This window comes from Bidens hawaiensis, unplaced genomic scaffold (assembly GCF_021521415.1).
Source record: "Bidens hawaiensis isolate Kalapana, Puna unplaced genomic scaffold, B.hawaiensis_p1.1 tig00001032_1, whole genome shotgun sequence".
NCBI lineage: Eukaryota > Viridiplantae > Streptophyta > Magnoliopsida > Asterales > Asteraceae > Bidens > Bidens hawaiensis.
The window spans coordinates 2,060,066-2,132,154 of NW_027491060.1; the positions used below are offsets into that span (position 1 = coordinate 2,060,066).

At 36.3% G+C, this 72,089-nt stretch overlaps 4 protein-coding genes, 1 long non-coding RNA gene and 3 pseudogenes across 9 annotated transcripts; 5 read left to right on the forward strand and 3 right to left on the reverse strand.

Annotated features, from left to right (window-relative positions):
• Positions 1-8,263: 8,263 nt before the first annotated feature.
• LOC143554955 (uncharacterized) lies at positions 8,264-10,749 on the reverse strand. 2 transcript variants are annotated; one of them, XR_013139115.1, is made up of 3 exons: positions 9,648-10,749; positions 8,840-8,879; positions 8,264-8,753 (listed from the first exon to the last, which is right to left on the reverse strand). It is a non-coding gene; the product is annotated as an uncharacterized LOC143554955 (long non-coding RNA). The 2 variants fall into 2 exon arrangements; XR_013139118.1 differs by lacking the exon at positions 9,648-10,749 and having other exon boundaries at positions 8,264-8,536; positions 8,668-8,753; positions 8,840-8,962.
• A 325-nt stretch (positions 10,750-11,074) lies between these two features.
• LOC143555765 (ubiquitin carboxyl-terminal hydrolase 16-like) lies at positions 11,075-11,996 on the forward strand (annotated as a pseudogene). The gene is made up of 4 exons (XR_013139258.1): positions 11,075-11,197; positions 11,281-11,523; positions 11,603-11,815; positions 11,933-11,996. The product of XR_013139258.1 is annotated as a ubiquitin carboxyl-terminal hydrolase 16-like (transcript).
• Positions 11,997-20,720: 8,724 nt separating this feature from the next.
• Positions 20,721-23,727, forward strand: LOC143555775 (protein NETWORKED 2A pseudogene; annotated as a pseudogene).
• Positions 23,728-49,637: 25,910 nt separating this feature from the next.
• Positions 49,638-51,643, forward strand: LOC143555000 (expansin-A1-like). The gene is made up of 3 exons (XM_077044644.1): positions 49,638-49,805; positions 50,381-50,693; positions 51,313-51,643. The coding sequence occupies exons 1-3, from the start codon at positions 49,673-49,675 to the stop codon at positions 51,614-51,616; spliced, it is 750 nt and encodes a 249-aa protein (XP_076900759.1). The 5' UTR covers positions 49,638-49,672; the 3' UTR covers positions 51,617-51,643.
• Positions 51,644-54,066: 2,423 nt separating this feature from the next.
• On the reverse strand, positions 54,067-54,818 carry LOC143554981 (transcription repressor OFP1-like). The gene has a single exon (XM_077044630.1). It carries the CDS (start codon positions 54,816-54,818, stop codon positions 54,090-54,092), a length of 729 nt encoding a protein of 242 aa, XP_076900745.1. The 3' UTR covers positions 54,067-54,089.
• A 1,379-nt stretch (positions 54,819-56,197) lies between these two features.
• Positions 56,198-59,030, reverse strand: LOC143554965 (CBL-interacting serine/threonine-protein kinase 2-like). Of its 2 annotated transcripts, none has more exons than XM_077044615.1 (2): positions 58,860-59,030; positions 56,198-58,183 (listed from the first exon to the last, which is right to left on the reverse strand). In XM_077044615.1, exon 2 carries the CDS (start codon positions 57,811-57,813, stop codon positions 56,452-56,454), a length of 1,362 nt encoding a protein of 453 aa, XP_076900730.1. In that variant the 5' UTR covers positions 57,814-58,183; positions 58,860-59,030; the 3' UTR covers positions 56,198-56,451. The 2 variants fall into 2 exon arrangements, with proteins under 2 accessions (XP_076900730.1, XP_076900734.1); XM_077044619.1 differs by lacking the exon at positions 58,860-59,030 and adding an exon at positions 58,448-58,540.
• Positions 59,031-60,227: 1,197 nt separating this feature from the next.
• On the forward strand, positions 60,228-62,387 carry LOC143554989 (uncharacterized; annotated as a pseudogene). Its single transcript, XR_013139126.1, has 3 exons — positions 60,228-60,555; positions 61,777-61,939; positions 62,022-62,387. The product of XR_013139126.1 is annotated as an uncharacterized LOC143554989 (transcript).
• Positions 62,388-64,152: 1,765 nt separating this feature from the next.
• LOC143553269 (uncharacterized) lies at positions 64,153-64,984 on the forward strand. Its single transcript, XM_077043296.1, has one exon. The coding sequence runs from the start codon at positions 64,253-64,255 to the stop codon at positions 64,874-64,876; it is 624 nt and encodes a 207-aa protein (XP_076899411.1). The 5' UTR covers positions 64,153-64,252; the 3' UTR covers positions 64,877-64,984.
• The last annotated feature ends 7,105 nt before the right edge of the window (positions 64,985-72,089 follow it).

The following is a 72,089-nucleotide window of genomic DNA, read 5'->3' on the forward strand; positions in this document are numbered from 1 at the left end:
GCCCAATTCGTTTACATAGTCATTAGTCTGGTTCGGTGAGAAGCCCAAGATACATTCTTTTTATTGTCCTTAATTACTATAAATATATTTATCCCACAAGTTATATAAGTTAATCATGGTAATTAAAGTTTCAATTATAAATATTGAAAATTTGTTAAATGCAAATAATTAATTTGACTAAATTAACCTCTTAAATGGTAACTAATAACTTTTGTGACAAATATATGTTCAAGGTTGTAATACTTGAGTAAACAGAACTTAATGGAGTTTTATAAACTAAAATAATTTCAGAAATAGGTAGTTTTGTATATAAATCTGTTTTGTTTAATATTTGTGAAGATTATGTCAAACGAAACAATTTGGTAACAATTACATAATAAGGTATACTTGTGACATTTCCCAAACATAACTACTGGTTAGTGTATTTATGGTAAGTATTGTAGCAAGCACAGTAGTCGTTTGACTTAACCGTTTATGTCAAGTAGTAATTGAGGAAGATATTATAGCAAGCCCGAATTCAGACAGTTTTGCTCTTTTGCTAGGCATGGATGTGTCATGGTATGCTTAAAGCATGTTGGCGTGTCTTTTGTCTTTAGTTTGGATTGGCCTTTGTCCAACGGTCCGACCCAACGTAAAAATGGAGGTCTGTTTGAACAAAAACTTCACGCAGCGTTGACCAGAGAAATAGTTTACTTGACCTTCTTATATGGCATACTTAAAGCAATTAATACATGTGCTTATACTGTTCTGGTAATTCATGCAATAAAATTGACTTGTATCGAATAATTTTTATTTGAATAATACATAAATATATAGATACGCCCTGCTTGCGGTGCGCGCATATAATGTATATATGTGTGAACCCTCGGGTGGGCAAAAGTAAAATTGCACTAACATTGACGTTATTTTACTAATCTCGTGAAAATAACGTTAAAAGTGGCGGAAGGTTAATCAGGCATCATGTGGTGGCGTTGATAGCCGAAAGACAAGGGCACATGCACCGATCAGCCGGTGTCCCGATGATTGAGTGCTATGTGCCTTATGTCCAAGGCTTGATGCAAAACTACTATCGAGCCGGGGGTCTCTCCGGAAGCAGCCTCTCTATCCCATAGGTAAGGCTGTCTACATCTTACCCTCCTCAGACCCTACCATAGCATTGCTATTGGTGGGATATACAGAGTACGATGATGATGATGATGATGATGATGATAAATATATAGATATGTGTGATTGTTTTGAGTATTCATAAGGTGGTAATTTGCAGTCCCCAAATGTGTTTGTGGTGGTCAACTGTGGTTCTTTTTTTTTAACTAAAGCAACACTATATTAAGCAAAATTTGATGTTTTTATATCTGTTTTAACATCTTTCTTCATGATTACAAGAACCCATGTCTCCTTTTTTTATGCCTACCAATGGTAACTTATTATTCTCCTGTATCTTTTTGGTTTTCTTAGGGGTAGTATTGACATTTTACATCCATACCACTCAACTCTAACTACAATTCAAAAATAACCCCCTGATATTTTTTTTTATTTATTTTTTCACAGGCTAATGTTATTAAGCCACCTTTTATCATCAGTTTTATTGCTCAAAAATTGCAGCCTCAAGCACACCAATTGGACTCTCAGGCCATGTTGTCGAGGTACCACTCGCAAAGCTCATGGCACAACCCCTACTAACAACTTCCATACATATAAGAACTCTCTCCTGCAAAATCACATATCACACATATCATCAAAATTCATCATTTTTATAAATAATAAAATTAAATCAAATGTACAACCAAACATGCAGAATTTACTACCTTCTTTGCATAGTCAAGGAGTGCAAAATTTTCAGTTTTTTTCAAATTACAGATAGATATGCACATAATGGTCCAAAACAGAACTGAGCATGAACCTGAATAAAAATAAAAATCAATAAATAACTCAAAAAGATTAAACTTTTTAATTATTTTGATAATATGTTTGTGGAAAATCAATCTGAGAAAGAATAAATCAATCCATAATCACATTTTATAAAAATATTGAAAAACAAAGATCAAACCTTTGAAATCCAATCAACAGCCTGTTGTCTAGCAACCAAAAACAAGTTTTGATTCTTCAACTTATCCAAATAATCAACAACACCCACAAATTGTTGAGATTCTTTTGTGATCAACAAATCCAAAGTTGGGTCATTTTGCAAATGCAGATCAAGAACAGAGTGCTCTGTTTCAAGATTCATAATAATCAAGTTATTGTTTTCATTATCACTCTGATTAATGTCATGATCAAAACTTATGAAATCATCATCACCACCAACACTTTCATAAGAAATGGAATCATTTTCTTCTTCACACAGTAAACTTGATGCCTCAAAATTAAAATTGGGTGACATTTCAAGAACTAATATATGAACAAACAAACAAACAAAAGTTTAAAACTTTATTTGGTTTTTGAAAAAGAATACAAAAATGTATGCATGTAATAGATGAATCACACACGATATGTTTTGTCTCTATCTCTCTCTAGATGTAGAGAGAGAGTGCGGCTTATGTATAGGAGTAAAAAGATTTGGTATTAGGGTAGAAAGGATACATGGACTATATATTATATATATATGTATTGTGATGATAAAAAATATTTAATGTTCATTATAAAATTAATTTTTGATTAATTGGTATAATTCTATCTATTTAATTGAAATAATATTTCAAAATCATTTTTTTAAGTGTTAAAGTGGGTAGTTTTCAACACATAATCAATTTTAAGGAACGCGTGGTTAATAAAATAAGAAATTTGTTTTTTTTTTCTGATTGTTTTTGTCAGTTAGCTGATATTGGTTTGGGAACTCATGGCGTTTACTATCCTGGTATGGGTATGTTGGTCGGTGGCATTTACTAATGGCTTATGTATGTATAGAGTTGTAAGGAACGCGGGTTCAATAAAACAAGAAACATGTTTTCGTTTAAATGTTTATTATCAATAAGCGGATATTAGTGTTTACTTCCGTACATTTGGGAACTCATGACGTTTACAATCTCAGTATAGATATCTTTTGTCAACGGCATTTACTAACGACTTATGTTATGTGTAGAGTTTTGTTGCTTTAAGCATAAGTTACACGATTTAATATAGAACTTTTGTGTGATATAAGATACGTATGATATTTTGTTAAACATTAATGGCGGTGCAATTAACTTAATGTATTTCAAATCTTTAAACACGGTTTTTGTTTCAAAATTTAAACACATTTTCCATGCTTATTTGATTTGTAAACGCTTTTATTGTATCTGGTTTTGGTATGCTATTATACTTCACAAGTCATGCAACTTTAAATAAAGGGTCAATTTTTAACTCAATTTTTACTATATTATTTGTTTTTTTACTACAAATTTACTATCATTTCCAGCATACATTATATTGTTAATTTCTCAACTGAGTTAAAAACACTATGTATCATTTAGCTTAACATAGCCAAAGCATGACTCGTTTACTTTAACAGAGTTTGAGCTTGAATCCAAGGAAGTAAAAAGGTTCTTGTTAAAAAAAATACATGGTGGGTAATTTATTTTTAAGGGTGAGAAAGTAACAACTAACAAATGTACTAGAATAACAACATTTGAAATATGTGGGGGAAGTAATATATATATATATATATATATATATATATATATATATAATATAATAAGAGAACTTCATTTTATGGATAGAACTAAAGAACTAATAATGAAGTATTTTTAATTTAATTAAAAAAAAGTATTTTTAATTTTTTTTTCTTTCATCCTTCTTATATGCTGTTATTCTTTACCACAAAAAAATATAAAAATAAAAAAAAATAAAAATTAACGTTGTAATGCATATATGCAAACATCGACTTTTTTTATAATGCATATGTGCAATAGTGTGCATTTTGATATTTGAAATAGTGATGAATAGCATATATATATATATATAGTTGTTTATATTGTATATTTGCAATAGTGTTATATTATATACAAAAATTAAAAAAAATCGATATAGTGCATATGTGCATTAGTGTTATATTACATATATGCGATAATGTGTTTTGCATACAATTATTAGTGTCGTATTTGCATATATTCAACAGTGTGTGTTAGATAATGTATTTTTGTGTTGTATTATATGCAATAAAACATTATTTTATATATACAATACACATTAATGCACACGCGTTACATCAACGGTTTTTTTTAGGAACAATATCATCTTATTATAAGAAGGAAAGAAAAAAATCACAAAATAATTTTTTAAAATAGTTAAAAATAATTCTTTACTAATTCTCTAGCTCTCTCTTTAAAAGGAGTTCTCTCTAGATCCCACCCATATATATATATATATATATATATATATATATATATATATATATATATATATATATATATAGATCAAGTTATTTTATAAAGGGGAACAAAAATGAGAAGGATGAGAATGATTTGTAGTCACATAAAAAGACCTCTCAATTTTTTTTTTTAAAATAAATAAATAAATCATAACTCAAAATTTAATAAAAAAACTAACAAGTAAAAACACAAAAAAGTTTCCACTGTCTTTCTCGTTATCATAAAAAACACACACACAATGGTAAGTGAAAAAAGTTGTGTCTTTTTTTTATGTTGTTCGGCATTGTGTTATATTTTGCGATCTATTGTGTCTTTTTTAGTTATAATTGTGTATTTTGTTTATTTTTGTCATTGTGTCTTTGATCTCGGCATTTTGTCTTTTCGTCATTTCTTTTTTAGTTTTTTTTGCATTTTTGTATTTTTAAACGGGAATGATGGCGGAAACATTTTAGTTTTTTTTTTGTTTTTTACTTATGTTTTGAGTTATGATTTTTTTATTAGTTCTTTTGAATTTATTTTTAAGTGGTTTTTTGTGTGGTCACAAATTCTTTTCACATTTTTCATTTTTGTCTCCCTTCGTATTTTAACTTTACCCATATACACACACACATATATATATATTTATATATATGCAATAAAATGTTAAGAAATCTAATACAATACAATACAAAATGCAATACAATACAATAAAGTTAAGAAATCTTTAATACAAAATGTTTATTTATTTGGATGCTTTATTCTAGTTAATGTTTCATCTATCTATACTATATATAATACACCAAGCAAATTAAGACTCTTTTTTTAAGTAATTTACAATATATAATGCATGAGTTACAACAATAACTAGGGGCAAACATGTCATTGTAACATCAAATATAACGTGCATTTGCAATTTATTAAAATAATTACAAGTTTCGACCCTTTAAATTACAATAATGGTCCTTAGTCTTTTACATATATATTATTTTATTTTCACTTATAACCCAACTACCTCACGATTTTTAAACGGTCATAACTTTTTCATACGCTAATATTTTTTAAAATAAATGAAATCATAAAAACGAGCATTTTATTATCTTTAATTTGAGTATGATATTGCTATAGTTTTCGAAGTAAAAAAAAGTATACAAAAGTATTTGCGGTTTGCTTTTGATGGTTTTAAATTAAACCATGAGCCAATGTTACACGTTTTTTGTCTTCGAAAACCGAAACTAAACTGTTTCTATTTAAAACCTAACTAAACCGAACCATTACCAACGATTAGGTTCCGATATAGTTTGTACTTCGATAAAAAAATTGAGTTTAAAATTTAAAACAAGAATTATTAATCACCATATACCTTCACTTCAAACTAAGTATCAACTAATACGTTATTAAGAGAATCATACTATGAACAAAGATAACTTTGGTCACATAAATAATAAACTTTATTAGAATAAATAGAAGGCAAAATCATAACAAGAACAAAGATTATAAAAAAAACCACTGGAAATTTGGCTACATTAAAGTTGTAATAGACGAATTTGCTCGTATTAAATAAAACTTTGGTTAACTATATTTTAACTATGTCTAATATATATTATATCTAATACTAAATAAGTAAATAATTAACATTTCAATATGTACGACTAGCTCCGGTTTCAACCTTAAAACAAAACTGGTGAACGGTCTCACAGTTTCAAACGAAATAATGAACACCCAAAATTTGTTACATGATTATCAAAGTATGTGTTTCCAGTTTCCCGCTGTATCGCGCGGGCACTCTTCTAGTAATCTTTAATACATATGAATGAAATCTTTAAAAGCTCTCTGATTGCTTTTTATATTCTCTCAAGCTACCAGATTGTTTTATTTGTAAATGGAGATTTCTCATGCATTTGATCCGAATTTACGAGTATGAGTCTCACCAAACCCATATAGCCATTAAAACGAGTTATAACATCTCATTAATTATAACATCTCTTAACGTGAAAAACGTACAAATTAATATAATAATTATGTTTTGAACTAGAGTACTGATTGTTTTGCCATATCCTTTTGTTCGTAGCTTAATAATTAATAATAATTACTTCACTTCAAAAATTTAACACAATAATAAGTAATATAATATTAACATAATTACTCTAAATGTTTGTACGTTTCTCACGTTAAAAATTGTTATATGTTTAGTTATGGCAAACGTAACTATAGAAACTTAAACCATATCTATTGGGAAAAGAATAAGTTATTTTTAACAAACAATTTTTAAATTAGTCATATGCAGGCTTCTTTTTTTTAAGATTGAAAACGAGTGTTTCGGTAGCAATGCTATATTAATTCGATGGATCCTATGTTTTTGTACCAGCCAGGTATGTTTTGCGTGTATGGAATTAATTGACTTTTAGAATTTGCTTTCTTCATAAATATGATGAATCGATGCATTTTCTTTGCTAATGAGTAATGCCTTCGAGTACCATACAAAAATCAATGTGTGAACTCTTTGCATACCATGGAGAATTGATCATTATATTAAGCTTCACAATTTGGGAGGGTCGGGTTACATGTCAAAATAGGTTCACGTCAAAATGAACTTTGGTTAGAATGAGTTCTAAGTAAACATATTCTATCCAAAATGAAGAAAAATAAGTTCGGGCTAATATGGACAGTTTTAAAACGTATCAATATAATTCAGATTATACAGGATTTTGCCAAAATCGATGTCGAATCAAAATGAGATATTTTTAGAACAAGTATCAAAATGGTATTTTAAATAAATAAATAAATAAATAAATAAATACTTATTTCAAAATTACCTCCACCCCAACCCCATACACTAGAACCACCCCTAACAGGTTGCTATGGGCGGGCTTGGGGCGCCTTCGGGTTGGTACACCGCCGAGGGCGCTCTCAAAGACGGGGCGTCCCGAGGGGGGGGGTTCATTAAGACCGGCGTCATAGTGGGGGAATTGTGGGTCTCGCTCTCTCCCCGTCTCACACACATACATATATGTGTGTGTATATATATAATGAGGCGTTAAATGGGCTTTAAACCACAACGGGGCGTTATAGAGAGGGATTTCGATGGCTCGTTTCTTACATGACGATGACGTGGAGGCGCTTTAAAGCCCCACCGTAGTGAAGAGGCTAACGAAAATGGAATTGGAATTATTAATTGTTTGTAACCTTGTTTGGTTAGTCAACTAAAGAATTGGAATTAGTCAAGTAGCTACTTGATGGAATTCAAAACATTCAGGTGGAATGTTAACGTGTTATCAAACACCTTTCTTTCTTCAACGAGAATCGTCACCAACAAACCATCCATCGTACAGATGATCGTACAGATTTGACAAGTACACCACAAATAAATAATCACAAAATTCTGCCAGAATCATAATTAACCACCATTGAAGCTTCAAGAATTAGCACCTGATATGAATCTAGATTCAGTTGACTTTGAATATAGGGTAATCAAATTACACTACTAGAAAACTAAGCATTTGCGACCATGATTTCGGTCGCAAAACAGTCGCAGTTGCCCAGTTGCGACCGTTTTGCAACTAAAAATGCGGTAGGAAAAACACAGGTCGCAATTGCTCTATTGCGACCACTATTACAATAGCGACCGATGACCGTGGCAAATCTAGCGACTTCTGCTGCAGTAGCAAATCTTGCAACCGCCGCCGCAATCCAAATCTTTCAACTGCCTTGCGGTCGCAAATCTTCCGACTCCGCCGCCGTCGCAAATTTTCCGACTCCTACTGCGGTCGTAAATCTTCCGACCAACGCCTTGACCCTGCTGCAGTCGCAAATATTCCGAGCCCTGCTGCAGTCGCTAATCTTCCAACAACTTCTCAACTTTTGCGACCACTTTTTGGTTGCAACTCAGAAATTTGTTTTGCAAAAAAATATCATTGAATTATAAAATATATACACACAAATCAAATGAAATATTTCTATAAAAGATGCTTATTATTAACAGAATGTTATTCCAGCTAAACACAAATGAAAAATAAAAAACCAAAACTATCATACTTTGGTCCTATAAGCAGATAAATATTCATTCATACATAACCATTAAAACAAAATATTTTGGTCTTGTATAGCACAGTGATCCAACGCCCTGCATCAGCTCTCCTTAGCCCAGCCACAAATCGTTAGCACGACAATTACATCAACTGAATATGCACATGAGCAAATTACTGCAGATTAACCTCAACACACAACAATTCACATTAGAAAACATATATAAAAAACAACATACACATAAGTAAAAGTATAAATGATACGTTGGAATAAACTAAACAAATTTCAACATGGACGTTAGGAACATCTCACAACTTACACAAAACAAAAAAGTATGAATGTTAACAGTAAGTGACCTTAACTCGTGGTCTGCCAATTTTATTTTTGGTGTGCAAGATTCCAAATCTATGCCAATTTTAAAAAAGAAATATTAATAAATTATATGTTATAAACAAATATTTCTTTTCACACAATAGTATAACAATACATACCTGCATGGAAGACACATTTGCTATCCATATGCATTTTACCCTGCATTTCACCCCTTTGACATCATACTGACAGCTTGGTCAATTTTGGGCAAAAAGAACATAAAAATCAAGCATCTTATAAAAGTTAACCCTATCAATAAAAATCAGATTTAACCAGGAATTTAATCATGCAAAATTTTTACCAGTATCCCATCTAATAGTTTGACCAAATGGTCAAACCTGCTTAAAAACCCATCAAATATATTCTTTCCTAAACTACCCCTTAGCAATTTGATATTTTTTAATATAATTCCTATTACGCCCCTCGTCTTTAATATCATCTTTCCTACCACTTAAATTTTTGATCCGTGCATTATGAATAATAGCTTATTGTCTATTTATTTAGTCATATGTCATTTTATTAATGTATAAACGCATGGTGGTCACCATTGATATGATGACCCCACTGCAAAGTCCCAAAATGTCTTCCGCGAAAGCATTGAGACGAGAAACCAGATAAATCGCAAACTATAACAATCTACTTTCAACAACTTAGGGGCTAATAAACTATCTCAGGTTTCCATATTGGGGTTTAAAACTCATGTTCTTAAACTTCTATTCACTAACGCTAGCTTAATTAAAAAAACTCAAAATACATTTTGCAAATGATCCTAAATCAGCTACTGACTTTGTTAACGCTATTGGCAGTGTGTGGCGTTCTTAAATAGAAGATAAACCAATAATATAAAGATGATTCAAGTTCAAAGCATGCAATTCGATGATTAATACTAAGGATACATGATAAAAAAGCAAAACTCTGTTGAAATACCTCTCGTTGATGAGTCTCAATCAGCTTCTAACTCACTCTCTCTCAAAGTTTGATTGGATGTCAAAAACATTCGCAACTTCTGCTTGTATAAAAATCAGTTTATAATAAACATGAAGTAGCAACACAAAAATCGTCATCAAGATGATAAAGATAAATTATTAAGGACTTAGATTCCAAGTTTGTACCAGTTTGAATGGGTGTGTTTGGAGTTGACATTATGTTCACACTGGCCCCATTCTGTATCATTTACAAATTCTCAAAGTTAAATTTGTTATCATAATTCAATTTAAGCAAATCTCTATCTTTGGTTTGGTTTTGGTTTTTGACCTTTTATTTTGTTTCGTTTCGGTTTTAGTTTTTCAGGTTTATAGTTTCGGTTAGGTTTCAGTCTTTTCGGTTTTATTATTTTTTATTTTTGGGTTTGTTTCGGTTCAATTTTTTTGGCTGTATTCATTTCATTTTTTTGTTTACTCTTTTCAGTTTCGGTTCACTTCGGTTTTTTTAGTTTTGGTTTGGTTCTTAATAATAATTTAGTACCAAATGCCGTAATAAATTAGGCTTAAGTGCTTGACTTTCTAAAGTCAACTATAATATCATGAAAAATTAATTACGTCACAATCTGATTTGGCTAAGTCTGGGCTCAAACCGAAATAATAATCGAGAAATATTTAACTTTTTATAAAACTGTTTGGTTTCGGTTTTATTGGTGTTTGGTTTCGTTTTGGCTAACCTTCGGTTTCGTTTTCTTTTGTATTGGTTATGTTTCAATTTTCCGGATTTTTGTTACGGTTCGGTTTTAGTTTTTCCGGCTATTGGTTTCGGTTCGGTTTCAGTTTTCTAGGTTTTCTATCTCTTTTATTGGCTTCATTTTGGTTAAATTTTTTTGGTTGTTTTCATATTTTTATTTGTTTCAATGCTTTTAGTTTCTGAGTTTCGGTTTAGTTCGTACAGACGAAGAGATGATACTTGGCTCGTCCTAGTAATAATTTAGTACCTAATGCCCATAACAATTAGGTTTGACTTTCAAAAGTCAACGATAATATCATGAAATATTAATCACATAGTACTCTAGTTTGGCTAAGTTTGGATTCAAACCGAAACAGAAATCAATGAATCTGTTTGACGAACAATTGAACGAACGGAGTTTTCGTTAAGAAAACGAGTTTGTTTGTGTTTGTGTTTGTTTATGCTCTTCACTAATAGTATAACCAAACGGTTTGTGAACATAAATGAACCGGCATAACTAAACATGGATTAACGAACATAGCTAACCGAACACCAATTAAAAGTAAAAATGAACATCAATCTGTTGGTCAATTACATGAGCGGGGCTTTCCACCAAACGGTTCATTGAACGTTTGATTTGTTTATGGAAGCAGTGAAACATATATGCTGTTCATTTGGCTGAGTTAGTTATAATGTGATATTGTAGGTACGCTATCGACTCTTTGCAATCAGTATGTATTAAGGAAGCAAGAACAAAGCTAAACTCTTCTGAGGAGGAAACTACTCTTATCGGACTCACTTTTGGCGGTTATCTTAGGTCAAAGGTAACATGTTTTGACTGCTGACATGTCAAGTTAAAATAACACAGTGTGTATAACTGTATAACCATGATTGTCATGATAAATAGATAATGTGCATGAAATGTGGAGGCAAATCGGAACAGCATGAGAGAATGATGGATCTAACTGTAGAGATAGATGGTGATATAACAACATTAAAAGATGCGTTGGATAAATTCACGTGTACCGAGATTCTTGATGGTGAAAACAAGTACAAATGCAACATGTGCAAATTATATGTAAAAGCTAAAAAGAAATTGACATTATTGGAAGCTCCAAACGTGCTCACTATCGCATTGAAACGTTTTCAGGTAATTGAATTTGGTACTTTACTGCTGAATCTGGTTTATATGGTTACTTTTTTCATACCTGCATTCTTATGTTTTACAGTCTGGTAAATATGGAAAGATCAACAAATCAGTTCACTTTCCTGAGATTTTAGACATGACTTCGTATGTTAACGGTAAGAGTGATAAACATCCAATTTATCGGCTTTATGGAGTCGTAGTTCATGTTGATACGATGAATGATGCGTTTTCTGGGCATTATGTTTCCTATGTTAAGAATATTCAGAATCGGTGGTTCAAGTTTGATGACAGCATGGTATGTTTTCAACATCTAATATACTTTTATAGACTCGTCACATGAATGTTTTGTTTTCGGGCCATATATTATGGTATCTCCTTTTTAAAAATTTATATGCTTTAATTGACATTTTAGGTAAATGAGGTGGATCTTCAACATGTATTGAAAAGGTGCATACATGCTTCTATATGCAAGGTAATTTCACAAACCAAAAATGAACAAAACATATCTTGTTCATTTTAGCTTTCTGCATAACAATATTAGGTCACTACATAACATCATATAGGAGATTGCGTGCGACATATTTCCCCTTGTAAACTTGGTTAATTACATATATACCCAATCCAATAAATTAATTATATATCCCCTTTCTAAATTGGCCGATTACATATGTACCCAAATCAAAATTTTAATTACATAATATTACATTAGTACGTATTTACCCATTTCAATGTATATTTTAAAATAGATTATAAAATGACTATTTATCTTTATTTTCATGATAAAAGTAATGTTTTTTAGTTGCCAATCTACCGAATTAGAATATTTTTTGCATGTATATATACAGGATGAAAATAATAAAAAATATTTTACACAATTTAATATCTATTAAATTTGAATATCTAGAGCGAATTCAAAGTGTCTTATAAAAAGGTTAGTTAAGAATTATCACCCACAGCAAGTCCACCATAGGAGTCTGGAGGAGGAATCTTACTCAAGTGACAACTCGGGTTTCTTCTCTGAGTCACGTTCTTGCAGCAGTGAAAGCATAAACTTGACTTCATCAGATTCCGACACCTCATCAACCGCCTCCTCCCCCTTGTACTCCAGGCTTTCTCACCTGTACACTTCTTCAACTACAAATGGCGGGTCCTGTGTATGTAGAAACTTGGATTGTAGTTGTAATTGTTGTACTAAGGTAACTAACTTGGATAGATTAGGCGGGTCGAGTGTAACCTTTAGAAGATCATCGACTCGGAGGAAAAATGATCTAAAATATTAATTAAAAAATCAAAACCCTTTTCATTGAAAAAAAAAAGAAAAAGAAGAGGGTTTAGAGTGAAAATAGGGGATGAATAAGGTTGGAGTTCGGTGTATTTTAGTTTGAAAAAAAAAAAGAAGAAAAAGGTATTGTTGTAATGAGCCTTCAACATTTTGTCACTCTCTTCCCCTTTTAATTTAATCTATACAAATGTCCCTTACATTAGTATTTACACAATTATTGTAACGATCTCCTTTAGCGAAGACTTACATTTGTTAGGATGGCAATCATGTTGGTTGACGGATTAAAACTAATGAACCGGAACATCCAGTACATGCATTTAGGTAAAAGACATCAAGACTTGAGAGGCGTTTTAAATCATATAACTTGCACATGACTTGTGTAACTGGTTACCTGAATTTGACTTGTAGATTAAACGGCTAAATTTAACAAAAACCTATATTATTTAATGGGTTAGACTAATGGGTAATGTTTCCTTCATCTATCATTCTACCTTCTGTCTTTATTTTTTGGAATTCAACATAACTATAAACTTCTGGCGATTAACCCATCAACATACCCAATTTCAGCTTCATCATATAAACCGGGCCTAACACCGTCTTCAAACTTACGGCTCAACCCAATAAAATCCGGGCCAGAAGAATCATGACCCATGAACTCGGTCCAAAGAGTTTTGGTCGATTCATGGCCCATGAACTTGGTCCGATCAATGATCTTATTTTCAACCATCGCGGTCAATGCTCTTCTTAACAATCCAACATCCCCCCCTCGATCACCACATTTTGGCCACTCAACCAACATATCTACTTTTGTTCGTCCACCAACTGTCGCCATCTCAGCCTTCACCGCCTTTCCACGGACCGACTTAACTGCTTCCATCAAGCCTTGGTTGAGATCCGGTCTGTCTTCACAACAAATAATTGCTCGGGCAATTGTTTTGTCACCATTGTCACAATAACTAACTAATACTTCGTCAGTCTCACTTGGTATGCAGAATAGCTGGCGCGCTTTCTTGTGGGTCCACCGATCTCCATACTCTTGCGACAATGCTATGCCCGCAACCATGTTTTTTAGCTCCTTTAGACATCTAACTGTCTCTGATAGCACGGAAGCCTTGTCGGTCTGTAAAAGAGTGATCCAAAATCATTGATAAAATTTGTTCGGCACAAATTGTTTTGAGATATTTTGTAGATGTTTCTATGTATAGTTTAGAAAAATTATTCTCAATGCCTATATGATATCTAATATCCATTGTACCTATTTAGTATTTTATAACTTCTTACACATTAGCCAAATCTTATCGGTACCATTATGTTAATAATAATATTAATTAATCCGTTTTCTTATTCAGGGCCGGCTTAACGTTTTTCAAGGCTTTAAGTGAACACTGAACATAGGCCTTTTTTTATTGCCTTAAAATTTGAAGGCCTAAAGCCATGAAAATAAATAATAGTAGCTCTAATTTTGGAGGCCTAAAACACTCTCCTCACTTGGCTTATGCTAGATCCGCCTGCTTATTCATGAAAGTTTAACTAATGCTCATGAAATGATAACTTACAACAATCAAACTCGTGGATATAGTATTTGGTATACCTATAGGCCACGTATTTGTATCGCGTATACAAGGGGACACACGTTTTTAAAACTTACTTTGAGTAACTGAGGAAATAATCGTCGAAGAGAGTCATAGTGGTTATTGATTCTCTTTCTACGTTTGCGCTCAGAGAGAGCGTGTTTCCTAGACACCAACTCGGCCATTTCTTCTTGTTTCGTGACTTCTACCAACCCTTCATCGATCGAGCTACTAGAATCTCCATCGTTGAAGATGTTCTTTAGAATTTCATCACTTTCTTGATTTCTTTGTTCACCTTGAAACGAACCCACCATGTTTTCGTGTTCGGTGACTGGAAAATGGGGTCGAGGAGAAATGGGGAAGAAGAATTTATACAATTTAATGGAAAATATTTGAGAAATATCTCATGGAAATATTTGTAATAAATCTGTAATGAATATTGCATGGGAGTAAATTATAAGGTATAAAGAAACTTAAATTGTGTCAGGAATGATGATCCTTGAGTTTAAGTGGTTTTTATTATAAGATATAAACAAATAAAATTAAAAGAAAATTAAATAAATTTAAAGGTGAAGAATAGACAATATATGTGACAAAAATGGCAGAAGTATGTCCTCTGATTTTGTTTAGTTGGTTGCTTTTTAAATACAAAATTAGAACCTATAGTATTTCTGGCAAAATACTATAATTGTTATAAAAGCATAATTGCATTGGGTTGACGGGTTGAATTGCTCAACCTAGACACGGCACATTTTCATGCGTGTATGAACATCAACTCTATCATGCTAAACATTTAAATTCGCGTAAACCAAACACGACTTGGTTTTATTCATTAGTTTGAACATTTTAAATGGGTTGACAAACCATAATCATATTTTGTACATGTCTTAATTAGGTTGGTAGTTTGTAAAAAAAAACCATTTAAACAAATTGGTGGGTGGACTAGCTTGTTTAACTAACGTGCTATTTGTATATCAAATCGAACACGACCTATTTCTTAAACCGACTAGTTATAACAAGCAAAACTTGATTTTCTTTTTCATTTTAAGCTCTTGTGTCATGTCAGTAATTGTCATAAGTATAAAAACAAAAGGAATGACAAATTGAAGATTTATATGGGTATTAGGGGCGATTTGAAGTATTATGGCGAATTATGGAGAGAGATCGACTAATGAAGAAGGATAGAGTATCATGTAAAATATAAGGAGTTTTTAGAAATTTATAAATGATGTACAGAGATCTATGGAGGTACGGAGTATTATTTTTTTAAGTAAGACATTAAGTTTCAGCCAATCACGACACACAAATCTTTCTATAGTTCTCACTTTCTCTCTCTCTCTCTCTATGCTGGTTTCACCAAACCGAAAACTCTATCTGAATGATAAAGCCGAACAAATAGGTGTGTTTTGGAGCATGAAGCCGACTCATGGAGAGGGATACCCGAATGGCGCCCCTGATACCCTAGAAAGAAAGGTTTAAAGAGAGGACCCTATCAATATCTCTATGACTATGAAGTATGGTATTGGAATTTTGTGAAAATGAGTTTATGGATTGCGACAATTGACAAAGATTGGTGGTAATGGCAGTGGTGACATGTGACGCATGACGGTTCATGGTGTTTGGCAGGCGGTGATATTATCAAACAACAATTCGTATGTTTGTTTCTCCTAGGTTGTATGGACTAACACATAGCTTGGTCCCAAATCACATTTCTGCATAATGTTCCTTCTCTTTTTAGGTGTTTGGGCCCACACAGGTGTAAACCTGTTTTATTGGTTGTTTGGGGTGAGGTGAGTAGGCTTTAAGAAGACATACTAGATGAGACATTTGGTGATTAATATTGTACACAAATGTGTAGATTTAGGAGTATGGTTATAGAGTGTATGCATGTTTCAGATAACATGATTGGTCGGTGACAAAAAGAGATGGAAAGGGAAGGAGAAAAGATGCATAATCCGCCCATATCATGTAAACCAGTCAACCGTGTATATGTTAACTCTTAAGACATGAAGGTAAATCCACCACTGCTATATAATATAAACCAATAATCAACTGTAAAGATATAACTAATTAGACATACAAGGAAAGTTATAAAGTCATTTAGTATTCTAAGGCAAGTCGATCGGCTATTTTCTTAGTAGGTGCATTCAGTAAGACTTGGCTACAACGAACTTCTTGTTCTATATGAAAACCTACCTATTCTCCTACTCGGATTCTACTTAAACCCCGATTTAAAGAATCTTAGAGAATATGTTTGATGAACATGTTTATGTACAAGCCAAAGATGTTTGAGAAATGATAGAAAATGGTGATCTTTCACCCAATGAAATGTGCAACTTGATAAGTACACCATGTGCTGCTTCATGTTTGACTTGAAGATGAGGCAACACCATCCACGGCTAAGGTGACATAAAAGGCCCAACCCGACACCTACTTGAAATAAAGAAACGAAATAAATGCCATGATCTTATCAATTAAATAATTGAAACGAAATAACTATGACATATTGACATGTCTAATTTTTTACATCAACAAGGTGACACAATCTTAACAATTAATTGAATCAAATTTAATTTTTTGTTTTTGATTTTGCTATCATTAATTTAAAACGTTGTTAATAAATTTACATTTTTTAAGTACTAAACACATAAGTAGTTAGTTTATCAAATAGCGAATTAATAACAAACTGCCATATTACCACATCAACCAATTAAAATCCTTAACACGTTTCTTTTTCTTCTCCCTCCCGTCTCACAATACCAACAAACGTCTCGACGACTTTTCCTAATACATCGTCTACATCTACGTCCTTGAGATCTTCGAACCTAATGTGAATGCTCTAGTTATTTTTAAATCTATTTTTATTTTCATTACACAGTTAATTAATTTAATTATATACTTACAACAAATATACTTATTATATCCCCACAACCAAATCTAGCTCCATTCAGAACAAAACAACGTACATTATTAATATTAATAACAAACATTTCCCGGCATGCAACCAACGAGCCGAGCAGAAGCCGACCGCCTGCTCGCAATCGCCGCAGCCCTTCTCGAACAAAAAGACCTATCCGCGGCTAGCGATTTCGCCCTCTTAGCTCAAGAAACCGACCCGTTACTAGAGGGCTCCGATCAGATCATGGCCATTACCGACGTCTTAATGTCCGTCAATAAAAACATTAACAACCACCACTACGCCATCCTCAATATCGACATCCACCGTACAAACGATCTCGAACACATCAAACAACAATACCGCCGTCTCGCGATCCTCCTCCATCCAGACAAGAACAAATTCGCATTCTCTGGAGATGCGTTCAAGCTTGTAAGCGACGCGTGGGCGGTTTTATCAAACCCGGGTTCTAAAAAGGCTTATGATAATGAAATGTTGGAGTTTTTGAAAGATGATGGGAATAATAATGATAATAATAATAATAAGAATCAACGGGAGAAGATGCCGGTGAGGCGGAATGCGGGTATTAATAATGATAATAATAAAGGGTTGTGTGAGAATATGAATATATGGACGTTGTGTCCGTACTGTTATTATTTGTATGAGTATCCTAAGGTGTTGGAAGGATATTGTTTGAGGTGTCAGCATTGTGAACGGGCGTTTCAGGTTGTTGTGATTCCAATGGAGGCGTTGCCCCCGATGGTGCCTGGACAAGATGCGTATTGCTGTTCGTGGCCGTATTACCCCGTCGGGTTTGCGGGTTCGGTTTCGGATCGGATGCCGAAGGAGACGTAGTCGCCGTCACCGGAGAAAACAGGTCCGGTGTGTAGGAAAAGAGGTAGGCCGACGAAGAATCCGATTTCCTAAAGAAGCTTCAAAGTTTGAAGGGTTTAATAGTCATAAGAATTTTTTTAAAACTAGAATCAAAATTGAATAATTAACTTGATGATTTAGGTGGATTTTATAAGCGCAAATAGATGTTAGACTATGTGTTATATGAGGGGTGAAAGTCGCAAGGTGAAAGGGACAAATCGAGAGAGGGAAAATGATCAAAATGGCCTATTTGACTATACAAGTTTCTAGACTAATCTTCAAGCAAAATAATATACTAAAATGGTCATTTTCTAAACGGAAGGATTCACCATAATAGATCCGACATCCGACATGACACCCTTTCGTTTTTGGACCAGTCGTGTATTATTTTGCTTAGGGGGTTAGTCTAGGAACTTGTGTGGTCAAATGGGCCATTTTAATTATTTTCCCATCGAGATACGTAAGCAATGTTTTTAAAGGATGTTAGATAACGCGTGATGGCGTGTTAAAATATGAAATGTGATTGTGGAATGATTAGTTTAATAACTGATTGGAAATTAAAATGGCATATAAGAGATCACAAAGCAAATGGATTGTGGCTGTGACTGTGATTGGTTTGGCGAGCACATGGGCAATTGCCTTTCACGATGGATGCTTTATTGTTTACGGCTAAATGTATACAATTGTCTCATACACTACAAGAAAAATGGGAAGTGATAAATTTACATCCATCCTATAATGATTATAATTGTAGATATCATTGTTTTTGCTATTATAAGATCCGACAAATTTGGGAAATTCCCTGCTTTGACAGCGGTTTACACTTGTCAATGCCAATAAAACATAGTGTTGAGTCTCTGACGTGTTGCATGGAAAACCGAGCACGGTAGAATGGTATAATTTGATAATGTTATTGTGATGATAAACATCTAAACCGATAACCTACTTATTCTTCCTTTTCAAAAGAGCATATTGCTGCGACATAAAATATGGAACATTATCTCCATGAGATTAATGTTGTGGGATGATTTTAAGATTACCATTAGTCTCCCACGTTGGTCGTATGCTATCTTGATCTTTTTCTTTTTATTAAACTTTTACATCTAAATACCACACAAGATCGTCTATGAGAATCGTTAAAATAATTTTAGACGAAAGCGAAAAAAATTTTGGGTCTTAAAAGAGAGCTTTTTATTGAAATTAAACATTAAAAATTTTAAGCTGGCTTATTTTGGTTTTAGTTGTGCAAAACGTTCTTTTCATAAAAATAGGCTTAATTAAATGAGTTGAGTAAGTGGGTTTAAATATAAAAAAATACATATTTATTTACAAAGATACATATAATTTTTTTTTAAAAAATTATGTCCTATTGGATGATTGGGCAGCGTACCGTCAACCACCATGCCCTCCTTCAAAACTGGCATTGATACCACATAAACTATGTACATGCAAGTAACTGAACACATACCGCTTTCAAACATCATACAAGTAGATCATATGTGTTTGCTTTTATCCAGTCAAAAGATAACCACTCCATTTAAGGTGCTCACAAACCATTGAGAACTACCGATTGGCCCAAACGAAAGCAAGTTGGTTGATTTCGCCAATTTGAGTTCCAAATGGGTTGGTTCACAATTTTGGTTTTCACAATTGAAACTAGACTGAAAACGTTTATAATTTATCTATAAGTTTCCTTTTGTTTTTTGAATTTTATGTCTGTGATCACGAACAATCTTTATCATATTAATTTTTGTTAATGCAAACTCAAGATATCAAAAAAAAAAAATAATAATTTATTCAAACCGTTAAACTACTAGTTACGTTCAACACATCCGACCCAGCCAACTTGATTTATCATCAGTCAAAACTATACTTAAGTGGGTAGGCCAAAATTTAGAGCATGTTAATTTGGGATTGAGTTTTAAAAACTTTATTGGCTTATTAACTTCTTTAAAAAGCCGGTAAGTTAAAATGTGTTTAACAATCACAAAAAATCATTTTTATTTTAGGTTTTTAAAATGGTTAAAAAACATTTTTTTTTTAAACCTCAAATCCTGATTTTTCTAAATGGTTTTTATTTTTTTGAAAAAATCAATAATACAATAAGCATTTTTCAAACTCAATAATCTCAAACATGCTCTTATTCAAAACCAATCAAGTCGTTTATTTTCACACTCAGTTTCAAAATTAATTTTTAATAACAATATTATATTCCTTTCATTTCACACTTGTTTAATTTGAGATATAAATGGTACTTAATCTACTCATGGAATGCCAAATGTAAAACAAATTAATTAGTTGATTACTTCCGACGTTTATGCTCATGAATGGTTCAACCTTACTATATTAACTTCGATATGTTAGCAAAGATCAACCATTTCATTTCTCTAACCTTGTAACCTTTTACTCTTTATGAAACTCGTTGAATATATATATATACCAACAATTTGACCAGAGATCAACCATTTCAACACCTACACATGATCATACCGATAACTTTTTATAATCTTTAATGGTACCAATGACATGAAAGTAACATAAAGATTATAGGTTCGGCCTAAGAGATCGAAACGTCACGATGTTGTCAAGAGCATCAAGAAATGCATATTCATGGTGGTGGGCTAGCCACATCAGAACCAAACAATCAAAATGGCTAGACCAGAATATCCAAGGTACATTATACAAGGTTTTCTTTCTATTATAACCATATCTTACGCGTTTAGCGTACCATATCACGAGCCAAAACAATATTCCTTATATCATAAACAAGATATATGGCCACGCCAAAACTAAAATCATCATTTGATATGTTTTTATGTTGGATCACAGATATGGAGGAAAAGGTAGAATACATACTAAAAATTATCACTGAGGATGGAGACTCGTTCAGGGTTAGGGCAGAACAATACTACCAGAAAAGGCCGGAGCTTGTAAATTTTGTGGAAGACACTTTTCGAGGATATCGTGCTTTAGCAGAAAGATATGATCATATGTCAAAGGATCTACAAAGTGCGAACCGAACCATTGCCATGATCTTTCCGGAAAGGGTTCAAATGTCGATTGATGAAGAGGAATATGAAAATTTCCAATCAAATTTTGATGAATATGACAACATGGTGATCGCCACAAATTCGCATGTGCCAGTGTCAGTGCCAGTGCCACCTAAACAAAACCACCTTCCAAAAATGGAAAGTGTAGTACAAACCATGCTCAATAAAAAGTCCAAAATGCCTAGAAAGATGATGTCCAAAAAAGGACTGGTGAAAATAGGAGTTGATGATGGTGCTTCTAATGTTACCAAAAACTCTGGATTAAGTAAAGACGAAGCAGTAGACGAAATCGAGAAGCTTCAAAAGGATATATTAGGGTTTCAGACCGAGAAAGAGTTTGTAAAGAGTTCATACGAAAGCGCGCTATCTAAGTATTGGGAAATAGAACACAACATCAATGAGATGCATACTAAAATTAGCAATTTGCAACATGAGTTTGCAGTTGGTGAGGCGATGGATGATCACAATGCACAAACCCTTATGTCAACTTCTGCATTAAATATGTGCAAAGAAACACTTGATAAGTTGAAATGTAAGCAAAAGCGCTTTAAAACCGAAGCGGTTGTGGAACACAATAGGGTTGATGATATTAGGAAAAAGTTTGAAGCTCTAATAGTGCAAAATAATAATGATACAGACTTGGAACAAACTACTGAATTACACGTTAAGGATAAGAAAGCAAAGATAGAAGAGAAAGAGTTGAAAATTTTTGAAGAAAATGGTACATTGGTTCAACAAGAACATGAGAAAGAGATTATGAGAACAAGTGAAAAAGTCACCGTATCTGAAGTTGCGGAGAAGATTGAACAACTTGTTGATAAGGTGATCACTTTGGAAACTGATTTGTCATCTCAAACCGCACTAGTAATGAGGCTGCGATTTGAAATCGATGAGCTTCATGAGAAAGTTCAAAGTTTGGAACAAGAAAATAAAAACCTTGTTGATGAATCAAATAGCAAGAACATCAAGATAAAGAAGCTAGAGGAAGAACTAGAGAGAGTTCAGATGCTTGACAAACAAATCAACGTACAAAACGTGCAGTTGGAAACCAGTTTCGATGAGGCGAGTGTTAGTGTTGACAATTTGTCTAATGATATTTTAATTGCAAAACCAGATGAAAACAGTCAAGAAGATGATGTCATGATAGAAATCGAAAACACTCAAAAAGTTCCAAGATTAGAAGAAAAAGATAGTGATGATTTACAAGGTTTTGTAAATAAACTTAATGAGAAATTAGATGATGGTGATGAAGGTGAGCATATAGCATTTACCGAAAGTGATCATGTTAAAAGAAAAGACCAGGATCATGTTGATTGCAATGGTGAAGAAGATGAATTACCCAAGTGTAGCATGCTATTATCACATGATATGGATGATAGAGAGAAAATGTTACTGGAAGAATATACTTCAACATTGGAAAAGTTTAAAGAATTAAAACAAAGGCTCAAGGAAACAGAAAAGCAAAATCACGCTAGATCTTTCAAATCTCTTGTGCAGATAAAGATATTGAGAAAGGCAAATGACTCAAAAGATGCTGAGATTAGATCTTTATGTGAGAAAATAAAATTCTTTGAAACAAACATAGGAAATCATGATGAACTTGACAAGACTACAGATGTTGAAATAACGAAAGCGTCAAATGATATTGATGAAGGAACACACAGAATAGAAGAACTTGTTGAAACTGACCACTTTGAAGTACAAAACAGCAAAGAAGACGATGAAACCGTAGATTCAGATGATGAAGGTACACAAACAAGTAGAGAACTTGATGTATCTACATCCTTTGAACAAAAGAAAACTCGTGTAGACGAGGACCATGAAATAACAGAGATTGAAGAGGAGATTCGCGCAGAAATTGAACATTTTCGCAAAGAAAACTTAGAATTATGGTTAAGGTTTTGTACCTCATATCATCAAATCAATAGGTTTCAAGATTCATTCAATGATCTAGTACAAGAGATAAAGCAAGTGGAAGAGAAGAAGCAAGACCGTGGTAGTGGTAAACTACGTTACCGTCATTCTCAATCTGCATTAGATATTCGATCTATATATCGACATATGCGAGACATGCAAACAGAAGTTGTTTTGTGGTTGGAAAAGAATGAATTGTTAGAAGATGATTTGCAGCATAGATTAACATCACTTTGCGATATTGAAAATGAATTATCCGACTTAACGAATGTACAACTCAATAACTATCAAGCTGCAAAGTTTCAAGGAGAAGTTCTTAACATGAAGCAAGAGAATGTTAAGGTTATAAATGAGCTTAGAGAGGCATGTGAAAGGGTCCAAACACTACAGTATGATATAGATAAGACTTTGTCAATGTTGGATGAAGAACTCGGTCGGATAAAGAAGTCAGGCTTTAGCTCAAAGGTTCCTTTTAAATCTATCCTTTTTGGGTCTAAGTTAAGGAAAAAGCATAAGCATTCTATGTTTACACGTGGAACCGCTCACTACAAAAACAGTATAGTAATCTCCACATTTTGCCACAACCTAGCGAAGAAAGTTGACTATAGAATTCTCTATTAGCATATTGCTCAAGATTTGTGAAACAAAGTTGATCCAAGAGTAAGGAGATTCATATTTAGATCCGCTAGAAAGAGGCAAACATGCTAGTAAAGGCCGAACTTAAAAGTGACACGACTTGGTCAATGCCTCTAGAGTCACGAACCCATATGTAATGAAATGAAACGTCTCAGAGGGTCGAATGCAGTTTGTGCCAAATGTCTAAACCGTATTACATCTTGAGCCCCAAATGTTGGGACTGGCAGTTTTCCTAATTTCAAATTATTTTGTTTCATAGTAAAAAAATGTGTGAATCTTGCCTGCCCTACAAACAATAATGTACTTTATGTAATAGTCCGAGATTGATTATTATATCAAATTTTCCTCTAGAGCATTAGTACATTACTAATACTGGTATAAAAGTGGCCTTTTGTGACCGCTTTAGAAAAGGTCGCTGCAAAAAATAGAGATCTTTATTAGGCGGTTTATAAAACCGCTCGAAAAAGGAGCAAAAACGTCCTAGAAAGTTAGTCGAACAAAAGTTATCAATGCTTAATGCATCCGTTGAATACATTGCTCTGTTAGAAACCATTATTCTTCTCTACATATCATGAATTTCACAAACATGGTATAGGATGATCAAAGAACCAATTAATTTAAATGATAAGCTTGTAATTAACTACAGTACCAGGACAAAATAAATTACACTAACAAATGTTATTTGTTATGATGGCCAAAGTAAACATGGATCATTTTAAGTCGAGTTTAACTGCCTGCAAATGCAGATATCCCCAATACTAAAGAGAAATTAGCCTAAACCACACAACACAAAATGCTATATGTATTAAGTGATCACCACAAATCAGATAGAGATGCGTAAATATGTCTTATCATTATTTGATCAATATAGAATTAGATCAATGTATACAGTTGTTGTGTTAAAGGCCAAGAGTGCTGTCGACCCGTTTGTTGAATATTATTTATTATTAAGTCTAGGGGTATAAGTGTCATTACTATAACGTATATTTAGGAGTCTTATTGTAATTATCGTAATTAGTAGGGTTAATATTTAATAAGTAATTAATCGCTCTATAAATAGAGAATCAAGTTATGAACATGATCGATGAGCTACGACGAAGAGAATCCGTCTCAACTAATAATCTCCGTCGAACATATTACTAATATTAAAGTTAACGGTTAGGAAAGGTGGTGGTGTTTTCGTTTAGTTATGATATAATTATCACATTATCCTATTACTTAAATAAAATATTCAAAAGTTACATGTGGGCCGCCAACTTAGTCGATACATCAACATAACCGGTGTCGGTTTATTTGTTTTAGCATCACAGTATATTATAATAGAATTTGAAGTTAACTAATTATAGTCTAATACAATAACATCAATTGATGTAAAGTTTCAAACGGATTTATAGTTAACTTAGAGAGTTAACTTGTAGTACTGTTTGTAAATTTGTAATACCTTTAATTAGCTAAATATAATATTAATCATGGATCGAAGAGATAATAGGTACAGAAAAGCTACATATCAAGACTTAGATACCATTATTGTGTTTTGAGCATATATTTTTTTGTGTATTAGAGAAGGATTTATAGTTAAATGTGCTTAAGTTATATCAAACCAGATTTAGTAACCTTTTAGAAAGTTTTTGTTTGAGTAAAAAAATAATTGTGAGTTCATTCTGGTACTTCGATCAAAACTACCAAATATCATAGTTAGTTTTAGTTGTTAAGCCATCAAAACCTATCTTTTTAGATTTAGTGTTATGTGAATATAAAAGGACTATAGGTGTCCACAAAGTTTGATAAGGTTGTTCACTATGGGGCAGTATGGGGGCGGCGAAGAGGGTGGTGTAGTGGGAACACCGCAGAGGGGCGGTAGGGGGGGGGGGGGGTGTTGTGAAGACCGGGCAGTTCGAGAGGGGTGTGGGGTCATTCAACTTTTCTCTCCCTCTCTCCCGCATACATACACACAACAGGGACGTTATAAAATAGCGACAACAAACATGCATGACGGTGACATGACACTGTAGAGGGACTTTAAAGCTTCCTCCATAATGAACAGGCTAACAAATTGTGACATATTTAGAAGAATATAATAAAATGTTATTGTATTGGTAATAACAAATTCTTTTAACGTTGGAACAAACAAACCATATGACAGACATGACATGTAACATGGGTGGGATGGGACCAAATAGTCCAACACCATTATATCATATCCTACAATATCAATATCATGATTAAGTTTACACATTAAGGTATTGATATCTTGATCCCTAATTATTGGTTCTTATATATCACGCTGTCATGTTAATTGTACATAGCAAATTTTTTAAATAGAGAATAACAGGAACTACTAATATTTGACATATATATGGTATATAAAAAAGTTTTTAAAAAAAGGTGAGGCATACGTGTTGTATAACCTTATTAGATATCACATTAAAGCGAAGGCAAGTATTTATGTGGTCTTTAGGATGTTTAGTGTGCAATCACGATGAGGTTTATCGAAGGCAAATGCAATTTTTTAACACCCCCCCCCCCCCAATTGGTACATACCATCAGTGGCGGATCCAGGAATTATTTTCAATGGGTTCACTGTTTTTAAATGCTTCAATTTCATAAGATGGGGCCTAAAAATTTTCGGGTCAGGTCGGACAGGGCCGACTCCAACCTTTCGGAAACCTAAAACAGGTAATAGAACCAGGGCCTTTTCTTTAAAAATAGAAACAATATTTCATTCCGAAAACTAGGATTATGGTGAAATTAACTTGGTGTAATCAACTATATCCTTAGTATAAGAAGCCGAATTTTGTATCATACTCAATGAATATTGAAATATACAACTATTCAAGTATGTTTAAAGGAACTTTGATAAAGTCAGCAAGGTGCTAAAACAAACTATACATGCACCAAACTAGCAAGTGAATTATATGATTTTTATCACATCTTATGAATAGAACATGTTCCATCTAAAAAATATATATATAGCAAAACATTCTTTATTAGGGGTTGAGGATAAACAAATTAAATGCATTCCAACCCATTGAGGCTGCATCCACTCGGTAAGAAGGGCTAGTCAATGAGGCTTAAAGCTGTTGTAAATTGTGAAAAAGTGAAAAATCAAAAAAGAATGTTGGAAAAGAGATTTGAACATGAGTTCTCTTGGTTAAAAAGCAGGTTCTTAACCATTCAGCTGTTATTCCTTCTTCGTATCAGTTCTCTCTTTAATTTACTAATGGGTTCACTTATTATTTTTATATAGGCATTCCACTAAAAATCCGAAACTCAATGGTTCACGTGAACCCGTATTCCATTACGTAGATCCGCCCCTGATCATCATCATCATCGTACTCAGTATATCCCACCAATAGCAATGCTATGGTAGGGTCTGAGTAGAGTAAGATGTAGACAGCCATACCTCTATCCCATAGGGATAGAGAGGCTGCTTCCGGTGAGACACCCGGCTCGATAGTAGTTTTGCATCAAGCCTTGGACATAAAGCACATAACACTCAATCATCGGGACACCGGCTGACTGATGTATGTGCCCTTGTCTTTCGGCTATCAACGCCACCACATGATGCCTGATTAACCTTCCGCCACTTTTAACGTTATTTTCATGAGATTAGTAAAATAACGTCAAAATTAGTGCAATTTAGTCATTCCCAATATCATCCCAAATTAGTCATTCCTAATGGTAAAATAACGTCAAAATTAGTGCAATTTAGTCATTCCCATGAGATTAGTAGATCCGCCCCTGATATCATCCCAAATTAGTCATTCCCAATGGTTTTCCCTATCTAAATTAGTCATCGCCAATGATTTCCCCGATCTCAATATGTAGTTTTCTTTTATAGTTCTCTACTAAGAATTGTTATTTAGTTAATGTGTCCTTATACATTTGAGTACATCAAAGTGTGTATTATAAATTTTTAATAATTATGAGAAGCACATAAAGTTTGTACGTACAAAAATATAATAAAATTTGTATGTAGAAAATATGTATTTGAGAAGAAATAAATGTACTTAAATAACCGATTTATATATCCCAATTAAACAATATATATAAACATGTCTAATATGATTCATATAGTTATATGTTATTTTAAAAGTGATCATGGACCCATTATATACAAAACAATAAAAACAACTTTTTAGACATAATTTTCTGTACGCTATTTCTTTATTTTACTTCAAGATATGAAAGATTCCTTTTTGCTTTGTTGATTGATCCTAGATCAAGGTTTTAAATTATTTTGAGAGTGAGTAATCTAGTTTTTCATTAAAACTTAAGTAAATACAGCACTAAAAGTGTTTTAAGGAAATTTATTTAATTTTATTATCTCGTAATAAAACTAATGTCTGGATCATATAAAAGTGAGTATGTGATTGCAACTTGCATCTACCTGATGCAAATAAAATAACAAAAATATTTAAGAAATGACAAACAAAAAGAAGTACGTTTTTAAACTACTATTAAATTATAGATACAAGTGGTATAACTATTCTACAATAAATTACAATATAATATTTGACTATTTTAATTCAATGTTGGAGCGAAAACATTTAAGTCAGAGTGAAAATCAGTAATTAATAGGGATAATGAGAGTCGCCCGACCCTTGTGAATATATTTACATATTGAGAGCCATATGTGTTATGTTAAAGTCATAATTGGTCATTCGTAATTGTGACTAGTTCACTCGTACATTAGTTTAGTCGCACATACATAGCAAGTCCGTTCACTCGTACACGAAGTTCTCGGGCACTTATGATTCAAACATTGAGGGGGTTAGATTATAATTTTTTAAACATATTTTAAAGCATTGGTAAGCTTTTGCTAAGATGTTGCATGACAATGAAACTAGAGGGACTGTTGTGCCAACTTTCGTTCTCAATTTGTTGGACTCTCTTTAACAATCAAATAGGTATTAGGGTTCATATGATTCAGTTGTTTAAATTACTGATTTTGTTTCCAAATTACTTTTGTGCTTGTTTTCAATTCATAATTGTTAGCAATAATGATCGTTCGATTGACTCAATTTCATTGTTCTTCGTGTTAAATCGTAACAGTATGACACATGGAATACATGTAACTAGCTTAAAAACTTTAGAACAAAATGAATATCAATCTCAGACCCGCAATATGTTTATGTCAAGTTGTTGGTAAGATAAACCATGTGAACATTTTCATATTAGGGTAGGCCAAGTGGTGTTCCCGAAGATTAATTCGGTATTTTGGGTTAAAACCAAAATGGCCAGCATTGTGTTCCCGTCCATCTTTCACCATTCTTTCTGATTTCCAATCTATCAACCATTCTTCTTTGTTTTTTCATGAATTCAACATCACCAACCCGCTCATCAGTGGCGGACATACCTTACGCCGAGCCGTAGCCTCCGCTACGGCTCAAATTTTTACTGACAGTGTAAAAAAAAAATTTTGGTCGATTTTCGTGTTTCGTTACGGCTGGTAAAAGATAACGTTCCGGCTAAGATTTTAAGTCCAACTAATATATGTTTTAAACCCAATCAAAAGATAAAGCCCAAACAAAAAAACCCATTAACCCAACCCAACCAACCCATTAACCCACCTTTCACAACAAAAAAAAAAGATATGATGTTGGAGTTAAAAAGTGAGAAGGTGAAAAATGAAATTCTTCTTGGTGAGATTAAAACAGGAAAATGATTAAATCAAGAGGTTTCCCTTGCACGAGCCGGAGACACGCGATGGGCTTCTCATCATAGAACAATCACAAGTTTGTTAAAATTATTCCTGGAAGTTGTTGATGTGCTTCAATTTATTAAATTATATGGAGATAGTGTGCAACAAAGACACAATGCGAAAGGTATTCTATCATATTTTAAGACTCTTGAATTTGTGTTTTATATACACTTGTTGGACGAAATTTTAGGCCTCACAAATGCTTTATCAAAACATCTTCAAAAAAAGAGTCAAGATTTGTTGGAAGCGTCTAAGTTGATAAGCGGGACAAATCAAGCATTGAATAATCTAAGACAAACCGGATTTGAAAAGATGTTAGCAAAAGTTACATCTTTTTATGAAAAAAACAAGATTAAGATGTTAGATCTGGAGGAAAGTTATGGTAATCAAAGAAAACAGAAGTATGTCATTACTAATCGACATCATTTTGAGGTTGAAGTTTTTAATACGGTTTTGGATATGCAAATTGTAACACCCCGACCAAAGGCGGATTATACATCGGGGCGCCACATATTGTTTCATTACTCGTGACACTATTGGGTGTCAATATTTAATAAATACATTCATTCGCGCACGCGCAAGGTAAACAAGATAACATAAAACATCATAAATCAATATATTATAAATCATAATATTCGAACAGCAAAAAAACTTGTCTTGATACATTTTAATCTAGGTCCAAAATAAAGAAACTTCCTATGTGTCCACAAGCTCCAAAACAGCTACTGCAAACCTGAACATGTGTTAAAATAAACGTCAAACACTTGCGTGTTGGTGAGAAATCAAGTTTAATAGTCAATACATAGAATACAATAAATCTGCGCGCAACATGTGTATGTCTGGTTTTCAACAAGGGTGTAATCTGATCGGGACCAACTCTAAGATTCATAGACTGCCAGTGCTCACAATTGAGCTCACAAACAAGACAAACTGTGCATGTGTAAACAAAAGAGAAAATCATAAACGATAGTTCTCCCGTGTTCATCTAATGGTACCATGAGAACTGCGGAATAGACCGACAAGACGGTTAATGATCCACACATACAAATAAACAGCCAAGTCTACGTCCTCAACACATGGGATACTGCGCGACTAAAGTTCATAAACAGTTTAAGACTCTAAGTTTGTATGAACACATGAACATCCCAAAACATTAAAAGCAAAAAGGGATTAGGTACGAGATTACTCACTTGATAATCGATGCGGTGTAAGATAAAGCAAGAACCAACTTTAAACAAGCACAAGTTAACCTATAAATAAGATTATTGTTTTAATGATTTGTTTTAAGTCTTGATATAAGTTAGCATAATTAATAAGTAAATTATTATATATAATATATATATATTACCGGAAAAGCAGGACAGAACAGGGAGGAAGACGGAGGCAGAGAGGGAGGCGGCAGAGAGAGCAAGGAGAACAGGAGAGATTAAGTGTTTTGTGTGTGTAGTGTTAGGAAAAATAATACTATTATTTATAGAGAAACCCTAGGGGACACAATCCCTAGAAAAAGGGGAAAAGATCTCAAAAAGTAAAAGATTCCAAAAGCAAAAGATATCAAAAGATATGGCAACTGCAGGGGGCAAGATAAAGCTGTCAGGGAACAGTAAAAAGCATGGGCGGATCAGATAAAGGTACTGGTCAAGCATGGAAAAAGCAGATCTTCAAAGATAATGTCAGTCACTTTTTCTGCCAACCAATGGGGTTGGTGCGCATGCTGCGCTGAAAGTAACTTTTCAGACATAAAGCAGATTAGGTCAACGGCTCAAAAGATAAGACATCACAAAAGCAAACGGCTAGATTAAACAGAAGAAAACTCAAAGGGTTTAGCGCGAGGAGGCTCGAGCGCGAAGGCAGACACAGAAGGTCAAGAGAGCGCGGGCGCGAAGGCAGACAGAAACCAACCTTAACGCGTCGCGGAAAGAACTACATTTCTAAGCGCGCCGCGGGAAGAATCACATTTCTTAGCGCGCCGCGGGAGGAACTAAAATTCCTAGCGCGCCGCGGGAAGAACTATAATTCTTCGCGCGTCGAGGGATGAACTACGATTCTTAGCGCGCTGCGGGAAGAATTACAATTCTTAGCGCGTCGCGGGAAGAACTACCGTTCTTAGCGCGCTGCGAGAAGAATTACAATTCTTAGCGCGCTGCGAGAAGAGTTCGTCTCGCGTATCGCTGTAACAGGTGGTCTTCACGCAGGATTCCTTGTAAGGGGTCTGGCGCGTGGAGCTGCGCAGACAACCTTAGGCGGGAAGGAACAAAGGACAAGCAAAGAGTTAGAAGAAAAGAGGGAAACAAGGCGTAAGGGTGGGACGGCGACAAGAGGGAAAAGAAGGCGGAAAGAGAGAAGGAGAGGGACGGGACGGCGGAAAGAAAGAGAGAGAAAGAGGCGGGACGGAAAATATTATTATTAGTAAAATATAAGCATAAATAAATACTAAATCATAAAAGAAAGAGATCGGGTCAGAGAAACGGGTACCTGGGTCGGGTCGGATCGGGTCAGATGTCACAGTCTCCCCTACTTTAAGAAATTTCGTCCCGAAATTTATCTCGAAGTAGGTTGCGCAGAGAACAGGTGCGGGTACTTGATCTTCATTTGATCTTCTCTTTCCCATGTAAACTCGGCTCCGCGCTTGGACTCCCAACGAACTTTCACGATAGGGATACGACTGCGCTTGGTTTGCTTAACCTCGCGATCCATAATCTCAACAGGCTTCTCAACGAAATGCATAGTTTCATCAACTTGAACTTCATCAAGTGGGATGTGAAGGTTCTCGTCAGCTAAACACTTCTTGAGATTGGATACATGGAACGTTGGATGCACATTACTGAGCGCAGGGCGGCAGGTCAAGTCTGTAGGCAACTTTTCCCACACGCGCGAGAATCTTGAATGGACCAACATAACGAGGAGCAAGCTTACCTTTCTTCCCAAAGCGGACAACACCCTTCCAGGGCGACACTTTGAGGAGAACAAGATCACCAACTTGAAATTCGAGAGGCCTTCGCCTGCGATCTGCGTAACTCTTCTGTCGGCTTCTGGCAATCAGCAGATGATCACGGATCTTGGCGATTTTATCGGTCGTCTCTTGAACAAGTTCGGGTCCTGTGATTTGAGTTTCACCCACTTCGTTCCAACAAATCGGGGAGCGGCACTTACGACCGTAAAGTGCTTCAAATGGGGCCATACCAATACTGGAATGATAGCTGTTATTATAAGAGAACTCGATCAAAGGCAGGTGTGAATCCCAATTACCTCCAAAATCAAGAACACAAGATCGGAGCATATCCTCAAGAGTTTGAATAGTTCGCTCAGACTGACCGTCAGTCTGGGGATGATATGCCGTACTCATGTCCAAGCGAGTTTCTAGCGCAGATTGGAGAGATTTCCAAAAGCGGGATATAAAACGGCCATCGCGATCGGATATGATGCTCAAAGGAGTACCATGGCGGCAGACAATTTCCTTGACATAAAGCTGCGCGAGTTGCTCAACACGGTAGTTTTCACGAATGGGCAGAAAGTGAGCAGTCTTAGTCAATCGATCCACTATTACCCAAATGCTATCATGTTTGCTTGCTGTCAAAGGTAACTTGGTAATAAAGTCCATCGCTACACATTCCCATTTCCACGTAGGAATTTCTGGTTGTTCGAGCAAACCAGATGGGCGTTGGTGTTCAGCTTTTACCTTAGAACAAGTCAGGCATTTAGCTACGAACACAGCAATATCCTTCTTCATACCGGGCCACCAATAAGTAATACGTAAATCCTTGTACATCTTATCAGCGCCAGGATGAACGGAATATCGAGATTTGTGCGCCTCACTCAGGATATCAGCGCGAAGATTCTCATCAAAGGGAATCCAGATGCGATTGAGATAGCAGAGAATTCCACTCAGATTAGGGACAAAATGCGCTTCCGCGCCACACGCTAACTCGGCGCGAAGATTACCATTACTGTTGGATGCGCGCTGCGCGTCACGAATACGCGATTCAAGGTTGCTTTGAATCGGTACGAAGTGAAGCTGCGTGCGCGGCAAGATACAGTTAAGTTGGCAGGGTTTTCGGCTGAGCGCATCGGCTACCACATTAGCCTTACCAGGATGATACCGGATCTCACAATCGTAATCGCTGATGAGTTCGTTCCATCGGCGTTGCCTCATGTTGAGTTCCTTTTGATCAAAGATATGCTGAAGGCTTTTATGGTCAGTGTAGAGGATACACTTAGTGCCATAAAGGTAGTGTCTCCAGATCTTTAAGGCAAAAACAACTGCACCAAGTTCGAGGTCGTGAGTTGTATAATTCTTTTCGTGAACCTTAAGTTGCCTTGATGCGTAAGCGATAACCTTGCCTCGTTGCATAAGAACACAACCGAGACCTTGGTTGGAGGCATCGCAGTACACGACAAAATCATCATTACCCTCAGGTAGCGCAAGAACAGGAGCTTCACACAACAAACGCTTGAGCGTTAGAAATGCTTCTTCTTGCTTCGAGCCCCAAATATACGGTTTACCTTTGTGCGTTAGAGCTGTTAAAGGCAATGCGATCTTTGAGAAGTTCGAAATAAATCGCCGGTAGTAACCAGCTAAGCCCAGAAAGGAACGGATCTCAGAAGGAGAGGATGGCGTAATCCAGTTCTTGATTGCTTCAATTTTGGATGGGTCGACATGAATACCCATCTTGTTTACAACATGACCAAGAAACTGTACTTCATCAGACCAAAATTCACACTTGGAAAGCTTAGCATAGAGTTGCTCAGCTCTAAGCTTTTGCAACACCAACCGAAGATGTTGCTCGTGCTCGGCCTTGGTCTTAGAATACACCAGAACATCATCGATAAACACAATCACGAATTTATCCAAGAAAGGCCTACACACCCGATTCATTAGATCCATGAAAACGGTGGGTGCGTTGGTTAAACCGAAGGACATGACCAAGAATTCAAAATGGCCATAACGAGTCCGAAAAGCAGTCTTCGGAACATCTTCATCGCGGATGCGCAACTGGTGATAGCCAGAGCGGAGATCAATCTTGGAAAAACAAGAGGCACCTTGGAGTTGATCAAAGAGGTCGTCAATACGCGGTAAGGGATACCGGTTTTTAATGGTGAGTTTGTTCAACTCGCGGTAATCTATACACATGCGAAACGATCCATCTTTCTTTTTAACGAACAACACCGGAGCACCCCAGGGCGAAGAGCTAGGGCGGATGAATCCTTTAGCGGTCAACTCTTGAAGTTGGCTTGCCAATTCTTGCATCTCAGCGGGCGCAAGACGGTAAGGAGATTTAGCTACGGGGGAAGCACCAGGGACAAGATCAATACGAAACTCGACTTCACGAGCGGGAGGGATACCAGGAAGATCATCAGGAAAAACTTCAGGGAAATCACGCACAACAGGGATATCGCGAAGCTTCTTCTCTTCAGCAGGTTTAACCACATGGGCTAAGAATGCAATACACCTTTTCCGCATGAGCCTACGGGCTTCGGCGCAAGACATAAGTTTAAGACCGCGGGAGGGTTTCTCGCCGTAGATATGAAGATCACCATTTTCTCGAGGAATGCGAATCAACTTCTTGGCGCAAATAACTTCGGCGCGATTCTTCGAGAGCCAGTCCATACCAATAATAACATCAAAGCTCCCAAGAGGCATGGGGATGAGGTCGATCAGAAAATCGTTTTCGTTAAGGTTAAGCGTACAATCCTTAATTACCGAGTTAATTAAAACAGTTTCGCCGTTAGCCAATTCAACTGAAAAATTTTCTTTTAAATCATCGCGCGGTCGCGCAAGCTTCTGCTCGAAGGGCTCTGATACCAATCTGTAACACCCCGACCAAAGGCGGATTATACATCGGGGCGCCACATATTGTTTCATTACTCGTGACACTATTGGGTGTCAATATTTAATAAATACATTCATTCGCGCACGCGCAAGGTAAACAAGATAACATAAAACATCATAAATCAATATATTATAAATCATAATATTCGAACAGCAAAAAAACTTGTCTTGATACATTTTAATCTAGGTCCAAAATAAAGAAACTTCCTATGTGTTCACAAGCTCCAAAACAGCTACTGCAAACCTGAACATGTGTTAAAATAAACGTCAAACACTTGCGTGTTGGTGAGAAATCAAGTTTAATAGTCAATACATAGAATACAATAAATCTGCGCGCAACATGTGTATGTCTGGTTTTCAACAAGGGTGTAATCTGATCGGGACCAACTCTAAGATTCATAGACTGCCAGTGCTCACAATTGAGCTCACAAACAAGACAAACTGTGCATGTGTAAACAAAAGAGAAAATCATAAACGATAGTTCTCCCGTGTTCATCTAATGGTACCATGAGAACTGCGGAATAGACCGACAAGACGGTTAATGATCCACACATACAAATAAACAGCCAAGTCTACGTCCTCAACACATGGGATACTGCGCGACTAAAGTTCATAAACAGTTTAAGACTCTAAGTTTGTATGAACACATGAACATCCCAAAACATTAAAAGCAAAAAGGGATTAGGTACGAGATTACTCACTTGATAATCGATGCGGTGTAAGATAAAGCAAGAACCAACTTTAAACAAGCACAAGTTAACCTATAAATAAGATTATTGTTTTAATGATTTGTTTTAAGTCTTGATATAAGTTAGCATAATTAATAAGTAAATTATTATATATAATATATATATATTACCGGAAAAGCAGGACAGAACAGGGAGGAAGACGGAGGCAGAGAGGGAGGCGGCAGAGAGAGCAAGGAGAACAGGAGAGATTAAGTGTTTTGTGTGTGTAGTGTTAGGAAAAATAATACTATTATTTATAGAGAAACCCTAGGGGACACAATCCCTAGAAAAAGGGGAAAAGATCTCAAAAAGTAAAAGATTCCAAAAGCAAAAGATATCAAAAGATATGGCAGCTGCAGGGGGCAAGATAAAGCTGTCAGGGAACAGTAAAAAGCATGGGCGGATCAGATAAAGGTACTGGTCAAGCATGGAAAAAGCAGATCTCCAAAGATAATGTCAGTCACTTTTTCTGCCAACCAATGGGGTTGGTGCGCATGCTGCGCTGAAAGTAACTTTTCAGACATAAAGCAGATTAGGTCAACGGCTCAAAAGATAAGACATCACAAAAGCAAACGGCTAGATTAAACAGAAGAAAACTCAAAGGGTTTAGCGCGAGGAGGCTCGAGCGCGAAGGCAGACACAGAAGGTCAAGAGAGCGCGGGCGCGAAGGCAGACAGAAACCAACCTTAACGCGTCGCGGAAAGAACTACATTTCTAAGCGCGCCGCGGGAAGAATCACATTTCTTAGCGCGCCGCGGGAGGAACTAAAATTCCTAGCGCGCCGCGGGAAGAACTATAATTCTTCGCGCGTCGAGGGATGAACTACGATTCTTAGCGCGCTGCGGGAAGAATTACAATTCTTAGCGCGTCGCGGGAAGAACTACCGTTCTTAGCGCGCTGCGAGAAGAATTACAATTCTTAGCGCGCTGCGAGAAGAGTTCGTCTCGCGTATCGCTGTAACAGGTGGTCTTCACGCAGGATTCCTTGTAAGGGGTCTGGCGCGTGGAGCTGCGCAGACAACCTTAGGCGGGAAGGAACAAAGGACAAGCAAAGAGTTAGAAGAAAAGAGGGAAACAAGGCGTAAGGGTGGGACGGCGACAAGAGGGAAAAGAAGGCGGAAAGAGAGAAGGAGAGGGACGGGACTGCGGAAAGAAAGAGAGAGAAAGAGGCGGGAAGGAAAATATTATTATTAGTAAAATATAACAATAAATAAATACTAAATCATAAAAGAAAGAGATCGGGTCAGAGAAACGGGTACCTGGGTCGGGTCGGATCGGGTCAGATGTCACACAAATTCAAGAACTTGGAAATAGATTTAGTGAGGTCTCAACTACTTTGTTAGAAAATATGTCGGGTTTAAATCCTCGTGATTCGTTTTCCAAGTTTGGCATATCTAAGATAGTGGCTTTTTCAGAGATGTATCCGAATGATTTTACTAACGAAGAAAAAGGGTGTATTCCGGGTGATCCTACGACCTTTTATTACACTAAGAAAGATGATAAATTTGCAAAACTTGGTGGAATAGGTGATCTTGCTCGTGTAATGGTGGAAACCGTAAAACACGCAACTTTTCCTTTGGTTTATCGAATATTGAAGCTAGCATTGATTTTACCGGTTGCAACTGCAACCGTTGAAAGATGTTTCTCTAAAATGAAGCTTATCAAGACGGAATTGCGCAATCGAATGGGTAATGAGTATTTGAACAATGCTTTAGTTGCGCAATCGAAATGAAGCTTATCAAGACTGTTGGTTTGTTAACCCGGTTAGTTTAATTTATTTGTTGTCGTGTTCTTTATATTTGTTTCGTTAACATTGTATTAAATATGAGGAAAAAAAATTTTGAGCGCTCCAGCTCGGTTTTGAGTCTAGATCCGCCACTGCCGCCAGGGGCGGACCCACATAGTGTGGATCGGGGTCCCGGGACACCAATGTTTTTTAAAAATTTATTAGAAGCGGTATATTAAATTTTTTGAGTACCCCATAAGATTTAATACTTGGAACCCATACTATTAATGTTGATGTGGTCTGGTGGAATGTCCCTTGTTTTATCTTTGAAAGGTCATGGGTTCAAGTCTTACAAGGCTCAGTTTTTGGTTTTTTGTGTTAATTTTTAGTGTTAATCAATCGTTTGATTGCTAATGTTGCAATGATAACTTTGGAAACATTCAAACACCTCTAAAATACATATCATTGTTTTCAACTTTATGCATGGTTTTCTTTAGAAACATTCAAACACTTTAAAATATCAGTTTTATTTTTTACTAGTTTAAGTTAATGGTTTTCAACACATGCTTATGAAAGGGTGGATCTAGGTTCTATCTCAAAAATGTTTAAGAAAGGGAAAACAAAGTGTTTATGTGTCAACCCGACCCATTTTGACCCGTTCAGGTAGTGATGATTGAAAAGAAAGTTTTATTATGATATTGTTTTTTATTATGTTCTTCGCCTCGACCCGACCTGAACAACGACCGACCCGAAAAATTTGAACACCGAAAATATGGGACCCCATTGGCAAAAAATCCTGGGTCCGCCACTGACTGCCGCTCATGATACTTTTTGATTCGGGGGTGTACCTGTCAGTACACTCCTGTCTAGAGCCCACTCTGTCTACCCTTATACAATAAAGATGTGAAGTAAAGGACAATGAAGCCTAATGAGAATAGCTACAACCACAATAGCTACCCAATGATGATCAGCTTCAACAACAGAGTGACAAATAATAGCATGGCGTTTGAAGATTAAAACAATAAGTTTTATTTTTAAACATACAATATTTGGAACAGTGTTTCTTGTAACCTCTCATATTTACAACTGAATATACCACGGAGTTGGATGTGAATGATAGAATAACTGCTACGATCTAAGGTGCCGTGAATATATATATGACGAACTTCTAGTAAACAGAATGAACAGTAATTAGTATAAGAGATTAAATGTATTTATGTTTAAATGTACACAACTATTAGTAAATTATTAAAATTCATTAATTAATAACTAGGTAATGCCCACACATGAAAGTGTGAAGCAGCAGCAACAACAATTAATATAAGAGATTAAATGTTGCAGTGAAAGCCAGGTTTTATTTTTTTAACTTGACCTCATTGTGATAAGTTTAACTAACTTTAACCAACCATTAGCAAATTATTAAAAAATACTTAATAGTTGTCCATTAAATAACTAGGTAATGTCCACATGAAACTATTCCAAATGTATATACGTGCCCAATTTCCACCATCTTAGCTTCTTAGGAAATTACTTGTAATTATTAGTGTCATATTTAAGTTCGAAAGAAAACCCTAGTATTGCTAATGTCATAAGAAGTATAAAAAAAATAGTGTGTACAAAGTATAGAATACGTACATAACATAAAAAAGAGTTTTAACAATAGTTAAACTTTTTATTTTTTTTAGAACGATGACTTTCTTGTATTTAAACTATCATACTCTCCAAATTTAGAGACCCCCGTTACCCTACTCTGGTCAGACTATATTGTTTTAACTGGGCTCACGTTGGCTTTCAGAGTTTGGCATGGGCGTTCCCCCATGAAACCATGCCGCCGGCTGCCACTTGACAGTCGTGTCACCACAAAAGCATAACTCTCTGGCGTAGCACACGGTGAGACGAAAACCCGGGTGGACTCAGGATTCAAAATAACAGCCTTTGCACATGGCCAAACTCAAATTATTCATTGTCAATATTTACCAAAGATCACTAGTTAATAAGATATTACAAAATTTGTAAAAAGTTCTATTGTTTTTCACTTGGATTCCATATTAAAAAAAAACTTGAATCCAAAATTATTGTAACCAAACAAACATCTTGATTTAATCATGCAATACTAATCAAGATTTTATTATTTTATATATTACAATAAAAAATGCATGATGTAGCATAAGTGAGCATAACATATAAAGACAACCGCATGCATGTGCGTTTTGGCCTCATTATTTCCCACCGGAATCTGGCCGGCTCAGCCTCTCCACGGTGGTTCTTGGGTGTTCTGTTTTATTTATAAATACAATTAAACCAACACCTCATTTCCATACACTCTGAAGAGGTAGGTCCCAGCAGAGCCCAGTTGGTCCCGCAAGACTCACCTTAAACAGGGACGTCTGCGCAGAGACCAACTGGATCCGCAGGACCAACCATGCTCAGAGACGTGACGTCCTTACGCGCAGTACGCAAGCTGTTCCCGCAGGAAATGCCTCCCATGGTGAAGGACTCCGCCTGTTCCCGCAGCCTCGGATACAAGCCATGAGGGAAGGCCACCCGCGCAGCATGGCTACACGCACTAGGTACTTAGCTCTCGATCATTCAGTGTCACCTGAAGGAATGAGCAAAGCCGGGAGCAATCCCGCACAGAGGCGGGAGGGGGAATACTCCCGCCCAAATAAGCCAGTCTGTATACTGAAGGACCTTTTACTGTACCTGACGAGGTATGGGCGAAAGATCTGATCAGGGATACGACAGCTCACTGATACAGTATGGCGAGCAGCATGCTCCTGTACTGTATCACTATTAAGCCGCTGCCTACTCACCAACTACTGTCATACCACGTGCGTAGCCGGCAGTTGGTGGAAAGGGAATAGTATACAGCAGGCCTGGTCACTATCAGCCGCTGCCTACCCACCAACTACCAGCAGGGCACGTGCGTAGGCTACTGTTGATGAACAGGAACACTGTTGCAGCCGGCCATACCTCCTTGGAAACCTACCTTCGGCTATAAATACCCCAAATGGTATGATCATCTAAACACAACATATCTTACTACATTATCATCATATTATACCTGATATCTGCTCTAGCAATCTCTTAATATACTTTTATATTTAAAGAGCAATCTAGTCTGATTCTCACGCCGGAGGGTGGTCACAAGGAGGAACCCCCCCCCCCTTCTCAGTGACGAGCTCACGGTGTCTGTTTTGCAGGTTATCAGAAGAACCGTCTTCCAAGGGTCTAACCCCTCGTGGGAAACAGCTATCCAACCCCCAGGTTACTAGTAATCTGTCCGGGGTCCGGTTAGTGTTTCTTCATTGGCGCCATCCGTGCATAAAGCTAGAACTTTATTTTTCTCCAGTTTTTTCAAACTTCTACAAAGATGGTTAGAGAAATTCCGGTAACCACAACCCCTGCTACTAGGGGGAATACCGGCAACACAGTTTTTACGAACACTACCCCGGCTACCGAAGCCGGGGCAAGTGAAGTAAATTTTACAAACACTACCCCACTTACCAAAGCTGGGGCAAGTGCAGTAAATGATCACCTACTGGGATCCACCGATATCCAGTTTGAGAAACGAAGACTCCCCCGCCAGACTCTCGATGAAGTTAAGGCATGGGCGGAGGCACGACAGAAGGAATTCCAGGCTGAGTTGGACGAACGCTTGCGTTCCGTGCAACAGGCCGACGAATTCGACTACTGGGAGGATGACTCGGAGGAATCCGACTCCGACGCGAACCCTCGCCATAGGGCAAAAGGGAAGCGTAAGGAAACGGAATCCCAACCGAAAATGCATTTTGGACAAGCCTTCAAACCAAAAAGCACAGGTGGAAGTCCACGAGACTTCTCCAAAACGTTTAGACCAAACGTTGCAAATGCAGGAACGTCCAAGTTTGCAAGGGACATTGCGGAAGCAATCGCCCCAAAGAGTGCCAAACAAATGCCTAACATAGGCACATATGACGGTTTATCTGATCCAGACGATCATTTGAACAGGTTTATAGCGGGGGCAACCGTCAGCAATTGGACGGAACCCACGTGGTGTTACATGTTCCAAATGACGCTGGTTGGGGCTGCTAGAGCATGGTTCGATCGTCTACCGGTCAACCACATCTACGCCTGGGCAGACTTCCAACAGAAGTTTAGCCAACACTTCAGCCAGCAACGAAAGTATACCGAGGAGCAATGGACAATCCTCAAATGCATACGAGAGGAAGATGAATCTCTGCCAAACTTCATCACTCGCTTCAACTCAAAGAAGCTAAGTTTGGGCAATATCAGCGAAGATCTTGTTCGCGCTGCCTTCATCCAGGGCGCACATGACCCAGAGCTCATCCGCACCCTAACGGGTAAAGATGGCATGCCATCCACATGGGATGGCATCATGACAGCAGCAAAACGCTATGCGGAAACAGAGAAGCAACTGGGTAGAGATCTCCCACAGAACACAAAGCTCTACACCCAGAAGACGAGAGAAGACAACGTCCTCACCGCCCGACTAAATAAAAAACGAAAGCTAGGCATTTGGCAGTCAAGGGTAAACTTTGACACCTCATCCGGCTTGCAACATCGGTTGGGCGGAAGGGATAATGTACAGTCGCACCGGAACTCCAGATGGACGCCACTCACCAAAAGCGTCACTGAGATATTCGCCACTGAAGAGCTCCCATGGCCAAAGCCTCCAATAATCCGACATCGTCACGATGCTGATCGGAGCAAATACTGTGACTTTCACAAGACAAAGGGCCACAACACTGAAGAATGCATAGATGTAAAAGATATGGTCGAAGCATTTGTCAGAGATGGGACGCTCGCGCACCTCGTGGCGTAATAAAGGCTGAGCAGGCGAGTGCGTATAGAACCCCAGCTGGGGAAAACACGAATCAATTCCAGCTTCAAAATCGAGACTACATGCTGCGTAAAGAACGAGATCCCGAACCAGGTGCGTATCGGCTCGATGGCACTCCCATCCCAACATGGAAGGGAGCTCATTTACACAGTCTGCATGTAAATCAATTCCAATTTGTAAAGAAAAGGCCAAGAGCCACTTCTAATGGAAATGATTCTCTTTAAGAACACCGAAGCTGATGATTTTACATTTATACTTTTCTGAACTAATATGCCGGTTTTCACCGCATAATTACGTCGTCATTGCATGGGAAGGCGGTCCTACCCGCACGAACCCAGCAACGTGACAAACCTTCACACAGGTCAGTTGAAGGGGAAAAAGTTCAGCACCCAAAAATGAAAGTGCCGGTCTATCCGCATGAATCATTAAGGAAACTGAATAATAACCTATCAACAACCGCGCGTCGAACGGTTAAACTATCAAACACTGGTGACGGCATTCACATTACGTGAAGTCGTTGCGTGGGAAGGCGGTCTTACCCGCACGAACCCAATAACGTGGCAAACCTTCACGCAGGTCAGTTGAAGAAGAGTTCAATTATCCCATTAAATGAAAGTGCCGGTCTATCCGCATGAATCATGAAAGGAAAATGAACACTAACCTATCGACAACCGCGCGTCGAACGGTTCAAAACAAAATTCTTAAAAAGGATAAGGAAAACCTACACGCAGGTCAGATAAGGGTAAAGTTTTGCCATCCTACTAAGTGCAAGTGACGGTTCTACCCGCACAATCACGAAAGAGGAAGCAAAACTTCACACCTATTATCAACCACGTTCAAAGGTTAACTTATCCTCAAAAGGTAAGAAAAACCTACACGCAGGTCAGATAAGGGTAAAGTTTTGCCATCCTACTAAGTGCAAGTGACGGTTCTACCCGCACAATCACGAAAGAGGAAGCAAAACTTCACACCTATTATCAACCACGTTCAAAGGTTAACTTATCCTCAAAAGGTAAGAAAAACCTACACGCAGGTCAGATAAGGGTAAAGTTTTGCCATCCTACTAAGTGCAAGTGACGGTTCTACCCGCACAATCACGAAAGAGGAAGCAAGACTTCCTGTTATCAACCACGTTCAAAGGTTAACTTATCTTAATGCCTTAGAAATTTCGAAAAGGAAAACCTACACGCAGGTCAGATAAAAGTTAAAGTTTAGCCATCCTACCAAATGCAAGTGACGGTTCTACCCGCACAATCACGAAGGAGGAAGCGAAACTTTAACCCACTATCAACCACGTTCAAAGGTTCTTATTCTAAATACTTGGAAAATTGCTAATTTAAACTAAGTATGCAAGTCATAAGTTTATAAAGCAAGGAACCCAAAGAAGGAAATAACAATCTTATACGCAAAAAGATTAATATTTCAAGAATATATTACAAGAATGGCCGGGTAACTACCCGCCTAAAAGAAAAAAAAAACTATACAAGTCTATCTTAGCAATGGAAAGGGATCTTCAGGATCAAGCTTCAGGGCCGCTTCCACTTGGACCCGCTCCGTCAGAAGAACGGGGTGGTTCGAGGAACGCTTTGAGGACAGCTAACCCATCATCAGCAGCAGCTACTTCGTCCACCTTCTCCACCACTGGATGCGGGAAGGCGGCGTATTGGTTCAATGCTTGGTCATAAATGGCTTCGGTATCCACATTGAACAAAGGGAAGTTGGAAGGCGGGACGCCTTTCTCAACAAACCCTAGACCAAGCAAGAAGCCGGCCTTTTCCCCATCCTCATGAGAAGCGTTGAGGGCTGCGGTCATAGCATCATCGTAAGAGGTCTCTGAAAAGACCCGACGCACAACCTACAAAGAAAACACAAGTATTAGAACCTTTTCTTACAAAAGAAAAGCGTGAAGATAAATCTAAACATACCTGAGGCAACGCTTCTCGAAGAAGCCATTGGAGGGCAGCTTGAGCTTCGTTATGGGCGCGTTCGGCTTCGCTCTTGTTAAGGTTGGCAAGTAAAACTTCCTTTGCGGCAGCCTCTTCGACGCCCTTAAGCTTCCGCTGGGTCTGGTCAAGCACCCCCCTCTGGTCCAGGATTTCCTGGAGTTTCTTGGCATCTTCCATTGCCAAGGCATCATGAGCGCGTTGGAGAGCCTCTAATTTGGCCTTGAGCTCCTCATTCTCCACACGCAAAGGCTCAGCAACGGCTTCAGCCTTGGCAGCCCTCTCGGTTGCGTTTCGCGCAGTCTCCCTGGCCAGCCGAAGCTGTTCATTCACAGCTTGGGCAGCCTTGGAGCGGGCCTCGAGTCGCGCTTGAACTTCAACCTCGAGGGCCTTGAAGGCCTTCTCCTTGTCGGCGGCAGCTGCCGCCAGCTGTTGGTTCTCCTCCCGAAGAGCACGCGCCTCAGATATGTCCTTGGCGTGAGCTGCTTTCAACTTGTCGTTTTCACGACAAAGCAGCTCGACGCGCGGCTGCATCCGGGCCTGGAGAACCCGAAGCTCATTAGTTAGCCTACCCTCCTGGTAGCTAACCATGGCTTCCCCCAACGCACCCGGAGGAGTAGCGTGGCGAGCCCAGTCCACGCACTCCACAGGTGTGCGAAGGGTTGTTCCTCGGCGTATGTTCCATCGAGGAACATACACTTCATTGGAATCCGACACTGCAAAAGAAACAAAAGCAGTAAGGAAAAGATGATACAAAACATAAGGGAAAAAGAAAGGAACCCTACGCACCTGTAGGGTCAATGACAGGCCGATAGCCGCCAAACCCATCACCTGAACCTAAAGGAAATCCATCCAACAGGTCAGGCAGACGGGAAGGTGGCAAAGATCGGCGGGAAGCCCTGCGCGTACCTGATGGTCCGGCCATCGGTGCCGGTGGCGCGGGCATGGTGGCAGCCGCCGTGGTCGCCGTTGTGGTCGCCGCCGTGGTCGCCGCCTTGTAAGCAGCAGCAGTAACCGCCGGCTCTGTGAAGGATGCTGTAAAAATCGCACTCACAGCCGGCGGTGACGTCATCACTGCCGGAACAGTTGGCTCAAAGGAATGAGCAACTGGACCAGCGGATGCAGGCGCAGGCGCCTGGGTCGACGCCTCAGGAAGGCTGACCGAGCCTACCGTCATTGGCGGGGAGATACTCCCCTGCGGTTCACCCCGGAATGCGTCAACACCCACGCCTGCACAAAGAAGAAAGTGTTAGATAAATTTATAGTGATAAATCTGCAAAGACATTATGATTGTACTTACGGGTTTTCTTGACCCTGAACGTACGGACGGGCGGGGAGGAACCCGATGGAGCCGGCCTCTTGGTACCGGTCACCGTCGTCTTCGTTGGTTCTCCGGAGGTAACGGTCGTAGCCTCCGGAGCAGTGGTCTTCTCACCACCGGGCTTCCCCGCCACCTCTTCACTATCTGACTCCGAGTCAGAGAGAACCACTGGATCAGCTGTGGAGGCCTTCTCCTTCCCCTTCACGCCGGCAGCAGCCTTCTTCTTCCGCACAAGGGGAGGACCATCTGCGGATTCCTCAGAAGAAGACAGGATGTAAGGATTTCCAGCAACGGGTACAGCATTGAGGGGTTCAGGATAGAATATCTCCTTACCTGGCCGCCGGTGGCTCAGGATCTCTTGGCCCGGCGGATAGACCTCCACAAACCTATCCGCCGTTTGCTCCAGGATGGGCAACTCATTGTCGTCCAGAGCACGAGTGCCCACCCGCACGGGACTGTCAGCTTCCCGCGGGAACAGGAGCGACTCCAAATTATTCCCCTCTGAAAGAAAAAGAAACAGTTAGAAAATTAACTAATATCAGCAAGAAAGACAAGACATACCATAAGGAATAGAGTTCAAACCGTATTCAAGAAGGATGGGAAACCGGGACGCATCCTTCCATACCCGGCTCATCCCCAGCAGCACCATCCCGGACTCCGCAAACCGGTAAACCGGAGATTGGACCCGGGATATCTTCGCGAACCATTCCGCCTCCTGGTAGCTGGAAGCGTGAAGGCTCGGAAGCGCTTGACCCTTCTTGAACTTCATAGCAATGGGGATGGCGCGGGCAGAGATGTAGAAGAACTCCCGCTTCCACGATCGGAGACTGCGCTCGGTCACGCAGATCTTCAAACCCTTGATACGGGTTGTCAGGGTGTACCACCCCTGGACGCACCTCCAAGTATAAAAGGTCATCAGGCGGTCCACGTAGGGCTCAATACCCAGAATCCGACACAGCCACTCGAAGTGCCGGACCTTGGCAATCGCCATCGGATGCACCTCGGTCAGGTGCACCCCGTGCCTCTCCAGGACACGGTACACAAACTTTGTCAATGGGAACCTAAGGTTCCCATAAACAAAGAATGCAGCATATACCCCGATCTTGCCACTGGGGGCATCGTACACAGTCTGGTGGGATTCAGGAAACTCAGGCTCGAGAGACTCGAGCATGAACTTCCTGACGATGTACTGGTACTGATCGACAGGTAGAGCACACTGGCACTCGCCAGCAGTACTCCTATCGTCGGCTACAGCTTCAGCATCATGAGAAGACATTTTTGCAGAAAGAAGAGTGATTTCGGGAAAATGCTTGCCTGAAAAAGGGGAATATTTGCCGGAAATCACTAAGAAGAAGAAGAGAGGTGAAAGTGTGGATTACAAAGAGGCCTCTCCCCCTTTATATACTAATCGCAATTAATGCGGTGAATTTAATGCGGAGGAGAGAGAAATCGAAGGTGCAATGAAACTATGACACGTGGCAAAAAGCAGGCTGGCAACAGCTGTTGACAGGACGTGTGCCAGTAATTTCGCGGCCACGCGCCCGAAAAATCGTGCCCACGCGCCAGGAAAAGCGTCTGGAATGACCATGTTCTGTCACGTCACCATAACTACCTGCACGTCCTGACACAGTCAGAAGAAACCGTCGCACGACGTTTCAGAGGTTTGGACTGTTCTTATCTTTTCACCAACTCTTCGAATTTCAAAATTCAAAAATTTGAAAATATTAAAAAGCGGGAAAATACCCCTTACCTTGGCAAACAAGTAACCATAAGCCGGGTGCGGGTACAGTGTAAAGGCAAAACCCTTCACATACCTAGCACCCGCAGGGAATTGAAGCCAAGAACCTTGGCAAACAAGTAACCGTAAGACGGATGCGGGTACAGTGTTAAGGCGAAACCCTTCACATACCTAGCACCCGCAGGGAATTGAAGCCAAGAACCTTGGCAAACAAGTAACCGTAAGACGGATGCGGGTACAGTGTTAAGGCGAAACCCTTCACATACCTAGCACCCGCAGGGAATTGAAGCCAAGAACCTTGGCAAACAAGTAACCGTAAGACGGATGCGGGTACAGTGTTAAGGCAAAACCCTTCACATACCTAGCACCCGCAGGGAATTGAAGACAAGAAAATCTTGGCGAACAAGTAACCGTAAGACGGCCGCGGGTACAGTGTTAAGGGAAAACCCTTCACATACCTAGCACCCGCAGGGAATTGAAGCCAAGTATTCCTCGGCAACCAAGTAACTATAAGACGGGTGCGGGTACAGTGTAAAGGCAAAACCCTTCACATACCTAGCACCCGCAGGGAATTGACGCCAGGAATACCTTGGAAGTAAAGTAACCGTAAGACGAGCGCAGGTACAGTGTCAAGGCAAAACCCTTCACATACCTAGCGCTCCGCTGGGAATTGAAACCAAGAAGGATCTTCTGGGCAATGCTTGCGGAAACGGAAATAACATCCCCGCATAGCGGGAACGTCGAGAACTACGTTGTTTGAAGCTCCAGGATGGAATTGGTGGTCTTAACATAATTGATCACTATGTTCAAAACTACCAAAACCTCATGGAAAATCCATACAACTGGGACTCAATGCTCCTGACTTGCGAGGAGGTTACAGACCTACCCGCATCATACCCAAAGACCAAGCAGAAAACTCGGGCATTTCTGCAAGTGACAAGGACTTCCGCGGAAAGAATCCCCATGGAAAACCTTACAAAACCCTTTTCAAAACCCTTTGCTCAAGTCCAAAAGTTCACCTCACTTTATTAAACACGCATGAGAAGAACATTGGACTGGGGGGACTTGAAGAGGTAGGTCCCAGCAGAGCCCAGTTGGTCCCGCAAGACTCACCTTAAACAGGGACGTCTGCGCAGAGACCAACTGGATCCGCAGGACCAACCATGCTCAGAGACGTGACGTCCTTACGCGCAGTACGCAAGTTGTTCCCGCAGGAAATGCCTCCCATGGTGAAGGACTCCGCCTGTTCCCGCAGCCTCGGATACAAGCCATGAGGGAAGGCCACCCGCGCAGCATGGCTACACGCACTAGGTACTTAGCTCTCGATCATTCAGTGTCACCTGAAGGAATGAGCAAAGCCGGGAGCAATCCCGCACAGAGGCGGGAGGGGGAATACTCCCGCCCAAATAAGCCAGTCTGTATACTGAAGGACCTTTTACTGTACCTGACGAGGTATGGGCGAAAGATCTGATCAGGGATACGACAGCTCACTGATACAGTATGGCGAGCAGCATGCTCCTGTACTGTATCACTATTAAGCCGCTGCCTACTCACCAACTACTGTCATACCACGTGCGTAGCCGGCAGTTGGTGGAAAGGGAATAGTATACAGCAGGCCTGGTCACTATCAGCCGCTGCCTACCCACCAACTACCAGCAGGGCACGTGCGTAGGCTACTGTTGATGAACAGGAACACTGTTGCAGCCGGCCATACCTCCTTGGAAACCTACCTTCGGCTATAAATACCCCAAATGGTATGATCATCTAAACACAACATATCTTACTACATTATCATCATATTATACCTGATATCTGCTCTAGCAATCTCTTAATATACTTTTATATTTAAAGAGCAATCTAGTCTGATTCTCACGCCGGAGGGTGGTCACAAGGAGGAACCCCCCCCCCCTTCTCAGTGACGAGCTCACGGTGTCTGTTTTGCAGGTTATCAGAAGAACCATCTTCCAAGGGTCTAACCCCTCGTGGGAAACAGCTATCCAACCCCCAGGTTACCAGTAATCTGTCCGGGGTCCGGTTAGTGTTTCTTCACACTCCATCTCTCTTTATTTCTTCATTCTCTCCCATATATCTTTGTAACATGAAAATGATCTCTATGCTAATTATTCTCTTGCTCACCGCCACCCTTCTCCACACCACAACTGCCAGCTACGGCGGCTGGCAGAGTGGCCACGCCACATTTTATGGTGGAAGTGATGCTTCCGGGACAATGGGTATGTTTTAGAGCTTTTATGTGCATTGTTATTTATATTTCTAAGTTTTAAGTAAATGAACTCAACGTTTTTTTCCTAAATAGTTTGAAATATGGTAAGTAACTAAGTATATATATCATTATATTGATAACTTAATAATTAAATGGGCGTACATATAAAAATGTTTATGCATATTCATTTGTTTAAACGAAAGAACATGAACCCATGTCATGTTTGTTCATTTACATTTGTTCATTTACACATTCATTCGTTTACATATACATCATAAATAAGCCTGGCGTAATTGACTAATGAGACCGGCAAACATGATCACGTTCATTTTTTGGTTTATGTTTGTTTATTTACGCCCATTAATATCCGTTTAGAATATTAGTAAGTGAATGTCACATGTTTATTTTCTTTGCAAAGAAATACAAACAAGTAAATGTAAATCCATTCATTTAATTATACGTGTCCGTTATGTTGTTCTTGATGTCCATTCGGTTAGTTTTTCCTGATATAACTTTGTATAAAAGTGTGCAAATATCGATAGACAAAGATGGTGTTAGATTAATTGTTTGCAAATTAATATGCAGGTGGAGCTTGCGGTTATGGAGATTTGTATAGCCAAGGGTACGGTACAAACACTGTGGCACTTAGTACCGCACTTTTTAACAATGGATTAAGCTGTGGGGGTTGTTACGAGATGATATGCGTGAACGATCCGCAGTGGTGCCTCCCTGGATCGGTCATCATCACCGTCACCAATTTCTGCCCGCCAAACTTTGACTTGCCGAGCAACAATGGCGGGTGGTGCAACCCACCACTCCAACATTTTGACATGGCTCAGCCTGCTTTCTTGCATATTGCTAAATATAAAGCTGGAATTGTGCCTGTATCTTTTAGAAGGTAAATTAGGGGTAATTTAGTTATTTAATAATTATTAAAAACATAGGATTTTGACTTTACTGGTCCAAAGATTACACCAACCTAACATGAAATTCATAGATTTGAATTAAGTCCAAGCGGGCTTGGGTCAATACGATGAAAAGTTTATTATTTTAACTTTTAAAACTACTTTTTATAATTTACTTATTCATGGTTGACCCATTTAACCAATTTATTTTTGTAACTTTTAAAACCTAGTTTATATACCACAATTTAAAAGTTAAAAATATAATTGAGTTAGATTTTATAGTTTTTTGTGTTTGCTTTACACGTGCTTTTACTTCTGGTTTTAAACTTGTAATTTAAAATAATAATACAACAAAAAAGAAATTATGGGTTGAACATGTTATGTTGTGTTCAAGTCAACCTTGCGAATATGCGTGTTGTTTACTTGTGCATGTGTCTAACATAATTTTTAGGTTCGTATCTTGTCCAAGTTCGGGCCACGAACACGAACAATCTAACACGTTATCCTAAATTATAACGATAAACTATTCATTTCTAGTGTAACCAAAATTCGATTAGATAAAACCGAACCGAGTTGTGATTAATTTATATTGAACGAGTTCTAAACATACAGGGTTCCATGTGTTAAAAGAGGAGGAATAAGGTTCACCATGCATGGTCACGCATACTTCAACTTGGTTTTGGTCAGCAACGTTGGCGGTGCAGGGGAGGTTCATGCGGTTTCTGTCAAAGGGTCCAAAACAGGGTGGCAAGCTATGTCACTAAACTGGGGTCAAAATTGGCAAAGCAATTCGTATCTTAACGGTCAAAGTCTCTCGTTTAGAGTCACAACAAGTGATGGACGAATGACTACAAGCTTCAATGTAGTTGGTGCGGGTTGGCAGTTCGGCCAAACTTATCAAGGGAACCAATTTTAACCTTTCTTAAACCATTTGGATTTGGCTTTGCAAAATTATACAAGCATATGAATTAAATATTTTTACCACCGTCTTTAAAAACATGACATACATACTTCATATTTTCAAAGACGGTGAAATTAAAATGCATGCCATACAACTCGAGTACGTGCCTTCAACCCCTCTATGCATCCGTTTTGAGGTTTTATTGGAAAGTAGCTTTTGTGATTAGACAAAGTCAAAGAAAAATCCGAATTTGTACGATGTTTATTGTTTCTTGTGTAGCAGAGGTGTTGATTAACATCCGCTAAACGTTGTATTCAAGATGTCTTTATAAATGTCGCTTTATGATATGATCATATTATCACTTTATTCAGTTCAGCCTTTCATTTATTTCATTTATACATGCTTTTTAATCAAGACCCTGATAAACGCTGTAGTGTGCCAAGCTTACATGCCGAATTGATAAACCCAAATAACACCAAGATTTATTCGTGTCAAGAGGAGCAACCAAAGCCCATACACCATTGCAAAAGACGATTCGTTTATTGCAATCAGTAGTTAACATGTTGATTTACCGTATTCTAAAACACTGAAAAAGATCATTGGCTTGCCAAGTTATCTATTTAGCCGTGAGGATACAACAAAAGATAAACAAATCATTTAAGATACGTGTGGAGTAATTCCTCGGGTATAACTATGAAGGAAAGATGTGTATGTGGACAGACACTTTTCATTTGTAGGTTATAACTAACATCCGGATATATTAATAACAAATGGATAATTACTAAGTCTACAAGGCAAATTATTGGCTTTTCAAATATAAGATCATAGACCTTACTATTGTGTCATTTGTATAAATACCAAGGTATTGTGTTATGGATCGGAACAATCACACCTTAAATCACACACTTGGTTTGTTCCCGGAATCATCAAATTAACGACTTCTCTAACATTTAGATCTCATCGTTTTAGCAAGTAAACATCAAATGATTAAGCCCTAACAACATTTAAATTTTATAATTTTATTGTTTATGTTCAACTCGTTTCGTTAATGGTTTGTTTTATAAAGTCTTGCTTTAACTAACAACAAATCTAATTTGTGTTTTGTTGACATTATCAAAATAAAGTTGTCGGTTGGAGGATAATTATGTTTATGATTATTGTTTTCTCAAGTTAACTTTATATTCAACTAGATTTTTTACCCGGCGCGTTGCACCGGGGCAGTTGGAAAAACTCCAACGTTGAAACCCGAGCGTTGAACCAAATCCTTACGACAATGAGTCGACACGAATTCGATCAGTACCGGTTGCGTTTGTTACGATATAGACACCATGGGCTTTAAATAAGGCTCGCAAGTCTGCGCAAACTTGGTCGCTTTCATTCAGGTTTGTTATGTTACCGGAACTAAAAGAAAAAAAATTGACGTTTGATCGGTTTCTATTACGTTTATTATGGTAGTTAAACCAAAAAAAATCCACCGACCAATACGGTGCCGCCAAGTGGCCCAATAGGCCAATTGCGGCACCAAAGTTCTTAATTATATATAGTAATAATAGTAATTAAGGTGGCTATGCCTAGTGTTTTGGATTAAGAATGTTGCTTTTTATTCTGTTTTTTTTTTCCTTAAATAGTGCATGTTCATTTGTGATCATGAACAAGTTCAATTACGTAACGAACGAACACAAACAAGATTTTCCGTTTGGTTAGCGTTTATGAGCCGTTCGTAAACAAGTTTAGTGCTAAACGAACGAACATGAACAAGACTTTGTTTGGTTCGGTCCATTTGAACCCTACTCAAGAAAAGTATTGTCATATAAAAGTATTCTCACATAAAGTATCGCATAATGATGTTAAGTTCTGGACCCATTTATATGTTCCTTTTGATGATGATGTGCATACTCACAAAATAATTAAAAGAGAGAAGATAAATTGGCATGTAAAGTGGGATATACAGGTAAACATAGAGAAGGTTTGTGAACCTTGTACGTTTTTACCTTCTAAGACTGGTATATATGATATGTGTTGGAAAGACAATGGTCTAAACTTTGATCACCCTTAATGGTTTTCATTATAACTAGTTAAAACACTACTAGTTTATCAATGATGTTATATGTCACACACAAGTCCCTAAACACTTGTTTAATTAAGGCGTTTCATTTCAACTTCTTGCAAATTATTTAATTAATAAAGTAGATTAAAACAAAAATATATATATACAAAAATTCCTATACCACTTTAAGGCTTTAATTGACACCTATCTTCTGATTCTTGAATGGAACCAACTTGTAATGTTGTGAATTTTATCAACTTTTTCGATCAAAAACAACTTATTTCACTTCCTTTGGAATCTGTCAGAAATTTGATATTTTGGAATGTGACCAGACTTCTGACAGACACTCAAAAACATGAAGATCTTAACAACTTTTACAACAAAAGTCTCATAGTTTATTATTTTTACCTTAAAACTTTCACTTTGTTGACCTATAAAAAGTCAAAGACCTGGCAAACTGAACCAGATTTGCTCAAATGCTTTAACAATTACATCATGATACTCATCTGAGTTCAAAGAAAGATACCAACCAAGAAGCTCTTCCAAATCTTTATCTGATCTGATGTTGTTTTCAGTTATCATCTCCATCATTGACAGCATGAAATCTTTTTCGGGATCGTACGATGATTTCACAACCACAACACTTTCCGAAAAGTTTTTTGTCTGGTCAGATTGTTGAGCAATTCTTTTACTCTTAGCTCTCAGTTGTTTCGTGCCGGAAACTGATGATTTTTGGTTTCTTGAAGTAGGGTTTGCCGGTTTTGTTATGATCGGAGGGAATTGAAGCTCAAAATCCGGACAAGGGTACGAAAAGGGTCGTGACTGAGTTGACTCGGAGGAGGGAGAGTGGGTTGACTCGGTGTGTTTTGGTGAAGGTTTATAGATGGTTTTTCGGTTGGGTAGTGTTGATCTTTGTGAAGGTTTTGTTGGTGTATTATGGGAAGGTTTTGTTGGTGTATTATGGGAAACTTTGTGAATGGAGTTATTTGGATGATGAAAATGGTGTTTTTCTGGTGGTGGTGGTGGTGGTGCGGTGGTTGAAGAGGAATGATGAGAACTAGACGGTGGTTTCTTGTGGTGGTTAGTGGTGATGGTATTGCTGGTGTCTTTGAGCTTGTGAAACCAAGCACTTGGGATCATATCTGATAATCTAAACCTGTAATTTCCCATTAAGTCTTGACACCTTTTTCTCTTTCACTCTATCTTTATGTATCTTTTAGAATGAGTTGGTTCATTATATGTAGGTACACTACAGAGAAGAAGGTTCTTTTACTTTTATTGACAGCTAGTTACTTTTAAATGACTTCTGTGTGTTGCGTTGTGACTTGGTGAGAATTTGATCGGTATCGGGTCGGTTCATTATGATATCGGTATGGGACATGCATACCCTATGACAACCGAAAAATAAAATCATGATACCAACAAAATAATATCCGCACGTGTTCTTTTCGTTGTAGCAATGGCTCGTCTATTCACATATAAACGTAACGTTGAGAAAAAGATATATAATTAACATAGACTGAATCCAAACACCTTCATGATATTGTTATGTTATTGTAGCTTCACATGAAACAAAAGTCATTTCTTTGTTCAAAGAAACGGATTAATACTTTTGTCATTATGGTGTAGAAGCCATTAAATGAATCATATAGCGTTAAAATTTTGGGAAAAAATTATATATGTTGGCGTACTCGTCCTGGTACCCGAAATCATGGAGACGGCTTTCGGTTAATAGCCACATTAGTAACCAATTAAAAATTATATGTATTATAAAAACTTTTTAGATGAACACTAGCCTACGGTTTCAGTTTTACATTTCAATTTAACCTCTCATGCTATAAATAATATATACATTTTTGTTGCACATTTGGTTTTATTTTTCTCTAATAACTTTTCTTCGTTAATTTTATAAAAAAAATTCTAAAAACACAGCTATATTTAAAATAATTCTCAACATTCTAATATAATTTTTTCTAAAAACAAAGTTACACCGTAAATAAAGCACTTCTTTGTAAATAAAGTACTTTATAGTTTGTTTGTATCGTACATGTGCATAATTCCCATCTCATCAGTTTCCCATATCATCACATGGGAAGAACTTACTAGTTTTACTACAATTTAAACAATAATTGGGACTAGGATAGTGAAATGGACCATTGCGAACGAATGAAAAAAGAGTGTTTTGTTGGTTAATAAAACGCAATCAATCAATAACAACCAAATTAGCTTATCATGCACAAAAAATCGACAATTCTATAGACTATAGATATTTGTAGTTTCCATTCTAAAAAAATAGAAATGTTTTGATGTAAAAAAGAAAACACAATGAACTCACCAGCAACGTAAGTTCTTGGTTCAAAAAGTGATAAAATTTCATGTTGAGTATGATGTTTGTAAGTTATTTAGATGCATTAAAAGTGATAAAATTACCAAAATTTCATGTATTGGTTCAAAATCCACTTAATTTGGACTTTACGCAATTATTGGAACTTCACAGCTTTGACTCTCACTTTAATATTTATCCACATATTATACCAACTTTCACAATAATTAAATTTGACTCATGTCATCATTTATAAATGATAATTTATCATTTTTTCAAATAAACCGTTCCAAAAATAACATTAGAAAATTGGGTACCCACACAAAGTACATTTGTATTAGAATGATACGTGGCACTATATGAATATGATAAATGAAAGTATTTCATACAAGACCTATAATACAATCACACAGGCAAAAAATGGAAGTAACATATTCATATGTAACAAAATCACATACCTTGAAGAACTGAAAATCCAACTCATGGCAACTGTTCCTGCTGAGGTGGCACTGACCCTACTTGCTCTGGTTCAACTATTTGCTGACGTGGCTCATCCTCCGGTTGCCATGTCCAAACAATATCTTGAAGTCGCGGTCTTAGCCCCTCGTTTAAAACCTTCTGATATTCCAAAGTATCTCCATTAGATTTCTTCACTTCAACCATATGAAACGAGTGAGTCAACTCGAACACCTCAGCATCAATCGCCAAAATTCCCTTTTTACCCTCCTTCATCGCTTCGAGTTTCAACAGTCCTGCTTCACGTTTACTAATCTTCATCTTCAAAAGTTTAGCAACTTCTTCAAGTTTAGATATGATAACCGACGCGGGTTTCCATGATGTAAATCTCGCTTCTTTTTTTCGACCACGTTCTTCAAACAACGCGGTCAAGTCAAACCCAGAAGAAAGGGCAATTATGTCAAACGCGTTTAAGTTAGGCGGCCTTATGACTTCTTGTTTTTCCTCAGAACACGAAGGTCTATCAGAATCCGTATTTTCGGTCTCATTTCTCGGTTTTCTAACATTTGTGCCTTTTTTAAACCACGGGTTTTCTTTAATTTTCGCAATTGTGATTCTCTGTGTCGGGTTAGGTTCCAACATTCGGGTGAGTAAACGCTTTACTTCGGGTGGAAACCAATTCGGACATTTGAATTCCGCTTTGCCGATCTTTCTATACATTTCCATCAAATTCGAATCATGAAACGGAAGATGACCCGTTAATAACACGTATAAGATAACCCCACACGACCAAATATCAGCTTTATCCCCATCATACCCTTTCCTGTTAATCACCTCAGGTGCCACATAAGCAGGGGTCCCACAAGTCGTGTGAAGCAGCCCATCTTGATGTTTAGATTCAGCAAGCGCACTCAACCCGAAATCAGAAACTTTCAAATTATCGTTTTCGTCTAATAATAGGTTTTCAGGTTTCAAATCTCGATGATAGACCCCTCGGCTATGACAAAAGTCAACAGCGTTTATTAACTGCTGGAAATATCTACGAGCAATTTGTTCTTTTAACCGTCCTTTGGATACTTTGTCAAAAAGCTCACCCCCTTTTGCATATTCTAAGGCGAAATATATTTTGGTTTTTGTGGCCATGACTTCATAAAGTTCTAAAATGTTAGGGTGTTTGACCAGCCTCATTATAGATATCTCTCTCTTGATTTGATCAGTAAGCCCGACGCGTAAAACCTTTTCTTTGTCGATTACTTTAATCGCGACACTTTGGCCCGTTTGCGTATTTCTACCGTAGTATACTTTTGCAAAGGTTCCTTGACCTAATAATCTCCCTATCTCGTATCTTTCCATCAAAACACTCACTTTGGTATCCATACTTGTCATATATTGCTGTATCTTATATTGTATCTTAAGTTCTTAACACGCGAAACTAAAGGGAATAAGAAACTAGAAACTAACAGTTGATATTATTAATGAAGGAGATCAACCATCTTCACACAGATCATGCACCAAAGAAGCATCTGATAAGTGGCCTCGGGTTGCGGCGCAGGGGTCTGATGAGCTGGACAAGATGTAACCGATCTCATCGAGAATATAGATGGTGAGTTTTAAAGACGTAGAATCACAGTGGAGTTTGAAAACCGGTTTCTGGTGCTTCACGCACATCTTTCAGCATTCCTTAAGCTCCCTTTGAAACGTCAACAAGATTATAATGAATATATGAACACGCTCGCAGTTGTAGATGAACAAAATCCTGAAAAGTAAGAACAGATATATGAAACATTTCAACAATCAAGCATGAACATCAAAATTTAGAACGTAACACGTTTCGGCTTCTAAATCAATAATATCATATACCTAACTCCCTTAGAAAAATCAACAAGATTATGCTGAAAATATAAACATGCTTGCCGATAAAGGAGATCCTAATTAAGCTAAGGACAAGCAAAAAATTATGAACAATCAAGCCTGAACATCATTTATTTATTTTTTGCAGATGAAAAGAATAGTATAATACCTTCCACATGATTACAGTAAAGTGGTAGGTAAACCGGCAACAAGCAGCAACATGTTTAGGCTTCTAAATTAATATCATATGCCCTATTGAAATGATGAGTTGAAATAATTCAATTTAAGAATATTTTAGAAGCATTTAGGGGAAATTTATTTTAACCTAAAACAATGCAAAGGAAGTTAGTGACGTTACGGAACCGAATTTGAACACGAAAGGGTTCCGTGTTAGTCGAATACAAATACAATTAAAACAACAATTACAGAAATCGATTACTCGTGATATTTTCATGAAATCAATTTAAGCTACTAGCAGCTAGGACCTAAGATCCGATCAGAGACAGTTGGATTGAAATTAAGTAACAGATAGATGCTTGAACAATAAAGTAAAACAGATATTAAGTAGAACTCGAGTTTACCTGATCTACTTGTGGTGCTGGAACAGTTGAAGAAGAAAGACGAACGATCGATATCAACGAAGTTTTATTTTATTTTATTAAGAAAATCTAAGACTGTTTTTAGTCGTGATTGAATTCAAATGGGTGCCGGCAACTGTAAAGTTAAAATATCGCCAATGGTCACCGGTGCGCAGGCTTACGTGGTTTGGGTTTATCGGATGACTCCTTGGATCCCGAATATTCTATTTATTTTCTTTTTCTTTTTTTTTAAAAAAAAATATTACATAGATTTATTTATGATTTTTTCTTTCGATTCTCGTTGTAAAGCAAAGCAAAGTACTGTTATCTAAAACCTAAACTGAGTTTCAAATTCGATTTCGTTAATATAGATAATTCCCTAAATTGTGTGAGACACGATTCAGTTATGCCATCTCAAATAATGTGTGGAGACTAGTTTGATAGCTAACTATATGTCACCGTCTTTAAGAATTAGTCGTTCTAAGACTGAGTATCTTTATTGTGACTTTGATGGGGTAAATGACGTGGAAGACATCTAGATTACTATTGAAGGTCAACTAGTTCTGCAGTCAACCAAATTCAAGTACTCAGAATCTGTTGTACAGAGTAATGGGGGAATTGATAGTGATGTTGCACACCGCATCCATGTAGAATGGTGTAGATGGAGAGTGACTACAGGGGTATTGTGTGACAAGATATTCCAAAATAAAAGGAAATTTTGGATTGAAATTAGTCCTGGGATGTTATATGGAACATATAATGACCATTAAGAAGAAAGTAACTCATGCAAATGTTGTATATATAAAAATCAAATTTGTAAATTTGAGATTTTAGACTTCTTATTGTTTATACTATATATTTTATACTTTTTTTTACCTATAATTCCATTTATTTCTTTTAGATAATGAATCTTTTTATTTTTATTATTTGACAAATCCTGTATAATACACGAGTTCAAAAGCTAGTAAGCTAATAAACATTTTTGAAACCCCTTTCCTAAAATACCTCTTAGAAACTTATTGAAAAAAAAGCTCTAAAAAGTAAAACCACCAGAGAAACCCAAAACCAGAAAAAAAAACAAGTAGATACCGGCATGACTGCGCATGTACGGTAGAGCGTACCATTTGCTCATGGCTGCAATGATATCTGCATAGTTGATCCAACCAACGGTATCAAGTATCCAGTACTAGAGAAACCTTTTGTTTATTTCCAATTCTGCTTTTAGAAATTTGATTGATAATTTTAGGGTTATATGCTGTCATGTTCATAATCTTTGTCTTTAATTACTGTATGCATGCAAGGGATTCCATTTATTTGGGGATCATAGCCAGTGTAAAGTAAATATGGTGGGTTATAGGTTTATTCGTGTTGCACACCAAGTGTTTGATGAAATTCCTCTGTTATGCAAACTGTTTTTATATATCATTTTAAGTGCACTATGCATATTGGTTAGTGTCATAGCCAGTGTAAATACAGCATGTTCTATGTATTGCACACCAACTGTTTGATGAAATTCGTCTGCAGATTTGGTTGAGGTAATCAAGATTCAGAATGAAGGTGAAGGTAGTCTGGAGGAAAGTTCGTGATTATGTTCGGTATGATTTGAAGGAGATTGCATTCCCCTCCTCTTTGCCTGACCCCCCCCCCCCCCCCGCATTTCAAAAAGAGGAGAAAATTAACTTGGAAAGAAAGATATTTGGTCAGTGAGTCTTCTTTTCTTGGTTAATCTTACCAACAAAATCAAAATTTAAATCACATGATTTTGCACCTTTAATCAACAGTAAAACAGATTCGGTGGATTTGTCATCATAATACTAGAGATAAGATGTTTTGTATTGAACATGTTGAGGTTGAAATGTTGCAACTTTTTAAGTAATTCTCGTAAATCTTTCTTGAATCCATCTTTATATGCACATTAGGGGTAGCAGTAATTTGGGTTGACATGTTTCAATCGTGCAATTAAACAAGTCGTGTTTGGGTTGACTTTGTTGGTTTAACCCGTTTTATTAATCATGTTGACATGCCAACAGACCTGTTTGACCCATTTATTACAACCATCCAAACCTGTTTAACACGTTTACAACTCGAGTACAATATGTCAACTCGTTTGACTCGTTTAAAAAACTGGGTTAAATGGCCGTGCCGGGTTTCACAATTTAAGTGTGTTCTGGTTACGGTTAATGTTTTTGACACGAATAAATATACGGGTTGTTCAGTTTAACAATTCAACCTACTAACCCTCCAACCATTTAACATTTTACAACCTGTCGACCCGTTTGACTCGTTTAAATTAAGCATGACGTACTTGATTTTACACGATTTTAAGTGTGTAGTGGTTAGGGTTGTTGTCTTTAATACGAGTAAACACGTTCACAACTTGAGTACAACCAGTTTGACTCGTTTAGATGAATGACTGAACAAGTCGTTTTTGGGTTACACGATTTTAAGTGCGTTCAGGTTAGGGTTGACGTTTTTGACACGAATAATTATGATGTTCATGCTTAGTTTTTAACAATTCAACCTACCAGCCATACAACCCATTTAACATGTTTACAACTTGTCAACCTGTTTGACTCGTTTAATAATAATGGGTTAAACAAGTCTTGTTCGGACCGATTTTAAGTGTGTTCGGATTAGGGTCAATATCTTAGACATGAATAATCATACATTTACACAGGTCGTGTTCAGTTTTAATGATTTAACCTCCAGCCCACTTAAAACAACCTGTCAGCTAATTTGATGCTGTCAGGAAACCTGACGGGTCCTGTTCAGGTTACTAGTTTTCAAGTGTGTTCAGGTTAGGGTTAATGTTTTTGACACGAACAATTATATTTGTCGTGTTCGGCTTAACTATTCAATCTACTAACCCTTCGCTCCAACATATTTACAACTTGGTTATTGTTTTGAAACCATTCTTCAGGTGTTGAAGGAAGCAACTAGACTTTATGCTGCAAGCAGGGTAAGAGACATTGGTCCTGAGCTGCGTCCAAACGAGTATAAAAACAAATTAAAATCAGAAGACGAACACGATTGCGTTAAAGGTCCCACTGGAGAAACAGAACCTTCAACATTGGAGGATCTAGGTAAACCTTTAATTAAAACAAAGTTTTGAGTTACAAAAACAGTAATTTTAATATTTTATTGTGCTCGGATTGATGATGACAGCTGTCGCTGCGCGAGGTGGAATGGAGACACTTAGGCCCGCTTTGCAACGGGTTTACATGACCCGGGCCTCTGCGTATAGAGACGCGTTGAAGAGCTTTATACAAGGTTATCAAGAAGGTATTCAACAAGTCATGGAGAAAAAGGATGAATCTGAATCTCAGCAAGAAAATATTGACCCAAAAAAATCAACTTGATAAGTATGAGAAACAGCCCTTTTAGATGCACCTATCTACTCCGGTTGTATATTATTCATTCCAGTTTTTAAAATCAAAACAGTTTTAGTATGATGGGACATTTTGTTTAGATTTGAAAAGATTTTAATGGAAAAAGTGGGGATTTTTCTAACTTTAGACACACTTAATTATATGTAGTCAATTCTTCTAGGCACACGAAAACAGAAATGCACTATGCAGCCTCAACTATTCTTCTATCTATATTATTTATCTAAACTAGTTTTAATACTATTTATTTCTGACTTTTGTATTGTATTTTGTTACTGTAAATGATGTTCTCCTACGGCGATAAAATAAATTTGGAAGTCTTTGTATATTAAATGTTTGGAATCAGAGAGAAAGCTACTCTTATCAGAAAATCACAACATTGGGTGTTAAGCTCGGAGTTTTAAGAGTGGATTATTGTAATGAGAATATATTATGTATTTTGGAAGAACGGATGTTAGAAAGATTAAGCTTGAAGGTCCATGCCAATGAGTCCATGGTTGTGTGGTGTTTTGTTGCTTGTTTTGGTAAACTTTGGTTCATATAAGAACTCAATTTGAACAAACCAAAATTCAAATTCGAATTCAATTGGGTTAAAATTTTGGGTTATCTATGACAATGGATTCGATAAATTGACAATCCACATCCCATGACACTTTTATTTACTTTTCAAAAGAATGGTGAATCTAACGTATTCATATAATAAAATACTACGATTGTTTTAACTTATTTATTAAGAGAACTGTTAAAATATGTATATAATTAAAAAATAGGTAAAAGAAAATGTTAACAAGCCATAGAAACGTATGTGCAAACGTCCCATGTTCAAGAAGAATTTAAAACAAGGACTCATAGATAAATCATATGACAAAGACGTGTATCATGTGACATTACGAGCTAGTTTTATAAAAAAAAACATTTTTAATTTGAAAAAGTATTTACTAAATTAGTGTTACTAGTATATCAAATACACACATAACACGTAAAACCGAGTTACTAATACCATATAACACTAGAAAAGATAAATCTTCTTTGCAAATTTATAGATGCACACAATAAACCTTCAAAAGATAATTAAAATTAAAAAAAAAAACATAGATTTCAAAAAGCCCGCTCATCAACTAACTATAACCGTCAGAGTGGCATTCTCGTTAATACACACAACTTATTTCTACCCAATTTACCCTTCCAATCACATCAAATTTCAAAACCTGCCACTAATTTCAATTTCATTTCATAATGATGACCCCACGAACACCTAATAACCCCATTACCACCCCCACCGTCCGCCGGAAAATAATCCTCTTCCGAGTCATCCTCTCCGCCGGAATTTTTTTCTTCTTCGCCAGACAATTCTACCTCATCACCACCGACACCACCACCACCATAACAACCACCGAAAACTACCAACCGGAACTCGACAACCGCCTCGTCCAATCCTACACCACCGTCTTCCAAAACCTCATCTCCGACAACTTCCTCACCACCAACTCCAATACCCTCATCATCGGAGTCCAAGTACTCGAATTCGCAGCCGCAATTAAACATTTAAACGTCACCAACAACAAATCAACCAATAAGAACGTCTGGCTGCCGTACCAAAACAACTCGTTCGAAGTCGAATTCTCGTCTCATACCGCCCTCGATTGCTCCCCTTTACCCGCCGAATTCGCCTCCGAATTATCAAGAACTTTAAAAACAAACGGGTATCTCATTATCCACACGGAGTCAAAAGACTTATACAGCTTAAACTCTTTATTAGACCTTTTCAATTCATTCAAATTAATCCGATCGCGGGATATAACCATCGACCACAGGTCGGTTCCCGCGGTTCGCGAGATTGTTTTAAAGAAAGAAAATGGAATATTATCCCGCCGTAGGCGGAGACTTGCGGGAACTTGCTCGGTTCCCGCGTATAAAACAAAACTAACTCGAAATTCGGAGCCGTTGATACCCGACGAGCCGTTAAAGCCGTGGATTTCGTTTAAACGGAACATTAAGTACCTCCCGTCGATGGCGGATATTAGTTTCAAGACCAGGTATGTTTACATTGACGTCGGGTCGAAAAACTACGGGTCGAGTATCGGGTCGTGGTTCAAGAAACGGTACCCGAAACAAGACAAGCCGTTTGATGTTTTCGCGGTTGAGGCGGATAAAAGGTTTCATGAAGAGTATAAGTCCAAGAAAAAAGTAACCCTTTTGCCTTACGCGGCTTGGGTGCGAAACGAGTCGTTGTTTTTTGAGATTAATCGCGCGCCGAATAAGAATAGTGAGAGTGAAAAGGGGAGGGGGATGGGTCGGGTTCAGTCGGCGCATACGTCGACTAGTTATATGAATGATATGAATAAGATTCAAGGGTTTGATTTCGCAGATTGGGTGAAGAGGAGTTTTGGTGAGAGAGATTTTGTGGTTGTGAAGATGGATGTAGATGGGATTGAGTTCGATTTGATCGCGAAGATGGTTGAAACCGGGGCGATTTGTTTGGTTGATGAAATGTTTCTTGAGTGTCATTATAATAGGAAGGATAGATGTTGTGATGGTGAGAAGGGTTTGAAGTATGAAAATGGGTATAGAGAGTGTTTGGAGTTGTATAGGTCATTGAGGGAGATGGGTGTTTTAGTTCATCAGTGGTGGTAGTACATGTTTTGTATAGATTTTAGTTTTGATGGTTTTGTATAGTTAGTTGTAGTATCATTGTTGGGTCTTTTTGCATTTGAGGAAGGCTTAAAAAACAAGTATTAGATTGTGTAATGTTTACATTAAGGTTGTCAAGGTTGGACAACTGGGTTTAAAAATCGGATGACGGCATAAATAATCTAATTAAATATGTACAATCTCAATGTGAATTTGCGATTTTCTGGTATTTGTTTGTAATATTAATAGGTTATAAACGCTTAAAATTAAGCATGGAGTCTAAGTTGTAAATGAATACTTAAATGAAATGTTAAAAGAAAAAAAAAACAAAAAATTAAGAAAACTCAGAAGTTAAGATCATTTGTAGACATGCAACATGAAGTCTCTTCAAACCATTTGTTGATTAGTCATATATTGTAAATTGTAATATATAGTGTTGTAGTAAAGATTTTAGAGAGAGGAACTGGTTCAGTTCATTTGTGAGTCATATTATGGTTTCAGTTGAGCGTAAGTAGCTCATTATCATAAGTCAGTTACAAAACTATCAGCTTTACAATTAGACTAGGTGGCATGGGTGTGGTAGTTAACTAGAGTTATTACTGCTACTAAGGTTTGTAAGTTTGTTGAAGAAACGTGTTTTGTTCTAAATAAATCTTAGTTTACGATGATATATCAAGAGTCAAGACATCAAGTATCTCATTATCTTTTAATTTATGCTGTTTCACCCTAGACCAAAATTCAAGACCCAAAATATTTTAACTTAATTTTCTATACTAGTTTTTATCCGCCTGTATTACGAGGCTGTTTTACATTACTCGTTTTTAATATTTATATATTTTGGGTTAAATTTTATTTATTGTAATGAAATTTATAATATACTTAGAGTTTGATGATAAAAAGATTTCACAAATAACTAAGATATTATAACCCGGCTTAAAAGTTATATGGGTTTGGTATGACCCAAGACCCGCTTATTTTTTTTACTATAAAATTATTTTTTAATTATAAATAATATTTAATTTAAATATATATATATATATATATATATATATATATATATAATACTTTTTAGTATATCCTATTTTATAGGATTTTCACATCAATAATTTGGTGAGAATAATTTATAATTTAATGATATGTTATAACCCGTTTAAATAATATCTGGGATTGGTAAGACTCATACTCGTGAATTCGGGTCAAATGCATGAGAAACCTTCATTTAAAAATCAAGCAAATCTGATCACTCCAAAAAAATGGGAGCAACCACATCACGACACGTAGGATTTTTTTGTTTTCGTTTATATATATTATAGATTTCATTGAGCAAATTTAATAATGCATAAAATGGATTGAACTTGACTATTCGATTATTATCATCGTTTTACCTGATGTTGAACTTAATAACATAGTTTAAAATCCTTTTTCTCAACTACCTATAAAATATAAATATAAATCAACATTGCATTTATAGGATAAAGTTAAAATACAAAGTATAACAAAAATAAGAAGAGTGAGAAGTAACCTAATTCATTGATCTTAAATTTGAATGTTGGAGATTAATTTAAAAATAAAAACTGATGAAAAGGGCATGAGGGTATAAACCACTTATGATGATTTTCTCTCTCCACATGTGAGACACATGTCAATTCCTCCGTCATTTTAAATCATTTATAACTTTTTCATACGACATTTTTTTAGAATTTTTATAATCATAATAGCATACGTTTTTTTATCTTTGATATGAATATCATATTGCTATATAAAAATAAAAAAAAAGTTAGTAAGTTTTTTAATTTTGTGTTATATGGTTGTTCATTGTGTTTTTTAACTAAGTTTTTCTATGCATTGTGTTATAAATTTTGGTCATTGTGTTTTTCAATTGATACACATACTAAAGATAAAAACTAAAACAAAGATTACACCATTGTGTCTTTATTCTCAACATTTGTCTTTCTATTTATCATTGTGTTTTAGTCATTGTGATCAACATTCACCTAAGTTGAGACAAATATTATTATGTTCACTGTGTATTACGTTTAAGTCATTGTGTAGTCTGTAGATTCTATTTTGTTTTACGTTTCAGGTCATTGTGTTATATGTATTTACCATTGTGTCTTACGTTTCAAGCCATTGTATTATATGTATTCATTATTGCGCTTTACATTTCAGGTTATTGTGTAATATGTATTCATCATTATGTTTTATGTATTAGATAATTCGTTGGTATTTTTCATTATATTTACATATTATTACACAATGGTATTATTAGTATTTGAAAAAACACAATGATTAGTTGAAATACACAATGGCGAAAAAAAAACACAATGACCAACAGAAAGACACACTAACGAAAAAAGACACAATGACTTAATTTTTTTTATTTTTATATAACAAAATCATACTCATATTAAAGATAAAAAAACGCTTGTTATTATGGTGAATTCTAATTTAAAAAAAATATCGTATGCAAAAGTTATACACGTCTATAATTGGTGGGGAAATTAACATGTGACTTGCATGTGAAGAGAGAAAATGTATACTATTATTTTTATACATTTTTTCCTTTGTTTTCTACTTGACACATGTCAATTAATTATGGCTTTTCACACTTCTCATTTTTGTTGTTCTTTGTAGAATAACTCAACCCTGCATTTGTATAATTTGTTATGTTATGATATCGATAAAATTATTAAGCTAAATAATAAAATGTATCGACCAGGCGATCAATTAACCCACGATTTCAAATTGACTGACAATGGGCCAAAAAATGGACGAATCAAAACAGGTTAAAAATTGTAACAAAAATAAGTAGGTGTCGAACATAATGAAACAATTTTTAAGATTCATTTGTAGTCAAATCAATAACCGTTTCCTCAACTCTTCAAATTACAAAAACGTTAAAACTTGCTACAAATTACTCAAAGTCTCGACGTGAAGAGCCTACATCTAAGAAGGAGTCTCAAGCCCACGACGGATAATCAGGCCCAATTACAAGGGCCCATCAAGATCACTTTAAGAATGGCTCACGAGAAAAGGACGGAAAAAAAGAGTAATTAGGGGAACAAGATTATTAAATCAGAGGTCTAGTCGTACCATTAGAGAAGAGCGAGACAAGACTTTAAATGCATAAAACCACTAAAAACGCCTAGATTAAATTACAGAAAATCTACTTATACTATTAAAGCAAAACAATCTTTTCACATGTCATTTAACAAGGTTATTCACATAGGATGCTAAGTAATACAATTTCAATAAATTTTCTATAAATAAATTTTTCAGTATTCACCTAATAAACAATTTAATTTTAAAAATTAACTTCTAAGATAAAGACAATTTTAGAATAAATGGTTATTATCATCATTTATTGAGTAATAAAGGCAATTAATTGTTTTCGATGTTATTTTTTTAAAAAAAAATTTAAGACTTGTTATTTTATTTTTTATTTGGATTTTGGTAAATTTTTTATGAACGTTTGGACTAGATGTTTGGGTTGAAATTATGGTTTAAGTCACGAGTTTTGAATTTTGTTGTTGCTTTATTAAACGTTTTAATAAAAATATAATTGTTATTTCTCCTTGTTTACGTTTCATATTTTACAACATATGACTTCAGTAGCTAGATGATGAAATTTTAATTAATAGGTTTTTTTGTCTTATGGTACAAGTTAGAAATATGTGGTATAAGTTGAAAAAATGTTTTAAATTGTCATTTTTCTCTATTTGTCTTTGTATGTCAGATTCTTTTTATTAAAACAATAATGTGATACCTTATAATGATAATAATAATAATAATGTAAGATTATTTGACGTTTACAATACATTAAAATGTATAACACATTATATATATATATATATATATATATATATATATATATATATATATATATATATATTTAAGTTCAAGAAAGAAATCAAATTATTGCAAGAAATGAGAGAAATGAATATAAGCAACTAGTTTTATTTTAGGTTTTAAATATTTAAAAATATATAAAAAAGATGTAAATGCAACAATATACAACTAATATAACCATAATAAATATCTCTCTAATTAATATATCTAACTAATTTAACTGTAATAATTAAAAAGATAAAAACATTACTTGAGTTTTATTTTTTATTTACACATTCTTCATTTATTCAACATAAATACAATTTATTCATATAATACTATTCTTTATACTAAAAAAATTATTTACATTCAATTTATTAGCATGTTTTTTAACACTAAATATCAAAACATAATATATATTTTTTCTCAATTGGTATGCCTATAAAAATTATTGTCATAAATAATAATAAAAAAAATATCATACGAATGTTTCTATTAAATGTAAACAATAAATTTACAACCTACACAAAGTTATATAACCTACACTTGTTTTGAGCGATAAAAACGTACAACATACAAAAAGCATGCAACTTACATATGTAATTCGGCATCAACAATTATATAAACTACACAAAGACACATATCCTACACATGCGTAGGTTATATGTTTTTCGTATGTAGGTTATATGTTTTTTTATTCTTAGAACAAGTGTAAGTTATATGTTTTTGTGTAAGTTGTATATTTTTTATTGACATTTAATGCAAACATGTGTAAGATAGTTTTTTGTATTATTCATCACAATGTAATTACGTTTTGATGGATATTGATTTGTTGAGTTTGAAGAAATTGGTTTTGAATAAAAAGAAATTAATGTATGAATAAATTGTATTTGTGTAAGATAAAATTTTCGTGTGTAGGTTATATGTTTTTGGTGTGTAGGTTATATGTTGTCTTATTCTTAGAACAAATGTAAATTATACATTTTTGTGTATGTTGTATGTTTTTTGTTGATTTTTAATGCAAACACGTGTAAAATAGTTTTTTGGTATTATTCATTATAATGTAAGTATGTTTTGATGGATATTAATATATTGAGTTGGAAGAAATTAGTTTTGGATATAAAGAAATTTTAATGTATGAATAAATTATACTTGTGTGGGATAAAAATTCAAGACACAAAAAATAAGTTATAAAATAAATGAGTTCTTAATATTTTTCAATTATAATAATTTAATTAGTTTTATTAAATAAGTAAATTAGTATTATGGTTTATTAGTTATATTAATTGAAGAAAGAGAATGATTAATAATTTCTTTATTTAACTTTAAGCATTTAAACTTAAAACAAAACTAGTGGTTCATATTCATTTATTGCATTTCTTGCAATAATATCATTTCTCTCTTGAACCATCCTCTCTATATATATATATATATATATATATATATATGAAATTTTATATAATTTATGTCAGTGTATAACACAGGATCAAACATAGTTTCCATAACTCACAATATCACATTATTTTCACATATCTATTTAACGCAACCATTTAAGATTGTTTGTCGTTTCTCTTTTTATTTTAAAATATAATATATATTTATTTATATACACAATATTTAATATAACAATATCGGTATGAATTTTTAATTTTAAATACATCAAACACCAAGATTTGGTTTTTAACATTAAATTATAGTGCATAATATATCAAAAACTTAATAAAAAATTCATAAATAAAAATTATTATATGAAATAATTGAATTTACGTATTACATATAATAATTTTTATGTTTATTATATTTTCTACATGTGTGTGGCATGGACTTTAACCTAGTTGTAACATTCGTTATTTTTCAAACCCGGAACCCGAGCCGTTTAGTTTTTCTCTGAATCTATTAAAATTTTAAAAGATATTTGTTTTATTATAAATATATGTTACTTTTATTAAGTTTATCTAGATTTAAACCAATTCCAAAACTTTAGGGGCTAATTCTGTCAATTACCCAAACTCCTCCTCTTCTCTTCCTTCCTTGTCACGTACCTGCACCCATTCCCCCTCCTTCCACGATTTTGACCAAGGTCAAACCCATCTAATCAGCCGATTATCCAGCGATTAATGATATTTCTTGTTCTTTAATTAACACTTAATCAATATATGGTAAGACCAACTAATTGACAGCTAATTCCACTGAATCAAATCAATATTCGTGAACTCTACATATAGACGGATCTTGACCTCAAAACCCTATAAAGACATGTCCATAATGCAATTAAATGGACCTGCAGCATCCTCTCATCATCTCTAGTCAAAGCCCTAATTCATTGTGGTTCAGAAACAGTTTTTAATCAAGTTTGATCTTCACGTTCTAGCGCAAACCCTAACTCCATGTTCTTCTTTAATTCGGCTTCAATTATCTAAGTATTTTTAAGCTTCGTGTTCGTAATCCAATCTTGAACCAAAGCCCTCTGCTAATTGTGATTAACATAGGCAAATCATCGATCGATTTAGGATTATTCGATTATAGGGTTTGTAAGATTGGGGATTTATTTTCCCGAGTGTTTAAAAGTTTTGGTTTCCATCTTATAAACAACTTAACCACTAGCCCAGTTGGCTATTGCATCACCCTTAAAACACTATTGCATCACCCTTAAAACCGGCACAGAGAAGACCTGTGTTCGAGTCTCCACTGCACCAGTTTTGTTTTTTTTTTTAATTTTTATTCTTATTCTTATCCGTATCCTTATTATTATTATTATTATTATTATTATTATACAAAACAAATTTAGTTGTTATTGGAAAAGTAAGTTATTTATCTAAAGATTATAAATTGTTCATTTATAATATAGTTATACTAGTTTCGTTTAAAGGAGTTGTTTATAAACTAAACTCGTTAATTTCATTTAAACTCAATATATATAATTGAAATGTCAATCGATTAATAATTTAATGATTATTTTCTAAGACCGAATCAATGTCGTAGTTTTTTTTTGTTTTGAATTATATAATATTCATGAGATGTGTATTTCGTAACAAGCAATAATTGTATTAGTCATTCTTCTACATTAATGCATATAAACTTTCAAATTCTTTAAACTAACACATAAGCACGCTTGACAATACCCAAATTCGATATAAACCCTAAATCCCGAATTATTATAGTTTCTGTTTCGTTAGTTTAGTAATTGATTTTGTCATGTCCATAGACTTGTTTAGGATAGCTCATTGAGTTTCACCGAACCGTCCGTTGAAATCGTTTAAACTATCATCAATATCATCCTCGATATCAAGGTGAGTTTACATACCCCTTTAACTATCTTTAATATTTTTGGGGTAGCATGTATACCTTATCTACATTACTTATGTTTTATTACTCCATCTATTCAAAA

Excerpts from the sequence above, each read along its gene's own strand:
- LOC143555000 (XM_077044644.1), top strand. The coding sequence starts at position 49,673 with ATGAAAATGATCTCTATGCTAATTATTCTCTTGCTCACCGCCACCCTT. Across the intron at positions 49,806-50,380 it reads TGATGCTTCCGGGACAATGG|GTGGAGCTTGCGGTTATGGA; the intron begins GTATGTTTTAGA and ends ATTAATATGCAG. Across the intron at positions 50,694-51,312 it reads GTGCCTGTATCTTTTAGAAG|GGTTCCATGTGTTAAAAGAG; the intron begins GTAAATTAGGGG and ends CTAAACATACAG.
- LOC143554981 (XM_077044630.1), bottom strand. The coding sequence starts at position 54,818 with ATGGGAAATTACAGGTTTAGATTATCAGATATGATCCCAAGTGCTTGG.
- LOC143554965 (XM_077044615.1), bottom strand. The coding sequence starts at position 57,813 with ATGACAAGTATGGATACCAAAGTGAGTGTTTTGATGGAAAGATACGAG.
- LOC143553269 (XM_077043296.1), top strand. The coding sequence starts at position 64,253 with ATGGCGGATATTAGTTTCAAGACCAGGTATGTTTACATTGACGTCGGG.